The 72,089-nt window shown below is 38.0% G+C and overlaps 1 protein-coding gene and 3 long non-coding RNA genes across 5 annotated transcripts; 1 reads left to right on the top strand and 3 right to left on the bottom strand.

Moving 5' to 3' along the window:
- Window positions 1-554: 554 nt before the first annotated feature.
- LOC125256131 lies at window positions 555-3,695 on the bottom strand. 2 transcript variants are annotated; one of them, XR_007182051.1, is made up of 6 exons: window positions 2,398-3,695; window positions 2,166-2,306; window positions 1,911-2,039; window positions 1,764-1,832; window positions 1,316-1,647; window positions 555-1,195 (listed from the first exon to the last, which is right to left on the bottom strand). It is a non-coding gene; the product is annotated as an uncharacterized LOC125256131 (long non-coding RNA). The 2 variants fall into 2 exon arrangements; XR_007182052.1 differs by having other exon boundaries at window positions 1,558-1,647.
- A 6,121-nt stretch (window positions 3,696-9,816) lies between these two features.
- On the bottom strand, window positions 9,817-11,621 carry LOC125257250. The gene is made up of 3 exons (XR_007182273.1): window positions 11,561-11,621; window positions 11,414-11,482; window positions 9,817-11,297 (listed from the first exon to the last, which is right to left on the bottom strand). It is a non-coding gene; the product is annotated as an uncharacterized LOC125257250 (long non-coding RNA).
- Window positions 11,622-11,625: 4 nt separating this feature from the next.
- Window positions 11,626-12,675, bottom strand: LOC125257249. The gene is made up of 3 exons (XR_007182272.1): window positions 12,049-12,675; window positions 11,817-11,957; window positions 11,626-11,690 (listed from the first exon to the last, which is right to left on the bottom strand). It is a non-coding gene; the product is annotated as an uncharacterized LOC125257249 (long non-coding RNA).
- Window positions 12,676-27,685: 15,010 nt separating this feature from the next.
- On the top strand, window positions 27,686-47,176 carry LOC125257019. Its single transcript, XM_048173424.1, has 7 exons — window positions 27,686-28,008; window positions 29,184-29,525; window positions 29,819-30,124; window positions 43,710-44,054; window positions 44,344-44,445; window positions 44,578-44,606; window positions 45,277-47,176. Exons 1-7 carry the CDS (start codon window positions 27,966-27,968, stop codon window positions 45,364-45,366), a joined length of 1,257 nt encoding a protein of 418 aa, XP_048029381.1. The 5' UTR covers window positions 27,686-27,965; the 3' UTR covers window positions 45,367-47,176.
- Window positions 47,177-72,089: the final 24,913 nt, after the last annotated feature.

The following is a 72,089-nucleotide window of genomic DNA, read 5'->3' as shown; positions in this document are numbered from 1 at the left end:
TTTTACACTGATATGATGCTTTTTTCAAAAGATATTAATTTTAGAAGTGTGTCAATAAAAAATAGCTTTATTACACTTTAAGGGTACAAACTACTCTTTTACAGTCAATATTACTATATTAAACACTATGAGTATGTTTGAGTATGTTTGATTAACCAGTAATTTATGTTTTGTATCTGTGTATTATTTATGTTTTAAAGTACTACCATAATAATGATAAATCAATGACAACTGCATACATGACTATAAATGATTATGAATTTTTTTATAAAAACAAACAAAATAATGTTCAAAATAATGTTCAAAATAATAAGAAAGTAAAACACAAATATATAGTTGCCTTTGAAGAAGATTTTATAGTAAAATTGATAATAATACAGCATAATATAAGCATGTCTCACTCCACAAATATAATCATACATGAACAAAGAGCAGAAAGGGTGTGCGCTTGCTAGTAAAAAAGTATGCTGTATGAGAAAATTTAGGAATGTGTTTACATGTATGGAAATTTATATTTCAAGCTGAAGAATATGTGTCACATGGTAAATGTTACATTTCTCAGAATATCTATAAAATGTATGGCGAAGGGCTTTTGCCTGTATATATAGTGAGACAATAGCAGAAATCAGGAGCGGTCTCCTGAAGAGGCTATCTCCTTGGTTGTACAATAAAGTAAAAATACTTCTGTAATCAAAGATCTTTGACAAGTCATTTTTTTACATAGAGCATAAACCACAACACTTTCTTAAAGTAAAAGAGGTTGTTATTGAAAACCCTTACATTGTTCATATCACTTCACTTGCATCCTAATTATGAAAAAAAAGAAGAAAAAAAAAACATTTTAGGTGTTTTAAATGTTTTTGTAGATAATAAAAAGTCAACTACCCAATATCACAAATATTTCAACCTCCCAAATGCAAGTATTTCTTCCCCCAAAATTCATTCACATAAAAGACCAGCAGAGGACAACAAGCAACACAACAATATGAAGCCTATACCAAATACTAAAAAAGTGTAAAGCATTTACATAACATATCAAATAGGCAAAACATTTTTTCTTACAATGTAAGAACACTTTCAGCATAAGCTCCTCTAACTGAATAGCTTACAGACACAAATCACAAGTCCATGGTTCTTCCTGTGCTGGCACTTTAATGTTGAGACGATACCACCTCAGACAAATTTCACATTGAACCTGGAAGGAAAATAGGAAATGTTGTTAGATTTATTTGCACAGTGTTGTAATTATTAAATGTAGTTCTGAAAACACATGCTTTCACTTAAAACAAAAAGTCAACAGCCGGATAAACAATACCCAGTCGTAGAGCACATCTACTGGATCTCTTTGTCTGTATCCACAGTTTGAGCATTGATCATCTTTGTGACGTATTTCTTTGCGTTCACACTTAACGCATTGCTCCTCTTTTGGGGGTAATTCTTTTTGGGGGCAGTGTGTGATTATGGTAGTCTTACACAACATGAACTTTGCTTAGTTTCCATTATTACTGTTTTGGATCTACACATGCTAAATATCTTTTTTAAAACAGACTATCATACCCGAATTTTTGGCATGCCTTTTCATTTCATTTCATTTGTACCACTCAGAGAGTCAAGCATGAAAAGGGTGTCAGTCTGAGCATATACAAACTAAATTGGATAAAAAGAAACAAATAAATTAGCAAATAAATGTCACTGAAAGATCAAACATGTCTAAATGGGCATATGTAGTAGCTTATCATTGAAATTAGCACTCTTTTACTTACCACAAACCTCCAGTGATTTTTGGTGATATTGACAAAAGTGATGACCCCATCATATTGCTCTAAGTTGACCTGTTTATCAAAAATTTAAAAGATCATGTCTGTGCAGTGTACATGTGAAAATTAAATATCATAAGTAGTTGCACTCACTTTTCAAAATCCTTGCTGTTCCATCTGCTCTCTTGTGCCATTTAAAATGACACCTGTGGTGTCATGGCTTAGCTGGTAGAGATTTGCATCCTCCTTATTAAGTACAGTTCTGAAATAGCACTCAATAGTCTAAAATGATAAAGCATTTCAATTTGAATCACATTACTTGATTGACATACATTGAGGACAACATTTACTGTTACATACAAATATAATTGTAATTATGCATTTAGATTTTTGTTCTGTAATGTGTACCTCTCCAAATAACCATTCATGTGGCCTCAGTGCATTGAATTCCTTGTGATGTAAAAGGAACTCGAGATCCTGGCTAGGAGACTGAACAATTACAACAACTAGCAGCTCTGTATGTTCCTTCTTCTTCAATAGTATCTGGATCTGTAATGATATGAAGTTCATAGAGTAAATAATAGCGTACCTTCATATATGCAATTAATAGTTTAACGTTTTGTTCTAATGACTTCATTACCTGTTCATCTACATGGAGTCCATCTGCAGGAGGCTGACATGCATCAGAACTTGAAGTTTCCACTTCCACATCCTTCTTGATCCTCTTTTTGGGGAGCAGGTATTTTATGTGGAACAGAAAAGAATTTGGATTCGGTGGATGGGAAACGGTCTTCCTTCTTCTTCCAAGTTTCTTGAGATTGATCAAGGTTCAAAGGTGCCTCAGGTTGCCGCAAAAGCTTTTGAGGAAGTACATGCTTGATGATATGCTCTGTATACCTCGCTTGTAGAGACTTGTGCATCTTTCTTATGAAGGTCCCTGTTTTGACTTTTCTTTCTTTATGCATTATGGAATGTTTGACAATTCCAAACCACCTTTCAATGTGACAGTTGGCATCTCTTGTTTTTGGTTGTTTCTTTGTTGTCTCCATGTACTGTTCATGACATTCATCCATCAGGTCTCCCAACAGCAAGCCACTCCAAAGAGGAAAGATAGCAAGGTACATATCAAAGAGGACTGTGAGAATGCCTGGACAAAAGTATGGGTTGTCTTCTGTTGCCAACCCTGTGTCATCATCAACCATTTCTTCCTTCACCTCTTTCATAATCTGCTGAAAAAAGGCATAGAATGGTGATTTGCCACTGATGGTCGTTGCATGTGTTCTGTCTTCACTTTCACACATTTCCCAGTCTTCAGATTGGGGAGTTTCTTCCAGTGGCTCCACTTTGGATCTTGAAATGACACTCTCCAAAATACGCAGACTTTCTTTGACGAGGTCTGTGTTTTGTTGGGTTGTGAGCAAGGCACATAATGCACGGAACACCTTTCTTTATTAAGTCATGTTGCTGGCATTTTGAAGTCTTGCGAAAGCATATGTGGCAAAGTATCTCAGTCCTTTGTCATCTGTTTGCCTACAGATTGCCTGTCTGACAGCTTTCAGGATGTGAGCAGAGCAAATGTGTAGTACAGTATATGACTTCATTTCATCCACTGATTTTTTTGTTCATGCAGAAGTCATATGCTCTGTTGAGGTAAGTGCCGATGTGCTCTTTGTTGAAAGCGAGCATCACACTTTGTATTAAAGCCCAGCTATAATCAGTTTCGACCTGGTGAATTTTTATTTGGGTGTACTTTGATAAATGCAAAGTGAATTGCATGAGCCAAAATGTGATTGGTGGTACTGAGTGCTTCATTGGAGAGCGTTTCACAAATAGGCAGTGGTGGTGCATCTCGACCTGCATTTCCTGGAAGAGTGAGCGCATATTACAACACCGGTTTTGGCTGTTCTGGAATGTTTGACACTACACCACCAGTGGCATCAAGATAGAGGGTCACAGGAGACTTACTTCGCAAATGATGCACAAGAATGCTGATCCCCCAACTCAGAGTACAAATGAACAATGAACCGATTCACACTGAAATGCTGTATGTAGCCTGGTATTTTGAAGTATTTTTCGTCAATGTCCTTAAATATTGTCTGCCTTAAGGATGTCCATCTTGATGTTAGAGTGTTTAATGAAGTCATATTAACTGAAAAGTTCAGTATCAAAGGTCTAAGGCTGTTTTGATGAACACACACAGTTCCAGTTCAATAGCTTTTGAAAACACACTCACAGCCTTTCAAAAGAAGTTGTAAAATATTTATATTAATGTAAAGAACAAATGAAAAGTGTTTAATGAAGTCATTTTATCTGAAAAAGTTCAGTATCAAAGGTCTAAGTCTGTTTTGACACACATAGTTCCAGTTCAATAGCTTTTGAAAACACACTCACAACCTTTCAAAAGAAGTTGTAAAATATTTATATTAATGTAAAGAACAAATGAAAAGTGTTTAATGAAGTCATATTAACTGAAAAGGTTTAGTATCAAAGGCTTAAGGCTGTTTTGATGGACACACACAGTTCCAGTTCAATAGCTTTTGAAAACACACTCACAACCTTTCAAAAGAAGTTGTAAAATATTTATATTAATGTAAAGAACAAATGAAAAGTGATTAATGAAGTCATTTTATCTGAAAAAGTTCAGTATCAAAGGTCTAAGGCTGTTACTTCGGTAAAGTTGGTTTTATATTCGCACATTCGGACTTCCGCGTTTAAGATTTGTCTAATTATATGTGCTTTGAAGTGAATATTTGCAAATACAAAGCATGGCATGCTATTCACAGCTAATTATTATCAATCTGTACATTTTCCAGAATCGAACAAGACGGCCATATATTGTTTAATCGCTTACTTACTTGCTGAATGTCTGCTGAATGTCCAATGTTGTGCGGAAAACCACATAGGGAGCGTCTCAAAAGTTCGATATTGTTTTATTTTGTGCAAACAGACAACTACATTTTATCCAACTATGTACAATATAGAATATAGATATTTTTCTGTTTCTGTTTCTATACCTACAGAACATACAGCCCATGTATTGCTGTTTTATTCACCTCTGTTTCTCTGGTTTGAAGTGGTAATAAAAACAGTGTTCTCCACGTGTTAAAATAAATGGCTAAACTTCTTAACTATCTTTTATATTTTCCTGTTGTATGACACCTTCGTTTAACAATAAACTCTCACAATATCACAAATCATGTGCATTGAAGGATGTTTACAGTCCTGCAGAATTATCACTGTCCATGGTACTGAATCAATCAGATTATTGACAAGCATTCACAAAGTATAACAGCAAACAGGATGTTTAACTTGGGTGAACACTTCAAAGAGTAGTGTAAAAACTTTTTTTCAAGATGGTTTACTGGACATTTATGAGAAAGGTAGGGTACCACAATGTTTATTCACCCAATTTGTAGGCTACTGCATTTAAAAAAAGTAATAGGCTATGTGATCATAAAGATGTTACTACTTTTACAAATCATATTTGTATATCCTTTTTTTATGAACACATCTATATTGAAATATTACAAAATCTGAACATATTACAAAATTATTTTTTATGTGTCTACTTCACAAAAACGGAGATTTGCGTTTGTGGCTACGTGATGATGTCATCACGCAATGAAATCACAACGTAATTTAGCAACTTATAGCAACAAATCGACCAGCCTGAAATCAACTGAAGGCAAAAGACATTAAATCTCTTAATATCTCAGCAGAGGAGGATTAAAGAACTCCACAAACAGCATTACCAGCTTCACTTATTACTAACTTCACTGACATTTATTTCTGTCAGACGTCTGCAGCAGTTCTTATTGATAATTAACACAACTTTTATATTTCTTTCATTTAAGGTTACCGTGATGGTGATTGATGTTTCCATTTATTGGTCTCTAAAGTTTTGTTATAAGTAGTGGCGTTCTTTGATTACTGAGACAGTTTGTTTAACAAACATGTTTGCAGTATATCAATAATTGTAATGTTATGAAAAGATAAAAGATCGGAAATTATTATTATAAAAGAATCGTGGATTTTCCTTACTATCCAGTGTTAATTTGAATGTAATTGTTAACATGTACTATATTAATAAATTAAAATAAAAAGTCTTTTCTGCAGTGACACAAGAACACATCAACAATCAACCCATGATTCTCAGTAACGGTGACCAAAGTTTCATGCCGCAATGCATGCTGGGTACCATGGTAAACAAAAAAAAAAACTCCCAGAATGCATCACACTATTAATAAATAATGCAACTGAATTGTACAATATATTTTTTTCTAACTATTGTTGGAAAACGATAGTTGTTTGCTGTGATTTTTGTTGTGTTTTATTCGCTTTTTATGTCGAATTTATCTTTATGAATATTTTGTTTATTGTCACCATTGTTGAGATTCATATGCTGATTACTGATATCTATATTTCTCATTAGAGTCCTCTTTCCTTCAATCCTGCAGTACAGTTAGGCTATAATCCGTGTTGTTCTATCACCGGATTAGCGAATAAAATATATTAAGGACTTATAATAATTATTATATTACAAACTCATTGATAAAACCAGATATAATTAATGACATCTAAAAAAGAACTACCCATAATTCTACTCATATATTTCCACTTCAGCTTATTGCTTCAATTGTGTTTTAACACACATTGATTCAGCAGTCAAGCATAAACCAAACGTTTAAACATTAGTGGCCAACTACTGGAACCACCAATCACCATCATGGTAACCCATATTTATCAAGCATCTGACAATTACTCACAAGAACACTGCAGAAAAAAAATCTTGGCTCAAATCTGTGCTTAAAAGTTACTTATGAAGCATCTCAGTCATAATTTAAGTGAACTACATCTTAAGTGTCAGAGCGTCAGCGTCTTAGAGATGATTCACGACACTTTGCTGTGCCACAAATGGTATTTTGGATGACGACATAGGCATGGACCAATCACTGAATAGATTTCCTTATTTAAGAATATTCTCAGATAAATTCACACTGAATGGTGGAATTCCTCAGAGGACTTTACATTCAACACATTTGACAATAAATATTTTTCAAGATAATACATTACGATATACACATTGGAAATGAAAGATACACATGTTTTCCACCACCTTTTAATAGTAATTTTTTAAACGGTATTTTGTTACCTGACCTGCCTAGCCTAGATTTTATGATCATTCCAGATGTGACAGATACTTTTATATAGCCCACGTTCGTGATTTTTTTTTTTCCAGCGGTGAAGGGGGGTGGTGTGGAATCCTGCACAGAAATCACCAACATTGTATTACAGTGAGGTTCTTGACTGTTTGAAGTAAAGTATTTGGAGTTTCGTAGGACTTTGCAGACGGTTCCTTTCATTCTGTCTCTTAGCCGTGTGCGTATAGAGATCAGTGCGTGTTTTCCACTGCGGATGAAAGCTGGTTTTGAGGAAAATAAGGCTGTTGCTGCTTGTCTGTGTTACTACGATTAAAAAGAGGTGTTATTTGTGTAGTAACAGCGTTTAGCGCGCACACGTTATTGATCCGGGAAATTGGAATCTGTGAATATGCGGCCAAGTTTACTTTTACTCTGAACCCCTGTATTAAGTAGCTTGATTAACCAGTCGTTTATGTTTTGTTTGTGTGTGTCATTTATGTTTTAAACTTCTTCAGTTAAAATTATCATTAAACACTTTTCATTTGTTCTTTACATTAATATAAATATTTTACAACTTCTTTTGAAAGGCTGTGAGTGTGTTTTCAAAAGCTATTGAACTGGAACTGTGTGTGTCCATCAAAACAGCCTTAGACCTTTGATACTGAACTTCTTCAGTTAAAATGACTTCATTAAACACTTTTCAACTCTTCTTTACATTAAGATAACTATTTTTCAACTTCTTTTAGACTGATATGAGGCTTTTTTTTCAAAAGATATTAATTTTAGAAGTGTGTCAATACAAAATAGCTTTATTAGACATTAAGGGTACAAACTACACTTTTACAGTAAATATTACCCTTATTAAACACTATAAGTGTGTTCTTTACATTGAGATAAATATTTTGCAACTTCTTTTACACTGATATGATGCTTTTTTCCAAAGATATTAATTTTAGAAATGTGTCAATACAAAATAGCTTTATTACAGTTTAAGGGTAAAAAGTATCCTTTTCCAGGCAATATTTGTACATTAAACACCATGACTATATTCTTTACATGGAGATAAATATTTTGCAACTTCTTTTACATTGATATGATATTTTTTTCCAAAGATATTAATTTTAGAAGTGTGTCAATAAAAATAGCATTACTACACATTAAGGGTACAAACTACACTTTTACAGTAAATATTACTATATTAAACACTGTGACTATATTCTTCACATTGAGATAAATATTTTGCAACTTCTTTTACATTGATATGATCATTTTTTCCAAAGATATTAATTTTAGAATTGTGTCAATACAAAATAGCTTTATTACAGTTTAAGGGTAAAAAGTATCCTTTTCCAGGCAATATTTGTACATTAAACACCATGACTATGTTCTTTACATTGAGATAAATATTTGTAAACATCTTTTAGACTGATATGAGGCTTTTTTCCAAAGAAATTAATTTTAGAAGTGTGTCAATACAAAATAGTTTAATTAGACTTTAAGGGTACAAACTATACTTTTCCAGTCAATATTACTATATTAAACACTATAAGTGTGTTCTTTACATTGAGATAAATATTTTGCAACTTCTTTTACACTGATATGATGCTTTTTTCAAAAGATATTAATTTTAGAAGTGTGTCAATACAAAATAGCTTTATTACAGTTTAAGAGTAAAAAGTATCCTTTTCCAGGCAATATTTGTACATTAAACACTATGACTATATTCTTTACATTGAGATAAATATTTTGCAACTGCTTTTACACTGATATGATAATTTTTTCAAAAGATATTAATTTTATAAGTGTGTCAATACAAAATAGCTTTATTACACTTTAAGGGTACAAACTACACTTTTACAGTAAATATTATTATATTAAACACTATAAGTGTGTTCTTTACATTGAGATAAATATTTTGCAACTTCTTTTACACTGATATGATAATTTTTTCAAAAGATATTAATTTTATAAGTGTGTCAATACAAAATAGCTTTATTACAGTTTAAGGGTACAAAGTATCCTTTTCCAGGCAATATTTGTACATTAAACACAATGACTATATTCTTTACATTGAGATAAATATTTGTAAACGTCTTTTACACTGTTCTGATGCTTTTTTCCAAAGATATTAATTTTAATAGTGTGTAAATACAAAATAATTTTACTACACATTAAGGGTACAAACTACACTTTTACAGTAAATATTGCTATATTAAACACTGTGACTGTGTTCTTTAAATTGAGATAAATATTTTGCAACTTCTTTTAGACTGATATGATGCTTTTTTCCAAAGATATTAATTTTAGAAGTGTGTCAATACAAAATAGCTTTACTACACTTTAAGGGTACGAACTACACTTTTACAGTAAATATTATTATATTAAACACTATTAGTGTGTTCTTTACATTGAGATAAATATTTTGCAACCTCTTTTACACTGATATGATAATTTTTTCAAAAGATATTAATTTTAGAAGTGTGTCAATACAAAATAGCTTTATTACAGTTTAAGAGTAAAAAGTATCCTTTTCCAGGCAATATTTGTACATTAAACACTATGACTATATTCTTTACATTGAGATAAATATTTTGCAACTTCTTTTACACTGATATGATATTTTTTTCCAAAGATATTAATTTTAGAAGTGTGTCAATACAAAATAGCTTTATTAGACTTTAAGGGTACAAACTATACTTTTCCAGTCAATATTACTATATTAAACACTGTGACTATATTCTTTACATTGAGATAAATATTTTGCAACTTCTTTTATACTGATATGATAATTTTTTCCAAAGATATTAATTTTAGAAGTGTGTCAATAAAAAATAGCTTTATTACACTTTAAGGGTACAAACTACTCTTTTACAGTCAATATTACTATATTAAACACTATGAGTATGTTTGAGTATGTTTGATTAACCAGTAATTTATGTTTTGTATCTGTGTATTATTTATGTTTTAAAGTACTACCATAATAATGATAAATCAATGACAACTACATACATGACTATAAATGATTATGAATTTTTTTATAAAAACAAACAAAATAATGTTCAAAATAATAAGAAAGTAAAGCACTAATGTATAGTTGCCTTTGAAGAAGATTTTATTATAGTAAAATTGATAATAATACAGCATAATATAAGCATGTCTCCCTCCACAAATATAATCATACATGAACAAAGAGCAGAAAGCGCTTGCTAGTAAAAAAAGTATGCTGTATGAGAAAATTTAGGAATGTGTTTACATGTATGGAAATTTATATTTCAAGCTGAAGAATATGTGTCACATGGTAAATGTTACATTTCTCAGAATATCTATAAAATGTATGGCGAAGGGCTTTTGCCTGTATATATAGTGAGACGATAGCAGAAATCAGGAGCGGTCTCCTGAAGAGGCTATCTCCTTGGTTGTACAATAAAGTAAAAATACTTCTGTAATCAAAGATCTTTGACAAGTCATTTTTTTACATAGAGCATAAACCACAACACTTTCTTAAAGTAAAAGAGGTTGTTATTGAAAACCCTTACATTGTTCATATCACTTCACTTGCATCCTAATTATGAAAAAAAAGAAGGAAAAAAAAACATTTTAGGTGTTTTAAATGTTTTTGTAGATAATAAAAAGTAAACTACCCAATATCACAAATATTTCAACCTCCCAAATGCAAGTATTTCTTCCCCCAAAATTCATTCACATAAAAGACCAGCAGAGGACAACAAGCAACACAACAATATGAAGCCTATACCAAATACTAAAAAAGTGTAAAGCATTTACATAACATATCAAATAGGCAAAACCTTTTTTCTTACAATGTAAGAACACTTTCAGCATAAGCTCATCTAACTGAATAGCTTACAGACACAAATCACAAGTCCATGGTTCTTCCTGTGCTGGCACTTTAATGTTGAGACGATACCACCTCAGACAAATTTCACATTGAACCTGGAAGGAAAATAGGAAATGTTGTTAGATTTATTTGCACAGTGTTGTAATTATTAAATGTAGTTGTGAAAACACATGCTTTCACTTAAAACGAAAAGTCAACAGCCGGATAAACAATACCCAGTCGTAGAGCACATCTACTGGATCTCTTTGTCTGTATCCACAGTTTGAGCATTGATCATCTTTGTGACGTATTTCTTTGCGTTCACACTTAACGCATTGCTCCTCTTTTGGGGGTAATTCTTTTTGCAGTGTGTGATTATGGTAGTCTTACACAACATGAACTTTGCTTAGTTTCCATTATTACTGTTTTGGATCTACACATGCTAAATATCTTTTTTAAAACAGACTATCATACCCGAATTTTTGGCATGCCTTTTCATTTCATTTCATTTGTACCACTCAGAGAGTCAAGCATGAAAAGGGTGTCAGTCTGAGCATATACAAACTAAATTGGATAAAAAGAAACAAATAAATTAGCAAATAAATGTCACTGAAAGATCAAACATGTCTAAATGGGCATATGTAGTAGCTTATCATTGAAATTAGCACTCTTTTACTTACCACAAACCTCCAGTGATTTTTGGTGATATTGACAAAAGTGATGACCCCATCATATTGCTCTAAGTTGACCTGTTTATCAAAAATTTAAAAGATCATGTCTGTGCAGTGTACATGTGAAAATTAAATATCATAAGTAGTTGCACTCACTTTTCAAAATCCTTGCTGTTCCATCTGCTCTCTTGTGCCATTTAAAATGACACCTGTGGTGTCAATGGCTTAGCTGGTAGAGATTTGCATCCTCCTTATTAAGTACAGTTCTGAAATAGCACTCAATAGTCTAAAATGATAAAGCATTTCAATTTGAATCACATTACTTGATTGACATACATTGAGGACAACATTTACTGTTACATACAAATATAATTGTAATTATGCATTTAGATTTTTGTTCTGTAATGTGTACCTCTCCAAATAACCATTCATGTGGCCTCAGTGCATTGAATTCCTTGTGATGTAAAAGGAACTCGAGATCCTGGCTAGGAGACTGAACAATTACAACAACTAGCAGCTCTGTATGTTCCTTCTTCTTCAATAGTATCTGGATCTGTAATGATATGAAGTTCATAGAGTAAATAATAGCGTACCTTCATATATGCAATTAATAGTTTAAAGTTTTGTTCTAATGACTTCATTACCTGTTCATCTACATGGAGTCCATCTGCAGGAGGCTGACATGCATCAGAACTTGAAGTTTCCACTTCCACATCCTTCTTGATCCTCTTTTTGGGGAGCAGGTATTTTATGTGGAACAGAAAAGAATTTGGATTCGGTGGATGGGAAACGGTCTTCCTTCTTCTTCCAAGTTTCTTGAGATTGATCAAGGTTCAAAGGTGCCTCAGGTTGCCGCAAAAGCTTTTGAGGAAGTTCATGCTTGATGATATGCTCTGTATACCTCGCTTGTAGAGACTTGTGCATTTTTCTTATGAAGGTCCCTGGTTTGACTTTTTTTCTTTATGCATTATGGAATGTTTGACAATTCCAAACCACCTTTCAATGTGACAGTTGGCATCTCTTGTTTTTGGTTGTTTCTTTGTTGTCTCCATGTACTGTTCATGACATTCATCCATCAGGTCTCCCAACAGCAAGCCACTCCAAAGAGGAAAGATAGCAAGGTACATATCAAAGAGGACTGTGAGAATGCCTGGACAAAAGTATGGGTTGTCTTCTGTTGCCAACCCTGTGTCATCATCAACCATTTCTTCCTTCACCTCTTTCATAATCTGCTGAAAAAAGGCATAGAATGGTGATTTGCCACTGATGGTCGTTGCATGACACGAAACCGAAACCAAACTGTTCTGTCTTCACTTTCACACATTTCCCAGTCTTCAGATTGGGGAGTTTCTTCCAGTGGCTCCTCTTTGGATCTTGAAATGACACTCTCCAAAATACGCAGACTCTCTTTGACGAGGTCTGTGTTTTGTTGGGTTGTGAGCAAGGCACATAATGCACGGAACACCTTTCTTGATTAAGTCTTGTTGCTGGCATTTTGAAGTCTTGCGAAAGCATATGTGGCAAAGTATCTCAGTCCTTTGTCATCTGTTTGCCTACAGATTGCCTGTCTGACAGCTTTCAGGATGTGAGCAGAGCAAATGTGTAGTACAGTATATGACTTCATTTCATCCACTGATTTTTTGTTCATGCAGAAGTCATATGCTCTGTTGAGGTAAGTGCTGATGTGCTCTTTGTTGAAAGCGAGCATCACACTTTGTATTAAAGCCCAGCTATAATCAGTTTCGACCTGGTGAATTTTTATTTGGGTGTACTTTGATAAATGCAAAGTGAATTGCATGAGCCAAAATGTGATTGGTGGTACTGAGTGCTTCATTGGAGAGCGTTTCACAAATAGGCAGTGGTGGTGCATCTTGACCTGCATTTCCTGGAAGAGTGAGCGCATAGTACAACACCGGTTTGGGCTGTTCTGGAATTTTTGACACTACACCACCAGTGGCATCAAGATAGAGGGACACAGGAGACTTACTTCGCAAATGATGCACAAGAATGCTGATCCCCAACTCAGAGTACAAATGAACAATGAACCGATTCACACTGAAATGCTGTATGTAGCCTGGTATTTTGAAGTATTTTTCGTCAATGTCCTTAAATATTGTCTGCCTTAAGGATATTTCCATCTTGATGTTAGAGTGTTTAATGAAGTCATATTAACTGAAAAAGTTCAGTATCAAAGGTCTAAGGCTGTTTTGATGAACACACACAGTTCCAGTTCAATAGCTTTTGAAAACACACTCACAGCCTTTCAAAAGAAGTTGTAAAATATTTATATTAATGTAAAGAACAAATGAAAAGTGATTAATGAAGTCATTTTATCTGAAAAAGTTCAGTATCAAAGGTCTAAGGCTGTTTTGATGGATACACATAGTTCCAGTTCAATAGCTTTTGAAAACACACTCACAGCCTTTCAAAAGAAGTTGTAAAATATTTATATTAATGTAAAGAACAAATGAAAAGTGTTTAATGAAGTCATATTAACTGAAGAAGTTCAGTATCAAAGGTCTAAGGCTGTTTTGATGGACACACATAGTTGCAGTTCAATAGCTTTTGAAAACACACTCACAGCCTTTCAAAAGAAGTTGTAAAATATTTATATTAATGTAAAGAACAAATGAAAAGTGATTAATGAAGTCATTTTAACTGAAGAAGTTCAGTATCAAAGGTCTAAGGCTGTTTTGATGGATACACATAGTTCCAGTTCAATAGCTTTTGATAACACACTCACAGCCTTTCAAAAGAAGTTGTAAAATATTTATATTAATGTAAAGAACAAATGAAAAGTGATTAATGAAGTCATTTTAACTGAAAAAGTTCAGTATCAAAGGTCTAAGGCTGTTTTGATGGATACACATAGTTCCAGTTCAATAGCTTTTGAAAACACACTCACAGCCTTTCAAAAGAAGTTGTAAAATATTTATATTAATGTAAAGAACAAATGAAAAGTGTTTAATGAAGTCATATTAACTGAAGAAGTTCAGTATCAAAGGTCTAAGGCTGTTTTGATGGACACACATAGTTCCAGTTCAATAGCTTTTGAAAACACACTCACAGCCTTTCAAAAGAAGTTGTAAAATATTTATGTTAATGTAAAGAACAAATGAAAAGTGTTTAATGAAGTCATTTTAACTGAAAAAGTTCAGTATCAAAGGTCTAAGGCTGTTTTGATGGATACACACAGTTCCAGTTCAATAGCTTTTGAAAACACACTCACAGCCTTTCAAAAGAAGTTGTAAAATATTTATATTAATGTAAAGAACAAATGAAAAGTGTTTAATGAAGTCATTTTATCTGAAAAAGTTCAGTATCAAAGGCTTAAGGCTGTTTTGATGCACAGACAGTTCCAGTTCCACATAGTGCGCATTAGCGACATCTGGTGGTCAGACTTGTTTCTCCACCATATCTAAATCATCTAAATCACAGATCTACGGTTTGAAAAAGCACTTGACTAAAGCTTCGTAAGTCCGTGACATACGGAATAACTCTTGTCTTGAATCATTTATATCTAATATAAACTAATCTCATCTAAATTAATTAATATGTGCCTCGAAGCCTCGGTATCAACCGTCCCGTCACTAGACTTAAAGGCAGGGTAGGTAAGAAATTTTGTTCCAAATTTGTTTAAACTTTCTATATATATACATGCATAATTAAAATGTAAGAACTCTGGTAAAAAGAGTATAAAAATCGAGTGACTCTAGACCGTTTAATCTGTATTAAACACAGCTCATTATTTCCATCCGGGACGAAACATAGGATTGGCTTAGGCGGCTGTCACTCTCTCGCAACCATGGCAACCACCCTTTTGCCACACATGACCTGCCCACTTGCGCGCGCACGTTTGATTTGGGGAATCCAAGAGGCACGGATCCTAGGAATACCAAAACAATGGCAGAGAAACAGCAAGCTAAATTCACAGTATCGGCCTATGCAGTTAGTGAAGGCAAACCAGGCAAAAAAAGGAAGACAGTAACAGTACAAGAAAAGGCAATGAACAAAAAGTCTTTGGATAAACAAAGAAATAAAACGCGAGTTAATATCGGCGTGGCTTTCCAGCGATGGCGAGAACTGAGGGAACTCAAGGGGCTGAAAAGTGACTCCTTGATGGCTTTATTTCTGCTGGACAGGTAAATCTTTCTTTTTGTATTTTGATCATACATATTTTTTTGTTTATTTTTTCATGAAGCATGTGTCATTAGCACACGTAGCTGCGTAATATAGCTAACATAACATTACTTAGCGAGCCGTAGTAGAGACGATAAATAATGATAGCTATAGTGTTGAATTGTGCATAATTTTACCCTCTGTCTAAGTCTTTTACCATGTTCACCTGCAAGTTTACCTGCACGTTTTTTTCGCCTTTGTTTTGTTTTTATATTCTCTACCTATGTTTACTGATGTCTTTATCTTGTATCTGTGTGTGTCGTACACACTTTGTTGTATGTGTGTGTTATTATTTTGTGTCTGCAATGCAGTTGTGAGTTGATATTTGAGTGTATGTTACTCTGTTGATCTGTAGAACAACGTATATGTTATGAATCTTACACGAAATTCATCTTCATCACAGTGTAAATGATGGTAATGGAAAAACGTGTATCATGCAACCTGTTTTTAGCTTTGCCTTATAGATAACTAGCTCGTTAGCGAATCAAAAAATATATATTTTAAACTTTACCAATATCAATATGCTAGCTTGATAGTGAGTACTAAAATACATCTTGTTTGTTTATCTTCATAATTTTAAAGTTATTTTTATTACATGTGATTCTGACATGATGTCACTACATGCACTGTGCTCCTTCCTCTCCGCTCGTCTCAGGTAAATAATGCGTCTTCCAGCTCAGTGGTCGGAGTCACACGTTCATGCGTTTTGGGGGCGTGGCTTTGGAAGGAGCCCAGAAGGGAGGGGGTGGAGTGAATGGAAATAATGAGCTGTCTTTAAAACAGTCGTGAGAGGTCTACAGACACTCGATTTTTATACTTTCTTTTTCAGAGTACTTACATTTTAATTATGTATTGATATATAAATAAAGTTTAAACAAATTTTGAAAAAAAGTTTTTTATACATTTTTTTGCCTACCCTGCCTTTAAGTACCATGGACAGTGAGTCTTTATCACGCTGTCAATCGAAACTTGCACTTTGTAGATGGTGCCTCAGATTAACGATGACGTCACAGCACTCCATAGAGGTAAGTGTGTTTGTTTGCTGTCGAGTTCTACAGAAAATTACTTCGGTAAAGTTGGTTTTATATTCACACATTCGGACTTCTGATAAATTCAGACTTTCCAATAAATGTGCAATAAATTAATGTTTGCGAATTTTAAGCACCGACATGAGATTGACAACCAACGATTGTCAACTTACAACATTTTTCACAGTCGATCAAAATAGGCAAGTATTGTTTTAATGGCATATTTACTTGTGAATGTCCACTGAATGTCCAAAAGTTGGTTTTATATTCGCACATTCGGCCATCCGTATTCAATAGCCTTGTTAATCACACTACATTGGACATTCAGTGGACATTCACAAGTAAATATGCCATTAAAACAATACTTGCCTATTTTGATCGACTGTGAAAAATGTTGTAAGTTGACAATCGTTGGTTGTCAATCTCATGTCGGTGCTTAAAATTCGCAAACATTAATTTATTGCACATTTATTGGAAAGTCTGAATTTATCAGAAGTCCGAATGTGTGAATATAAAACCAACTTTACCGAAGTCTTCATGACGCGGTGTTTTATTTATCCTCTCATAGTGACTCTGTCATCCTGCGATTTGTTTTTGTTTTTTTCACAGCAAAGCACTTGTCCGTAAAACTCTTTAAATCCTTAACCGAGCTTTGTTCACTGACTGAACCATCATTTTTTATTTTTAAAATTGTTTTAAGAGGCTGAGAATTTAGAATGACAGCGTGCGCGATTGCGCGTGCCCGAGCCCATCAAATACACACAAAAATATGTCAAATAAACATAGGCTAGTTGACTCTGTAAACATAGTACATGGCTGACTCTTTGTGTGTTCGGTCTAGAAATTTTGTGACTTTATTTGAAAGAAATTTGCAGAAAATCAAAATTCACTGCTTGTTATGTGTCCTAGAAGTGATTTATGATTATGTTTTCCTTTCTTCTTCAGGTGTGTCTGGTGTCGATACAGAGAGAGTGTCAGTGATGGAGGGAGATTCAGTCACTCTGAACACAAATGTTAAAACAAACCAACAAGAGAAGATTAAATGGTATTTTAATAACATTCGCATCGCTAAAATCAATGGAGATTTCAGTAAGATCTGTACAGATGTTCAGTGTAATGAAGGTAATGAGAGATTCAGAGAAAGGCTGAAGCTGGATCACCAGACTGGATCTCTGACCATCATGAACATCACAAACACACACTCTGGACTCTATAAACTAAAGTTCATCAGCAGCAACAGCATCAGTGAAAAAATCTTTATTATCACTGTCCATGGTGAGTCATTTAATGCTTATTCACAATGTGATTACATCAGTTACTTTCAGAGCTGTTTCTCTTTACCTGTCTATAGCTGCGTCCCAGACATTTGTGGACCCCTCCAGTATATGACCTTCTTTTATTGTGTGTTAAAATTAATTTAATATACTTAAATTTATTTCATTTTAGTCATTTAGCAGACGCTTTTCTCCAAAGTGATTTCACCGGGAATCCAACGTGCAGAGGTAAAAATACAATTTAAAAATGTGTTTTTTAATCACAAAATGTGGATATTTTCAGGTCTAGAAAGAGAATGTGTTGTTTTTGGACACACAATTAGATAATAGATTTTAAGGGTAATACATACTGACATGCAAGAAAAAAAATGTAATCGTGCACACGATTTTTTTCCTGCATGTCTTGTCCGGGGCTCTGTAAATACACTATTAATTTGAAGTGAACGATAAAGTTAGACCATTGGGGTAAGATCAAGCAGCAACATCCCTCCGTTTCTCTTGATGCCAAGTGACTTAAACTGCAATTCATCGACTGACCGCTAGGGACAGGCTCCAAAAGAGAGCAGAATCTCCTTGACCCCATGTTAAAATGCCCAACTTTACAGCAGAAAGAAAAACATGTTTACAGGCTGATACAAATTGTGGTTTTGGTTTATACTGTTAATTTTGCCCTTCATGACAACTGTGGGGGTGATTTTGTTTTATAACTCATCCGTTTAAATAATATTAAGCCTTAAAAGTTCTGCATAATTAAGGGCGCAGCAACTTGAGTGACAGGTGGATTGCCACTGCTGTCACCACTAGCCGACTGTCTAATAGACATTAGAATAATTTAAATGATTAATGGTAGTTATTTATCTCTTATTGGCCTGTTTAGCTTGAGCCATGGAACAAACAAAACAAGCCTTGAAAATTGATAAAAGAACACATATTATACAGACACTCTGTATTTTATCTTATTAGACAATTAGTTAATTGCATTTGATAGATTTTACTTTCAATAAAACATTTGCAATGGATTGGTAAAAGTTGTTTTAATGCCTGTTTGGCCTGAGTTTTGTTGCATTTACACTGTTCTCACCGTGGAGACGGGTGTCTGATTGTTTCGAAGCCTCTGCACATTACTTCAACTGCTTCAGTGTTTCACAAAGTCTCGATCTGCCCATCACTACTTTCTGACCGTTAAAAAAGTACATTCTTTATAGTATGATAGTATGAATGAAATTCTGACATTTGTCATGTTGTCATTATCATGTGACCTACTAGTGTCAGATGCGTAGCTTCACTGCCATTCAGAAATCCTCTCCCGTGGCCTCATAGGATAGTAAGGTGTCCATCGAATGCGTATTTCAGGATCTTGCCGGAAGTAGTAGGTCATCCGAGGACTTTTCGCCTAAATAGCTACTACTCATTTGACGTACTATTTTGGGTATACTATATAGTAGGGAAGTTTTTGATTTCGAATGCTACGAGTCTACACTGAATGTGAGCGGTGGGATGACACATCCAGTACACTGTTTCTACCTATATATAGTTTCTAGTAGACAGTTTTTAGCTGTATATTGCTGCGCAACTGTAAAGTCGTGTTTCATTCACTCCAATTTTCACTTAAATTTTCAGATTCAAATTAAGCTTTGAATGCGTGAAAATATTTGATCTTCTGCGGCTAGAATATAGACCGCCCGACTCATGTATTCTATTATTGGTGAGGTTAGAATTACCAAACATTCATTATATTCATTCAAATCATTCATTATAAAACGAATAGTTCTGGCCCTTGATTCTGATTGCTGAGCCGAGTTCAAAGGCTTTGTAAAATTCCCGAAGACATACAGCCTACATAAGTATCGCTGCGCCACTGAGTGTGTATGTTGCTGCGTCTGCCACTCTTAGCAATATGTAAACATATGTTTGTTCTCTATTGATATTTGATATCATTGAATCTTATTGTATTATGTAGAAGAGTGTTGTGAGAGAGATATTGAGTGAATTACCTGCATTCAGATTTAGCATTTTCCTTCAGGTCATTCCATTGAATTTCCACTGCGATCTTGTCCTTTTAACATTTAGCATTTAACATTTAACATTTCATAAAGTCCCCCTGAAATCAAAATGTAAGTTTTTTTAGCTTTTAGTATGAATATAGCCTTAAGGTTATGAATAAGCTGGTGTTCCAAAACAATGACAAAACTTACATTTAGGAGATATAAGCATTCAAAACTTTAAGTCACTTACTTCTGCTAAAATGGATCATGGATTTTCATGACATCACATCACACTTCAGCTTCTCATCAGATCTTCTGTCCAATCAAATGCTCTCTAGAATCTGAAGTCCTGCCTCCTCCCACACTATAAACAGACGCTGAAGCTGCGGCTGAAATCAGTCATTTGCTCATATATTTACTAGATTGAATGTAGACCACAAATGCATCCAACCCATTTGAATTCTGCACAGAATGCTGTATTTGAAAGTGATATAGAGGACATTAGGAGGAGAAATGGTTAGAAATTAGAAGGAAACTGAGATTTTGCCGAGTTCAACGGCTCTGGCCAAGCTGTGGTATAAACAAAACGCTATTGTCCTGCTACATGTTCCATTGCAATTCAGTGGGCATTTAATGGGTATTTCCGTGCCCAACACTGACAGTGACTGCGACTGAGTGACTCGTTCATAAAGACAATCTTTGCCGCCATCTAATGGCATATTAAATGTAACTTCTGTTGCTGTTCACGGTCAGGGACTATTTTTTCCAGTAGAAGGAAGCCTTTTAATGATTTTATTTCATGTAAGTTGCATTGATACATATCATTTTGAAAAACATTTTTTTGCTTTAATATTTGTATTGTGTGGTAACCATTTTATTAAAGCAATAAGCCCCGTGAAGCTGTGGTTCACAGTGAATGTAAAACAGCTCCGCTCTATGTCGTGCCTAACAACGCCCCTTAGCTGTTATAAATTTACTGTAAACCACAGCTTCTTGGGGCTTATTGCTTTATTTTACCATGGTGAATTATAACGGAAGTTAAAGGAGCTGTATGTAAGAAATCTATTTCAATTAATCATAAAATGGCCCTGATGTGTCACTAGACATTAAGAAATCATGTTCATTTCAAATACTTATATCACTGACAAAAGTTGTCCGGCCAGGAAATTGTCATTTAAAAAGTGGACTTGCAGCCCTCAACTGATGTTGATGTTGTCATTTTGTGTTTTGGCCTGACGCGCCTCCCTCCACCTATCTACCAATCACGAAGTCAGTAGTGTTTCGGGATCCGTGTTGCCAGCTTTATATAGACAGCTTTTATAAATTTACTGTAAACCACAGCTTCTTGGGGCTTATTGCTTTATTTTACCATGGTCAATTATAACAGAAGTTAATGGTTGTTTCACAAACTAATTTGAAAGTTCCATGCGACTGCCACTAGGGGGTGAAATGCAACTATTTGTGCAATTTTTTTTTTTTTTGTGTGTGTGTTTTGCAAATTATTTGTGTTTCAGATGTTCCTGGTGCAGAGATGAATAGAACAAAGACAAAGTCAGTGAAAGAGGGAGAATCTCTCACTTTAGATCCCGGTGTAATGAAAACCCCCAAAGATTCGATGACATGGTACTTCAATGACACACGCATCGCTGAAATCACTGGAGATCAGAGTAAGATCTGTACAGATGATCAGTGTGATGAGAGATTCAGAGACAGACTGAAGCTGGACAATCAGACTGGATCTCTGACCATCATGAACACCAGAAACACAGACTCTGGACTCTATGAACTGAGGATCATCACCAACAGCAGCAGCATCTGTCGGCAGCACAGCATGAGCATTATCAGTGAAAAGAGTAGTGAGACTGTCAATAGTGAGTATAATTCACTCATTCAGTTCATTTTCCCTTAAGCAGGTCTATATTCAGTGTTTGTTTTCATTGTGGCCTGACTGAAAAAGAGAGCTCTCAATATTAAAATATAATTGAGATCATCTCTATTATTGTAACATGCATGCCAATTGACACATCAACAAACGTGTGTTGTTCACAATTCAAAAGTAATCAACATGAACAATGCAATGCATAAAATCAGTCTCTGGTAATAATGACTTTTTTTTCATTACAGATTGGATTGTGTATTTACTTGCTATAGGAGGAGTAACTGTCTGTATTCTGCTGGTGGCTGCAGGTGTAACTGGTGAGAATTTCTGGTTGTGTTTTCTGTGTGTGAATGTGTGATGTGGTTTCATTCAGTCAACATTACACAAACATCAGTTGTTTGTTGTTTAGGGAAGATGATTGGATTTTAAACTGAAAGTTAGAAGTTTTATTTCAAATCACATGCAAAAAAAAAAATCACATGACAGTTATATTTTGCGTGCCATTTTATAGAAACAACAAAATCCTTAGTGGAAGCTAACACATTAATCACAAAGCATCAGATACTGCATTCAAACATGCTGTACTGATAGTCCAGTAGATGACACTGTGATTCAGTTTATCAGATTGTAGATTCATTATTTTAGTGTTTTGTGTGTGACTGTGTGTGAAATGAACATCAATCAAGTTAATTTCCTTTACCTTCTGTGAATCTGTTTTCTTCTTACAGGTGAATGGCGTAGAAAATGCGCTTTTAAAAACAACATCCTGCATCCCTCATTAATACATTTCTCACCTGATGATTATATAGAGGATGAGTTTTATTTACAGTATGTGTAATTCTGTCACAACCATTTAGCTTTTAAGCAGTGTTAAGTGTAAAGTGATGTAAGCATTTCATTCAGGACATTGTAGTCTCACATAGCCAGACCTTCAGACTGACGGCAGAAGGTCTGGACTGTATCTCAGCTTTCATTGGCCAAGGACCACCCAAGAGGATGTTTGACTGACATGTAACGCAACCAATAACAGTTCGTTTTGTTCCGCATCATGTTTAGGGGCATGAAAAATAGGTTGATGTCCTTACAATAACAGACCGGCATGCATCTTATAAATGACTAATTCAAGAAAGTTGTGCAAGTTTACAGCAACAGTGGAGCATTTAGTTGATCCTGATAAGCGCTCATTGTCACAGTTGTTAACTTGACAACTCGACGGATTTCTTCTTCCACAAGGGGTTTTGGCGTCACAGTATTTGTTTCCAGGCGGACCATTAAAGAACATGACACATGCCTCCCAAACATCCTGCAGGATTCAACCAACCAAATGTGTTTCCAGTGTGTGCCATATGCAGGGTTGGGGAGTTACGGAATTCATGTAACAGCATTACGTAATCAAGATACAAAAATCCAGTAACTAATTGGTTACAGTTACATTTTGAATGTAAATTTGAAAAGAAATAATTGAAATTAAATTTAAAAATACAATTTATTTACAGTTAAGTTGACGCCTTTTCTTTCTTTCTTTGTACATGTGACCTTGAAGTAATCCAAAAGTAGTCAGATTACAATACTTTCATATTGTGGCACTTGGATTACATTACTGAATACTTTTTTTATGAAGTAATTTGTAACTGTAATGGAATACATTTTTTAAAGTAACCCTCCCAAGTCTGGCCATATGCATCAGACATTCAGCCAACGGTCCGTGGGCATGATGTCTGAGGCTGAGACTAATGCTTACTTGCAATATGTTTGTGCATCATGGATATTTTTGATCTTCAGTCTAAACTGTGAAGCTTAGTGAAATTTTCCTGGATTTAACCCTGGGAGTTATTCCAGCCCTATTACGCATTGTGGACACTACTGTGGACAACTATTCAATAGTCATTTTATTTTAAATGCACGGTTTTCACTTTCAGTGGTGTAACTGCATATGAGCCTCTACAGAGGACACTCCGTATGCTTCCACCCAGTGGACAGAAGTTGTAAATGCAACTATAATTCCTTTAAACAAAAAAATTATGGCTGGTCAAAAAAGATGATCATGGCAGGAAAATCATTTATCAAAATATGATAACTTGGTCCCACTTTATATTAAGTGGCCTTAACTACTATGTACTTACATCAAAAAATAAGTACAATGTACTTATTGGGTTCATATTGAATTGCAAAACACTTTTGCTGCTATTGAGGTGGGGTACGGGTAAGGTTAGGGAAAGCTTTGGTGGTATGGGTAGGTTTAAGGGTGGGGGTAAGGGTTAAGGGATGGGTCAACAGTGTAATTATAAATGTAATTACAGAAATGAATTACAGATGTAATTACATGCAGGTGTTTTTAAAATATAAGTACAATGTAAAAACATGTATGTACACAATAAGTGCATTGTATCAAATGATTAATTAAAATGTAAGTACATAGTAGTTAAGGCCACTTAATATAAAGTGGGTCCGATAACTTAAAGGAATTATAACTTTTTTTTTTTTTTTTTTTTTAAAGTAGGCTATTTCATATACAGAACCATATAAGTATATATTAATTATATATAGAGTCAATTTTGATTAACCATGTGTCCACTAAATTGCACATCATGCATCTGCAGCTATATTTCAGCTAGTCATGTTGTTTTGAAAATACTTAGTTCTTAGTAAATCAGTTTATGTTATCATTATGTAGCTTGCAGAGTATTTACTGTAAAAATTTTTTGCAAAGTGCAAGTTTTGTTGGCAAAGGTTATTTACACTATTGCTCCTCCCACCATTGACTGGTTGAGCAAGACAAAATTACTTGAACCTGTAATTAGTATGGTAACATGAACAGTGGTGTGGCTTATCAGCTGAGAGCTACTTAAAATATAAATTAATAAAATGTGTTCATGATGGTCAGAGATCCAGTCTGATGATCCAGTCTAAATAAAGTGACTAACGGGTATTTAACAGGCCTATAATTAAAATTCGAGGTGGTGTCCTCGCAGTGATTGGCCCAATAATAAGCCCAAAGTGAATAGCATATGCATATATACCAGACACATAGCCTTTCAAATCAAAGTGTAGTCCATATATAATCATGGCTCACTTCCTGGACCTTCAAGGACAGCTTTACTGATCAGCAGGTTCAATATAATTAGGGTTAGGTGTAGGTCCTACACTTACATGCTTTTCCATTCACATTAATGCTATTTGCTCCAGTGTATTGTAGTGCATTTTAAAGGTGCCCTAGATTCAAGAATTGAATTTATCTTGGCATAGTTAAATAACAAGAGTTCAGTACAAGGAAATGACATACAGTGAGTCTCAAACTCCATTGTTTCCTCCTTCTTATATAAATCACATTTGTTTAAAAGACCTCCGAGGAGCAGGCGAATCAACTGTTACGTAACCGTCGGGATCATTAATATGTACGCCCCCAATATTTGCATATGCCAGCCCATGTTCAAGGCATTAGACAAGGGCAGCCAGTATTAATGTCTGGATGTGCACAGCTGAATCATCAGACTAGGTAAGCAAGCAAGAACAATAGCGAAAAATGGCAGATTAATAATAAGCAATAATAACTGACATGATCCATGATATCATAATATTTTTAGTGATATTTGTAAACTGTCTTTCTAAATGTTTCGTTAGCATGTTGCTAATGTACTGTTAAATGTGGTTAAAGTTACCATCGTTTCTTACTGTATTCACGGAGACAAGAGCCGTCATTATTTTCATTTTTTAAACACTTGCAGTCTGTATAATTCATAAACACAACTTTATTCTTTATAAATCTCTCCAACAGTGTGTAATGTTAGCTTTAGCCACGGAGCACCATCAAACTCATTCAGAATCAAATGTAAACATCCAAATAAATACTATACTTATGCGATTAGACATGCTGCATGACAAACACTTTGTAAAGATCCATCTTGAGGGTTATATTAGCTGTGTGAACTTTGTTTATGCTGTTTACGGCAAGCTTGAGCTCTTGGGGCGGAGCACTAGATTTAAAGGGGCCGTGTACCCTGAATCAGCGCATTTATAATGATAGGCAGTTAAAAAAACTAATAATAATAAAAAAAACAACTATGTGGTATTTTGAGCTGAAACTTCACAGACACATTCAGGGGACACCTAAGACTTATATTACATCTTTTGAAAACATGTTCTTCGGCACCTTTAAAACTGTATGCAATAAAAACATTCAGTGTATCCTGTATGATTATATTTATTAAAATAATATGCTGTCTTATTGGGACTTTACTTAATTTATTTGATTTCTTTACACAACAAACTGTGATGCACTGTGTATTCTGACACCTTTCTATCAGAACCAGCATTAACTTCTTGAGCAGTTTGAGCTACAATAGCTCATCTGTTGAATCGGACCACACGGGCCAGCCTTCACTCCCACGTGCATCAATGTCCGCCCATGACCCTGTCACCGGTTCACCGCTGTTCCTTCCTTGGACCACTTTTGATAAATACTGACCACTGCAGACCGGGAACACCCCACAAGAGCTGCAGTTTTGGAGATGCTCTGACCCAGTCGTCTAGCCATCACAATTTGGCTCTTGTCAAACTCACTCAAATCCTTACGCTTGCCCATTTTTCCTGCTTCTAACACATCAACTTTGAGGACAAAATGTTCACTTGCTGTCTAATATATCCCACCCACTAACAGGTGCCGTGATGAAGAGATAATCAGTGTTATTCACTTCACCTGTCAGCTCATAATGTTATGTCTGATCGGTGTATATTGCTCAATTATAAGATCAGCAATTGATCATGGCTGTATGGTAGATGAAACAGCAAGTGATACACAACTAAAGAAACTAGATATGATGCAGATGCAGATATTTTACATATTTTTACACATGGATCAAAAGACCCAGAATCTGGAAAAGTAGGAACAGCAGTACATGTTCCAAAACAACATGTGGATATTAAAATGAGAAATTTAGATAATCTAATGGTTTACTGCTGAGCTTGTGGCAATTTATCTGTCTCTACAGTGGGTGGTAGAAACAAGGCTAGACAAGGTAGTTATGCTCTGACTTTTAGGAGCTCTAAAAAGCCTGATATAAATGGGATATAATATATGATACATTAACTTTAATACATTAACTTTCTTTGGATTCCTGCACATGTAAGAATAGAAGGAAATGAGATGGTGGATAAACTAGCAAAAATAAATAAATAAATAAATAAATAAATAAAAACTCATTAAAATGCAATAATGTTGAAATTAATCCTCATGAGCAAATCTGAAACCAAGGCAATTATTAGAATATTAGAGCTACAAATAATATATTGCAGGAAATGTGGGATAGAGGAAAAAAGAGAAGACATTTATATAGTATTCAAGAAAATGTGGGTATAGGAAGAGGACTCACAACAATATTAATGGTACTGGTAACCTATATAAAATAAAAAAGCATCATAATGGGTTGTGCAGTCATTGAAATGTGGAATGGACAGTTGAACATTTCATATTATATTGTATGAAAATTAAAGACGAGCGTTGCTCACAAAATTGCAGGAAGAAAATCCAAGGCAAATCTGTTATAAATACAGGATGAAGTGTTGCAATATATAAAGCAACAAGATTATATTTGAGAATATAATTAAGTAATTAACTTATTATTATTATTAGTTTATTATTATTATTGTTATTATTATAGGCTATTATTATTTTCTTTAGTAAGAGCAGCCCGTTGTTACACTCCAGTTCAGTTGGTGGCGGTAATGCAGTCACGGCTCCGTTTTCCAGAAGTGATGCAAAATTTCACGATAAAATAACAGTAAATTAATTTGCTACTTAATAGATTGTGTTTTTATTAACGACTACACCTCCCCCAACTCTAAACCAATAATGCAAATACAGTAATTAAATAACCCAATATTAATGTGCGCATGTCCAGTAGCTGTATCCCCTCTAGTCTTTACCCGTTTCCGGCTCCTCTTCCTTTACTCCTCACGCCACTGGCAAATGTCAGAACTTGTGTCTTTTAGACAAGGCAAAGCAAGAATAACGCAGTTTGTTTTTTTCTGTTTGTTTTTCACACGTTTTGCAGCTTCAGCGTCGATCATCACATTAGCAAGAACGACGTAAGCGTTGTTAATGTTTTTGACTGATTCTTCAAATCAGTACTACTAGGTTACTTTCGATTTCATTAAACAAAAATGGTACCGATATAAACATTGGACAGTATCTGGACTTAAGGAAAAGTGGTGAAAATAATGCTCTGCATTTATCTCGCACTGTGTGTTTTGCTCCTGCATGGTAAGCCATTTATTTATAAGACATGTTGTTATTATAGTATATTTAGAGACTGCTGAGAAGGAAACACCCGTTTCCTGTGACATCGCGTCGCCATTAACAGATAGGCCATTATATAATCAAGTTTTAAACAGTGCATATATTTTTGTACAGCTTCAAGTAGTCCTTTATTGTACCTGGGTAAAGTTGGTTTTATATTCGCACATTTGGACATCCGTATTCAATAGCCTTGTTAATCACACTACATTGGACATTCAGTGACTTGGGTAAAGTTGGTTTTATATTCGCACATTCGGACTTCTGATAAATTCAGACTTTCCAATAAATGTGCAATAATTTTAATGTTTGCGAATTTTAAGCAGCAACATGATACTTGGGTAAAGTTGGATTTATATTCGCACATTCGGACATCCGTATTCAATAGCCTTGTTAATCACACTACATTGGACATTCAGTGGACATTCACAAGTAAATATGCCATTAAAACAATACTTGCCTATTTTGATCGACTGTGAAAAATGTTGTAAGTTGACAATCGTTGGTTGTCAATATCATGTAGCTGCTTAAAATTCGCAAACATTAATTTATTGCACATTTATTGGAAAGTCTGAATTTATCAGAAGTCCGAATGTGCGAATGTGCGAAGTCACAAACGTGTGTACTACTACAACTGAATAAAAGTTAAAATTTAATTTCGAATAGCTATAAAATGGGCCTAACTATTGACATGAATGGGTCAGCTAAATTCATGGAAAAACAAAGACATTAATATCTTTAATACTTGGGCAGATAAACTGTAGATTTTAAGACGAAAGCAATATTTAGAATTAAAGTATGTAATAGTATTATTTGAAAATAACATTAGGTTATATGATGGCATTTTTAAAGATGCAATATCCATCAAGGTCTATGAAAATATTTAATGATCCTTACTTGTATGAATGCACAAATATAATCATTTTGTTCAAAATCATCCATTAGACTCATGTTTGTCTGAGTGAATGTGTGAATCAATGATCTTCTTCTGTTTGTTTGCATGTGTTGCATTGTGAATCCAGACATATTTCTCACAGTCTGTATTATCTGTAGAATAACATTTTCACAGCACTTTCCTGTTGTATAATTTTGTCCCACTATCCCAGACATGATTTATGATTATCTGTTAATTTCTCCTCCAGGTGTTTTTGCTGCTGAAACAGACAGAGTGTCAGTGTCTGTGAATGAGGGAGATTCAGTCACTCTAAACACTGATGTTAAAATAAACCAAAGAGACAGAATCAAATGGTTTTTTAATAACACTCGTATAGCTCAAATCATTGGAGATATTAGTATCTGTACAGATGTTCAGTGTAATAATGAAGGTACCGAGAGATTCAGAGACAGACTGAAGCTGGATCATCAGACTGGATCTCTGACCATCATGAACACCAGAAACACTGACTCTGGAGATTATGAACTACAGATAACCAGCAGCATCAGCAATACCGACAGCCTTAAGATCTTCAGTGTTACTGTTAGTGGTGAGTATAATTTAGTCATTCAATGCATTTTTCTTTGAGGAGTGTTAAAATACAGCTGAATATTTTAAATCCGTAAAGTAAAATGAAAAAGTGAGCTTTAACTTAATATTAAAAAATAAATTAGATCATCTCTATTACTTTAACATTTTCAAATGAATAGTGAATAAAATTATATGGCTATAGTATCAGTGTTATTTCACAGATAAAAAAAATAAAAAAAATTGCTATAATTTAATAATTTTAATAATTTTACCCAAAAGTGATTTATAATTATCTGTTGATTTCTTCTTCAGGAGCTTCAGTATCAGTGATGGAGGGAGATTCAGTCACTCTACACACTGGTGTTACAACAAACCAACAAGACAGAATTATGTGGTATTTCAATCACACTCGTATCGCTCAAATCATTGGAGATCTCAGTAAGATCTGTACAGATGTTCAGTGTAATGAAGGTACTGAGAGATTCAGAGACAGACTGGAGCTGGATCATCAGACTGGATCTCTGACCATCATGAACATCACAAACACCGATGCTGCGGTTTATCATCTAGAGATCACCAGCCGCAACAGTGAAAAGACCTTCAATGTAGCTGTTCATGGTGAGTCATTTAACATTTAAAAGCAGGTCATATATGTTTATATCATGGATTTGTTGTGTTTATAATATAAATGACTCTTAAGGCCGATACAGTTGTGGCCAGAATTATTAGACCCCTTCATAAATATGATCAAAGATGACTCTAAAAATAAATCTGCATTGTTTATCCTTTTGATCTTTAATTTATAAAATTAGCAAAAATCTAACCTTTCATTGAAGGGAAAGAATTGAAAGTGGGGGGGAAATAACATTATGAAATAAATGTTTTTCTCCAAAACACGTTGCCCACAATTATTAGCACCCTTTTATTCAATTCTTTTTGCAACCTCCTTTTGCCAAGAAAACAGCTCTGACTCTTATTCTATAATGCCTGATGAGTTTGGAGAACACCTGAGAAGAGATCAGAGACAATTCCTCCATACAGAATCTCTCCAGATCCTTCAGATTCCCAGCTCCATGTTGGTGCTTCTTCTCTTCAGTTCACTCCACTCATTTCTTTAGGGTTCAGGTCAGGGAACTGGGAAGACCATGGCAGAAGCTTCATTTTGTGCTCAGTGACACATTTTTGTGCTGGTTTTGATGTTTGTTTTGGATCATTGTCTCGACGATCCAACCATGATCCAACCACAGCCCATTATAAGATTTCTAGCAGAAGTGGTCAGGTTTTGATTTTTTATCTGTTGGTATTTGATAGAATCCATGATACGATATATCTGAACAAGTTGTCCAGGACCTCCAGAAGAAAAATAGGCCCACAACATTACAGATCCAGCAGTATATTTAACCGTGGGCATGGGGCACTTTTTATCCATGTGTGCACCAAAACCATCTGGTGGGTTTGCTGCCAAGAAGCTCTTGTTTTAGTTTCAAATGACCATAGAAGCTTGTCCCGTTTGAAGTTCCAATCTTGTCTGACAACTGAATATGCTGGAGATTGTTTCTGGATGAGAGCAGAGGATTTTTCTTGAAACCCTCCCGAACAACTTGTGGGGATGTAGGTGCTTTTGATAAATTTTTTTTTAGGCTTTCTGAGATTCAAGACTCAACTAATCTCTGCAATTCTCCAGCTGTGATCCTTGGAGAGTCTTTGGCCACTTAAACATTCCTCCTCACCACGCATTAGGATGATTTAGACACATGTCCTCTTTCAGTCAGATTTGTAACATCTTTAGTTGATTGGAACTTCTCAATTATTGCCCTGATAGTGGAAATGGGGATTTTCAATGCTTTAGCTATTTTCTTACAACCACTTTCTATTTTGTGAAGCTCGACAATCATTTGCTACACATCAGAACTATATTCTTTGTTTTTTCTCATTGTGATGAATGATTAAGGGAATTTGGCCTTTGTGTTTCCTCATGTTTATACTCCTGTGGAACAGGAAGTCATGGCTGGCCAATTTCATGTTCATGATCACCCCGGTGAGCTAAAAAAATTTAAATATGAATGGGAATATACTTCAGAGATATTTTACTCATAAAAAATTCTAGGGGTGCTAATAATTGTGGGCAATGTGTTTTGGAGAAAAACATTTATTTCTTAATGTTATTTCCCCCCCACTTTCAATTCTTTTCCTTCAATGAAAGGTTAGATTTTTGCTAATTTTATGAATTAAAGATCAAAAGGATAAACAATGCAGATTTATTTTTAGAGTCATCTTTGATCATATTTATGAAGGGGTCTAATAATTCTGGCCACAACTGTATACTTCTCCGTCGAGTGTACGCCGTAACTACGGTGTAGGCTGTGTGTAGCACGCGTAGCATACGACGTAGCCTAACGTGCACCTCTTAAAAAGTGTAACAACGCATCAATTCTATGCGGACCACAAGCGCTGTGATTGGTCTGCTAGAACCGCTCGCTCAGGTAAAAAAACTGGTGCGGAGCACTCGGAGAAGAGCGAGCGCTTTCAACTTCACTATGAATGAAAAAACACTCTGTTTCAGAGGACACATACAGTCATACTGCAACAAAAGTCATTACCTGTTTGCTGCTTCTCTGCCGTTTCTGTTTGTAAGCTTCTGTGACAACGTACATGACGAGCTGCTTCTTCTTCGGCTTTTGACTTGATACTCAACATGACCGCAGACACTGCCTACTAGTGGTCTGCATGCACGTCGATGTGGACAACGACGCAGAAGTATAAATGAAAACAGACGCAGAGGCTTCGGCGTAGGTCCGACGCAGAAGTATAAATCAGCCTTTAGAAGCATGAAAAACAAAATGTTTCTTCAAATTGTAAATGGATTATGTAAGAGATAATCAGTACCTCCAGGATTTCGCAGGACTTTTTTCTGATTTCTGCGACCTAAAATTACTGATTTTGCTGTGGCAATTCTCAAAATTTGCGGCAATATTTGCGGCATTTCTTGTGTAATATTTTTTGTGAAAATACACCAGAGTCAATATTCTTCTAACATTTTTATTACTTTTCTGAGCTCAAGAACCACTGGGCTCTGTAATTTTAAAAAGGAGAACACTGATAATAACTTAAAATATAATTTCAACATTTTATTTCATATGTAACACCAAATAAAATAAACAAACAAAAAATATATATATAAAATGTTACATTGCAGTGTTTCCCACAGGATTTTGTGAAACTATGGGAGCATGGTTGTCATTTAGAAGATTTTGTATATTTTATCAATCAATTTTGTATATTTTATGTATCAAATATGATACAACAGCTTTGAGGAACATTTATTTGTTCATCTATCAATCATCATTGTATGCATTTGCATTGCATTGTGTTTTGCCCCCTACAATAAAAATGATAGAGCTTTCATCATAAAACTAAGCATATCTTCTTACCAAGACATATTATAAGAAATATAGAGTGACAAATTATATTTATATGCATTTTATGTAAGTAGTCTGCTGTATTGTTACACAGATCTCATTGATTTACATAAATAACAACTGCAGCAAACTGCAATTTTTGCTCAGTTTTGGCCTCTGAATAAAATTAAGCTGTTTTCCCCCTCCATACTCTCACCATATCATACTTTATGAGCCATAAAATCCTGGTGTATCAAAATATGACAAAACATAAAACACATGCAAACTTCTTTTATTTTTTGTCTAAAGGTTAAAAAAAAACTTGTTAAAAAAAATATTTTCTGACTATTATATTATTTCAAGCTTTACAGTGTTGAATAATACAACAATAATACAACAAAAAAGAACCTTAAATATGGCCTACTTTTGAAGAATACACAATGTATAAAGCAAACAAATGTCTCAAACAGATGAAAGTGCAAAAGAACATAACTATATAGTTCAAATGTTAACAATCAGTAGACAAGCGGTGTCAGAAAGGTAAAGTAGTTGCCTGCTATTTTTAGCAGGGGTAACCCTGGAAATATTAGCGAATATACATTTTCATTCAGCGTCTCCTTCCTTGTTTCGTCTCGCTCCTCGTCCATTTTGGGCCTTTTTACAGAGTGCGCGAGTTTCTATTATACAACATGCAGACACTGCTGATAACCTGAACCGATTGATGGAAACGATGTCATTCAGAGCATGCACGCACGTGTGTGTGCTTATGTGTGTGAGAGATGTGCGCTTACAACTGGAGCTGCGTTGTTGCGGTACTGACTGACAGATGCATAGCCGAAGCAATGCCACAAACAGTTGTTTATCGATCGATTTCAAGATCAACGCATGTAGTCTACTTCGAAGTGGGCAAAAAATCATGGTTGGTGTTGGTAAACCATGACAACCACAAATTAACCATGGTTTTATTACATAAACCCTCGTTTAACCATGGTATTTGTACCATAGCAACTATGGTTATACAAATGGTAATCAATCCGCCAAAAAAAAAAAAAAATTGAAAGATTGCAAGCCCCTCCGAATTTTGCAGAGTTTGCGGTAAATTCTGTGATCGCGGAATCCTGGAGGGACTGGATATCAATGGCTAGGTGTGCGTTACACAGAAATTACGGTTATTTTTATCAGTTATGGCTGATTAGATCTAGCATTCTGCCAGCTTTCAATCAGACACAGAGAAAGTAATGCAGTAAAATTAAATTGATTTGAAATAATTGTAGCATTTATTTTAAGTAATTAGTGAGAGAGAGAGAGAGAGAGAGAGAGATTGAGAGTTTACTTTAAAAACAGCAATGTTTCCTCCTCACTGCTGAGTAATATATAATGTAGCAACTCAGCAACAAAGATGTTTTATTGATAAAGTCACGGGGCAGCATTGACAAGTTTCTGTGTCTGTGTGCATGTGTTGTCACGATACTGAATTTCTAACTTTGATACGAAATTTTGTTTCAATAGCTTCAATAACACAGCACAAGGAAGCTTGATTTCACAAGGAAGCAAATGGTAAATTGAATTTAAAAAATTACAAGTAAACAGTAATAAAATAAGACCAAATAAACAAATTACTAAAAATAGCACAAATAAATACAATAGAATAAAGATAAAAATGAAATGAACTGCTTTATTTTTTTTCAGGTAGGTCTAACGGTAGTATTCAGATAAGATCAATAATAAAGAGCAAAGTAATCAAATTTAAAATAACTTTGGATAATCTTAATTGTAAAAATTAAATAGAGATGAATCCATTAGTTACACAACTTAATCAGTCAAAAGCAATACGTGATTTTCTCTTTGTCATTTGTTGTTTGATTAACATTAATAACATGGAGAGTGTTTATTAGCGTTTGTTTATTAGGCTGCTGTCCCTTTAAGACCTGAAGCATGCACTGATCCAAAATACTGTTACACATTCTTCCTGAACAGTTTACGACTGTTTTACATTAATACTCACCACGATGGGCATTATGACATTGTTTTTGAGTGTATTTGAACATTAATAAGCTGTGAAAAAGAGCTAATTTTGGCACTTGTATGTCAGAGGCGGCTTTATTATGTGTGTCCAGTTTTTTACTAAGCTACCTGCTATAGCTCAATAAACTCCCCACTGGAAGGGTTTCAGGACAAGCACGGCGGATACAACTCGAGCCACTTTTAGCTTTTATTGCGTGTAACGTTACATACACAATAATCATCCACAAACTAGTTATGACGTTTTAGCTCGTCATTTAACAGTTAGATTGCTAGGTTGTAAACCTGCAATGAAAACACAAACACAAACATCAGAATTAACTAATGAAATTACATAATTATGAGATATTAATTCTTAATCTGAATTACTAGCAATGCCAGTTTACAGACACTCACCGGCAAGCGTACCAGTCCTGATCAACGACAGAATGAAAAATGAATCTAGGCGGCGCTTGCGCACTGACTAACTACGCATATACAGATACACAATCTGGTGACTAGGAACAATAATAAACATATCTGTAACCTAGTAAGATTATAATATATAAGAAATATAACATAAATGTGCTTACATTTAGAATGAGATGGTAAATATACATACTTATTTCTTCAAATACCCCAGAACATAATAATAACATCTATCACTAATGATATGCATATGTAAAATAATAGCGACACCTGCTGGAAAGTTCTACACCTCCCACTTGGTCTACTGATTCTAGAATCCAAGTAGGCCACCATAACCAAACAATTCACTTCTAGATATGAAATTCTCTCCATGACCATGCAAGTAACTTTGCATACTTGGATATGAACGTATTATGTTACAACATGAATAACTATATCTTCAAGGTAGTTTTAATGTCCAAAACAACACACATTGTCCTTGATGACATTGCGACCTCCTTTACCGAAACACACTATCAGCCTCGGGGAGGATGGTAGCGGGGAAAGTCTTGATCCTTCACCGAAACACACCATGGTGGGGATCCTTTACTGCTCCTCCACTGGAAGCAGAACCACCAACCTCCTAACATCCCTGTGGAGGATGGTGGAGGGATAGTTCTCCTCACCTCGGTTTCTCTTGGACTGTCTGTCGGAAACTGGACAACTTCGACATGTTGTCACTCTCACATCTCGTACTACACCCCTCGCATCAGGACACGCCTCCACGACTCGACCCAGCCTGAACTGGCCCCTCAGTGCGTTCTGATCAGCTAACCATACCAGATCACCCACTGCAACATTTCTAGCAGGCGCGTGCCACTTCTGGCGGATGTAGAGGTTTGGACCTGCCAGCTGGCTCCACCGCTTCCAGAACTTATCAACCTCAATCTGGATTGTTCTCAGACACACGACAGGGTAACTTGGATACTCAAACCCTTGGGAGTCCCCATCGGGTCCCGCACGACCAAGCAGAAGTGAGTTGGGAGTGATTACTTCCACGGTCTCATCTTGTACCTGAGCTCTGGCACCGATAGGTCTCTCATTTGACAGATTAGCAGCCAGGTATAGAAGGGTCTGGAACTCCAGCGCTGTCAGATTACATTCCTTGCCAACACTACTTAATGCTCTCTTGAGTACACAAACTGCTGCTTCAGCTGCTCCATTTCGATGGGGAGAGTCCGCTGGGTGAAACACCCATGTCCAGTCGGTTCCCCTAACTACCACGGTCTCCTGGACCTGATCCTTGTCGATGTTACTTAGGAACTCATAAAGCTCCTGTAATACTGGCCTGGCACCCACAAAGTTGGTCCCTTGGTCCGGCCAGAGCTTTCTTGGGTGACCCCTGAGAGCTGTGAAACGCTGGTATGCTTTCAGGAATCCTTCCGTCAACAGATCTTCCACAATGTCAGCATGTACTGCTCTTGAAGCCATACAGCTGAACACCACACCCCAGATTTTCATCTTCATTCTTCGTTTTACAGTATCTTTAACAACATAGGGACCGAAAAGGTCTAACGTCGTAAATTCGAATGGTGCGGCGGGTTTAGTTCGTTCAAGGGGAAGTTCACCCATCACCTGTTTGCACATTCTTGCTTTGATCTTCCGACAATGCATACAAGAATCAACGACATTTCTGGCAATCCTTGAACCCCTCACCACCCATGCTTTAGATCTCACACGGAGGTGTGTGCCAGCAACCCCTTCGTGGTTTGCTTCATGGGCCTCTCTCGTGAGAAGTGTGCTGATCCACGCTTTGTAGGGAACCAAGGGTACACCAATCTCTCCCTGGGTCAAAGCCTGGACTCTACCACGACATCTCAGGAGCCCTAAGCCTCATCCCTGCTGACAACGAGTCTGTTTAGTGTCGTCACAGGAAATAAGCACAGGTCTAGGAATGCAGCTTTTCGCTCCTTTACTGTCAATACTGCCTCCCACTTTGCTGGCTTGGAGGCCCTGCCTACACGGGCCAACCACTTCTTTACAGCTCTGCGGACATAACCAACTACTCCACAAAGTCTAGTAAGAGAGCTGCACCTTGTTGGATCCACTTGGTCTATGAGCGCAGCTCCCCACAGAGTCTCCTCCTCCTCAGTCTCAGCTAAAGTCAATTTCATCTCATTTTCTGAGGACCCTGAAGCCCCGCTAACTTCTGTTGAACTTGATGCTACTCAGACGAACATACTCCTTGAACAGCTCAATTGCCTTTCTTCTGAGCTCGTCAGATAGAGGTTCATCCCAGGTATCTTTAGTGAGCTTGCCAGCTTCCTGGAAGGCTCTTCTCACAAGGATTACTCCTTTCTGTTTCACAGGAGTTACCAAACCGATCGGATCATACAGTCCAGCGATTTGGCTCAGTAGAACACAACGAGTAAGTGGGTTTGGTGTTTTTACTTCCACTTCTTCTTCAGTGAGGTCAATCTCAGTTCTCATCTTCTTCTTCCTACTAGAGAAGTTGATAGAGACCATCACAAAGAGTTTGTTCTCTTGCACGAGGTAACCAATGCCTAGGGCTTTGTTATCTTCCTCCCTTAATTGGTTGGGCAACATCAGAGTCACTGGCTTGGACTCTGTCCCTTCTCTCCTCCCACTTTGACCAGACCGGATCCAAGGCTTGAGGTAGAAGCCTCCTGCTCTCAGTATCTTCTCCACTCCCTCTTGAATCTTGCTTAGACGGTTTGGGTCATTGTGGGACGTGAGGAGATCATCAACGTAGGAGTCTTCCTCGATGACCCTTCTTTCCTCCTTCATATCAGAGAACTGGGGTAACTTTGCGGTCTCTCGCATGGCAACCTGCGCAATACACCCCGCAGGTTTGTCCCCCATGTTCACCCTCACGACAGCGTAATCCTCAATCTCATCCTCCGGTGAGTCTCTCCATAGGAATCGATGCACATGGACTTCTTGTTCCTCCAGCCAGATTGAATTATACATCTTAGCGATGTCTCCGATGGCTGCATGTTCACCTTCCCGGAATCTGAGGAGCACCACTCTGATGGGATTTAAGACGTCTGGGCCTTTGAGCAGAATGCTATTCATGCTAACCCCTCCGAACTCCTGGCTGCTATTCCAGACGAGTCGTACTGGCGTAGTCACTGAATGAGGGTTTGGGGCTGTTAGGTGACTCACCCACCACACAGCACCTTTCCAGCTGTCCATAACATCCTTAGTGAGCTTAACAGCAGCTCCCCTCTTTACCATCTCATGGACTTGCCTCCTGTAAGCCTCTTTCCACAGAGGATCTCTCGTGAGCCGCTTCTCAGTCCTCAGAAATGTTGCTTCCACAGCTTTTCGGTTGTTAGGAAGAGAGACTGGGTTTTCCTTCCAGGGGTACTTAGCGTCCCAGTGGGGCTGGTCGCTGTGAGTGTCTCTCTCTCTGAAGGTTAGACCTGCCTTTATTATCCCCAGCTCTTTCTCATCAGCCAGGAACATCTCCTTTCCTCCGGGCGAGCACTTTCCACAGCGACATCCTCCACAGATAGGGTCACAGGCAGCACCAATGCTGTCCCACTTTAGCCACTCAAGGACCTCTTTATTGCATGCTACTCTCGTTCGAACTTCTACTCTGTTTTCTTGCTCCAAATGGCCTCCTGGCCTTCCCACGAAGTGTTCTTCAACTTTGACGGCCACCGTTCTCATTGAATGAGCAAAGTGCGTCTTCGACCGCCATGCAGCCACCTCCACTTCTTCAAAGAGGTCTGGATGCACACCACTCACGATCTTGTCCAGAGGACCATCCCACAACACTAGATCGCCGACCTTTTGCAGTCTTTGCGGAGCTAATCAGCCTTCACGAGTGCTGATTAATAGATCAATCTTCTTTGGGCGGGCCAGTTCTCCTGGCTCCACTTCAGAGAAAAACTGCTCTAGCCGCTCCGAATTCACCACTCGATCCACTTTGGTGATGTCTTCCATCCCATAGCAAATCATCTCGTGGAGTTTTAGGGTTCCTCGGGAGGTCCACACTTTTATTTTCACGAGATACCTTTTTGTATCAACTTTCACCTTCATCGTACCAACACCATACACGACAAGGGAGATCGGTTCACCGGTCAGTCCAAGCCTTTCCGCAGCTTGGTGTGTAATGTAATTTGTGTCAGAAGCGAGATCGACCAAAGCTCCAAGGCTGTCTCCTCTCTTTGTCGTGACAGGTACGAGCATCATGAGGACTGGATGTTCTTTCAAGCCACTCTGTTCTATCAGACTCTTGCCAGAACACACTGTCGATGTTGCCTTGTTAGTACAGGCTCTGCGGACAGCCTCCAACTGGTGGGAAGTCAGTCCCAACTCAGCGAACACAGCTTCTTGCTCCTCTGTCGGACCTCGAGTTCCCCTCTTCTCCTCTGCTTTGTTTTCCCTCTTAGCAGCATCCTTCTTTGTTGATGCTTTAGGGCAAAGGAAATAGTGGTGGTCCGCTGGAGTGTCGCCTCTCTTACACTCTTCTTTACGACAGAGAAACTTTGGAGTGCAGTCACTCTCGACTCTGTGAACATCCAAACACTTTGTGCATGCTTTTACCTTTTTCACTTGAGCTTTCTTCTCTGACAGATTGGCTTTTCTAAAAGTTTTACAACGAAACAGTTTACCACCGTGATCTCCATCACCACACACGGCACATGGTAACTGCTTGGAGTCCCTTTTGACTTCACTTGCTGAAGTCTTAGTGAACGACTTCTTTTCTCTCCATCTGTCACCTGGTTTCTCCCGGTGGCTTGATCTCTCAGGAGCATTAGCAGGCCATGGCTTGCTGGGTAGCAACTGCTCCAACCTCACAAGCAATGACTTTTGGTCTTCCAGGAACATCAAGAACCTGTCGAAACGGTTTCCAGGATGGACGTCGTTCACAGGGTTTCTCACAAACATGAGCCACTCTCTTTTCATAACATCAGGGAGTTTACTCTCCAAAGACCGAATCACCAGCTGATTCCGTACAGCGTCTTCACACCCCAGGTCTGTGAGGTCCAATACCGCCCTCTCCACGGCTAGAATCAACTCTAATGTCTCTCGTGGCTGATGGTTCTTTACAGCAGGTCGTGATTGAAGCTCCAACACGATCTCTTCGGCCGTTTGTGCTTTGTCACCATAACGGTTCTCCAATTCCCTGAAGATATCGTTTGCATCTCTGCAGCGCAACAGCCTGAGTTCACTTTTCACAGACTCACTTATACTGTCTAGTAAGTGAAGTTTCTTGCATTCCCTTGACCCCGTAGGCTCCGCTTGCGCCTTGATACTCTCCCATTCAGCCTTCCAATGCCAATAATCCCTCCTGTCCCCGGAGAATTTAGGTAAGCTTATGGGTGTGAGCCTTATTTTTGGTCGGGCCCACTGATAGCTGTTATCCCCACCGGCGTACGAACCAGGGCTACTATATGGCATGCTACTACTTTGTCCCGTGCTGAAATTGACAGGTGGAGTAGCATGATCGCTCAACAGTTATGGCGTACTGGCAAGAGTTGGAGGTAGGGCGAAACTGATACCAAGTCCACTATCAGACCTTCTTGACTGTAGAATGGGCTGTAACGTTTGTTGGGGGGTTTGGTGTGCGGTAACTGCGACATACCTGCTCTGAGGTTGACTAGTGACTGTAGAACCTCGAGCAGCACAGGTAGAGATGCTTGCTCCGTCTGTAGACATGAATGAAGGATACATATACAGTTCCTTGCCCCTCAATGGGCGGATTGACAACAGCTGGCTGACTGTTAACAGGTGGAGTAGCAATAGCAAGAGTTACTGGTTGGGTAAAGGTGATGCTATTTGCAGCTGTAAGGCTGTCGATATCTGTTATGACATGCCCACCGACCGCATCATCGCCTCTCTCATCTTCATCCTCTGCCTCCTCACCTCTTCCATCGCCTTTTAGTTCTGTACTGTTCCTCTTCATAACCTCATTCTCATGTCTGTATGTCCACTCATCCATCAGTTGCTCTTTATCCTCTCTCAATGATAAAAAGAGCATCCATTTGTCTCTTCCATGTGGCCGATAATCTCTCCAATTGTAAACAGCCTCCCTGAGTTCATGGAGTTTCCTCTCCAGTTTACCACTTTCGACCTTTTGCTGCATCCATGGCACTTTATTTGTGCCGAGCGCTTCAGCTCGATCAAAAGCAGACTTGAACTGTGTTACAAGAGCGTCTTTGTCTGGCTCTGCATACTTAGACCACAGCATTTCCATGATCTTGCTCTCAGTTTCAAGGAATTTTTGCTCACTGGCATCTCTCCTCGCCAGAGCGTCCCGCGACTCGTTGAGCATTTGAGCGTTTACGCTTTAAACTCTCTAAATCTGGTTTGTCATCTGCCATTTCTGTCTCTTTTCCCTCTTTTCAGTGATCAGAAACACTAAAATCACTTTTTAGCAAAAAGAATCGTTCAGAAGACTCGTTCAGAAGAATCGACTCAAAAGACTCGTTCAGAAAGATTCGGTTATAAGATTCGACTCAGCCGTTACGTCTGGTAGCTGCATTATTAGCCCCGCAGCTATTATTATTCACACAGTCTTACTCACGGTTGTAGAAGTTATTCAGCACTTTAATGGCCCGTTAGCTATTGGTTTTGGCTCCTCCGTGGCAGTGGTGTTGTTAACGGCCGCTTCCTTCTCAGAATACGGGTCTCCGATCCCGACGTCGGTCATCAACGATGGCTTCTCCCCCGCTCGGTGTCCGTGAATTCTCTAGCACGGCTCCGACGGCGGTTTACAACTGTCCAGTTTTTTACTAAGCTACCTGCTATAGCTCAATAAACTCCCCACTGGAAGGGTTTCAGGACAAGCACGGCGGATACAACTCGAGCCACTTTTAGCTTTTATTGCGTGTAACATTACATACACAATAATCATCCACAAACTAGTTATGACGTTTTAGCTCGTCATTTAACAGTTAGATTGCTAGGTTGTAAACCTGCAATGAAAACACAAACACAAACATCAGAATTAACTAATGAAATTACATAATTATGAGATATTAATTCTTAATCTGAATTACTAGCAATGCCAGTTTACAGACACTCACCGGCAAGCGTACCAGTCCTGATCAACGACAGAATGAAAAATGAATCTAGGCGGCGCTTGCGCACTGACTAACTACGCATATACAGATACACAATCTGGTGACTAGGAACAATAATAAACATATCTGTAACCTAGTAAGATTATAATATATAAGAAATATAACATAAATGTGCTTACATTTAGAATGAGATGGTAAATATACATACTTATTTCTTCAAATACACCAGAACATAATAATAACATCTATCACTAATGATATGCATATGTAAAATAATAGCGACACCTGCTGGAAAGTTCTACAATGTGTGAGCACTTCGGATGCGAGAAGAAATGAAGTAGAATTATGGACAATCCGGCACCGAAATTCAGACCCGCTCAGACAAACACTATTTAATCGGAGTGCATGAGACAACTGAATGAAAGGAGGTGGGTACACGTCAACTCGCTGTCAGAGAAGAGGGCAAGAAAGTGCAACTAGTATTGGAGTATCAATACTGCAGAAAGGAGTATTGGAATCATTTCAGATATTTCAGTATCAATACATATCGAAATATCAATATTTTTAGTGTGCACAGCGCAATCTCTGATCCTGTGTGTGCTTTTGTGGTTTAAGTGTGCCACAAAAGTCCTGAAAAGTGAAGCCAAAGCAATTTCATCGACCCGTGGTGGCTGGCTGCAGTGTAGGTCATAAACCCCGCCCTCTCCATGCAATCAAATGGGACACACGCGCCAAACTAAAAAATCCAATTACACTTCAAATACATTTTTTCCAAAGATGGTTTGTCATTTTAGTTGGGTCTAATCACGCAGACACATGTTCAAGTGTTCTTTTTCCTAATTTGTTTGGTTTTAGTTAGATAGTTGAGGCTATAAAAACATGGTGTATTGTCATGATTGACAGCTGTGCTTGTGATTGAGTCTGCGGGAGTTTGGGCAAGACCTTGATGCTGCGGCTCCACCTCAGAATCACTACTGCACAGACTCAGCCTCCGAATGATGTAATCAACTACGACTGTCACTAGGACGTTTTGGCTTCATTTTTCTACGGTGAAAGGAAGTGGAGAGATGCGCTGTCCTTTTTTTTTTTTTTTTTTTTTTTTTTTTTTTTTCCTCCAGTCCATGGGTTGTTTCAATAAAGGCAGTGCATTAATGTATAACGGTGATTAAACTGACTGGAACTACCTGTGCATTCATGTATTCAGACAGACCATGGTATGAATTCAGAAAATGAGCAAAGAACACTTGTTGTTATAAAATTTTATTTTCATATTTTATAATGTGTAGTTTGTTGTTTTCAGCAAAAAGATCCTCCAGCAGCTGTTGGTTTGTGTTTCAGGTGCTTCTTCTGCTGAACGAGATGAAGTGAAGACGGTGAAGGAGGGAGAATCTGTCACTTTAGATCGTGGTGTAATGAAAATCCCAAATTATGTGATCACATGGTATTTTAAAGACACTCTCATCGCTGAAACCACTGAAGATCAGAGTAAGATCTGTACAGATGTTCAGTGTAATGATGATACCGAGAAATTCAGAGACAGACTGAAGCTGGATCATCAGACTGGATCTCTGACCATCACAAACATCAGAATCACAGATGAAGGACTCTATAAACTACAGATCAGCAGCAGCAGCAGCAGCTTCAGTATTAGAAGGTTTAAGAGCTTCAGTGTTTCTGTTACAGGTGAGTGTCATTTAGTTTGTCAGGGCATTTTAAATACAGTGCCTTTAATTGTGGACAGTTTTGACTATTTTGATGAATGTTATTAACCTGCACAGTGCACAAAATCAGTTTTCCTGTAAACATTGATGTTTCCTGTTGAGCTCAAAGTGGTCTGATGTTGTTTTGGCTCCTGTTCCTCAAAACCCCACCATTTATCAGTTATGAACAAAATGAACAAAACAGAAAGTTGTAAATATCAGTCAGAACCATCAGTAAAATTTATATGACGATCTGTCTTTATTTGTTTCAGATTCAGGTCTGTCTTCAGCTGCTGTAGTAGGAATAGTTGTTGTTCTTCTGGTGGCTGCTGCTGTAACTGCTGGTGTGATTTACTGCCGCGAGCGTAAAAGAAGTGAGTATACAGCTGATTTTACAAAAGAGATGATATGAATATGAAGATATGATTATATATGAAAATTAGTTTTTGTTGTAATTGGCCAAAGTCATCTGTGTTTATTTGAGTTTGTCTTTATTGTTCAAACAGGCAACAGGGGGCCGGAAAATCACATCCAGGTAAAATGAAACGATTCTGATTTGTGAGATCTGAAAGTAGTGTGCGTCTGTTTGAATGTGTTTTCAGTGTGTGTGTGTGTGTTTGTGTTTTGAAAGTAGTGGCATGAATATATTTTTGTGATTGTAAGTAATTCTGTTAATTTATATTATTTTACGTGAATTATTTTACTGCTTTAGAGTCAGGGTTTAAAATAAAGGTTTCATTTTTGTCCTTAGTTTATCACCACCAAAACAGTTTGGTGAGTGCAAAAAGAAAAACCCTAATTGAATAAACTAAATTATAATAAAATAATAATACAAATTAAAACATTATAAAAACAAAAATTGCAACTTTATTTAGAGCAAGTGTCTTGTCTTGTCAGTCTAGTTAAAGTATTTTAGATGAGGAAGAAAGATGAACGTTTTTGCCTTGCAAAATCAAAAGTTCACTGTTTGAAATCACATTCAACGTTTTGCTTTAGTCATTTTATAAAACACTCAAATTCTTTATGAGTACTTTCATTATTTTAATCAAAAAGTATCAGAAATTCTGACATTGAAACATTGTACTACAGTATTAAGTCAAATATTCAGGAAAAGGAAAGCACAGATTCCTTTTTTTTCTGTTTGTGTGACTGAATCATCAATCCTGTTCATTTCTTTTACCTTCTGTGAATCTGTTCTCTTACAGGAGAATGGTGAATACTCACCTGTTAGTCAGAATGGGGATCCTGCTAACAGAACATCCCATAATTTGACTGAGATTGCTTTTAAGACATGAATGTAACATTTATTATTATTTTGTTACATTTATTTAATGGGTCACTGAAGAGAAGATGGGTTCTGAGAGGAGGATCAAACTGCCTGAAACACTCATGTTAGCCTTATTATTTTCAAAAAAGACAGTTAAGCATTAAACCAGCAATAAAGTTTTAAGAAAAGCAGCACTTTACCAGCAATAGAACAGCAAGGCCTAGTTTCATTGACGGGGCTTGGATAAAGCCAGGATTAGACCTTAATTCAACTTTTATAAATGTGCCTTTAGTAAAAAAAACAAAACAAAACAAAAAAAAAAAAACAGGTGTGCATCTCGAGATGAAAACATATTTGCACTGACATATTTTAAGATATTTCAGTGCAAGATGCTTTCAGTTAAAACAGAAACATGAATTTTAGTCCGAGACTAGCTTAAGCCTTGTCTGTGAAACCGGGGGATAGTGTTTGATGCGTTCCAGTTTGTAGAGATTTATTTAAGCTGCTGAAGTGATCCAGACAGGAACAGTGAGAAATGTTTTTTTTTTCCCCATTTGCACTGATCTGTTTTGACACATTGGTTATTTTGTCCCGTCTGTGTACACACTCTTGTAACTGACTGTTCTACCTTTCCAAGATGGCCATCATAATCAAGCAGTGAATTAGACTACTAGTATAGCCACAGATGATCTTGTACTGTAAGACACAAGTGCTCTTCACAAATACTGTTGAGTCTGAAACAAACGACATGCACATTTGATTTTTTTTTTTTTTTATCATAATCTTCAGATGTTTATCACTGTTGAAATGTGCACAAATGAAACCTTGTTTATTTGTACTTTTAAGTGAATCACAATAGAGTTACAATGTCTTGCTTAACATTGTATTTGTGATATTAGCTGTGTAAATAATTTTTGCATTTCATGTGAGGAGGAAGAATATTATAATAGAATGTAGGGGTGTACCGATTTATCGCAGTACGATATTTCGCAATGCAAAAATATTACGATATGCATCGTAGAGTGATGGCGATGCTTTTACGATATGACGGCAGTCTAATCTTATTGGTTGAGATGCCAACGTGACCTACTCTGCAAGGTGGGAGTGAGAGAAACCGGTTGTCACCGCATATAAATGGTGTGTCTCAATCAGCTCTCTAGTTCAGTAAGTGTTTCGGGCACACATTGAATCTTGCAAGCAGGTTTAAACGTTTCTCGCGTCAGTCTCTTGCTTGGTCGCGTGAGAAAAGTTGTGGCTTTCCTTTACCGCAGTGCCACAGCAACAGCTGTGCTCACAGAAAAGCAAAAGATGCTTGCGATGCTTTGCTTTAAGAAGTTCCGCGGGGCCGTTCACATATTGCGTCTTTTCCGCATGCAAGTCAGTTATTTCAAATGTAGCCGGGCGGCAGGCGCGCTCATAATGGGATCAACGCGGTCGCGACGCGCATCCGGTGCGTTTTCCAGGCGCATCGAGATGAACAATTCTCAACTTTTCAGAATGCCACAAGCGCACCGCAGGTCGTGTGACAAGAATCAACCGATCAGCTATGGCCTTTCCTAACAAAACATCAAAAGCTCAGCCGAACAGCTGATCATAGCTGTACAGGGTGGTTTTTATATATTATCTCCATAAATATATCTAGTAGTAAAGCTAATGCAAGGGCTAGAAATCATTTATCCTTTGCAGAAACTTCCTGATCCTCTTCGAGAGTGCAGTTCATGGTTGCATAGCAACGACCGATACCAATGGAGTGCTTTGGAAAGAAGGAGAAGCGGTGCGGTCGCGCCTTCCACGCGTTTTTAGACGCGATATGTGAACGGCCCCTATTCATAATTCTAAGTTCATGTTAAATTTAACATTCTTTTTCAGTGACAGACAGCCCTATTCAACTGTTAATTTGAATACAGAAGGTTTTTATTAAACCTAGAAATGTGATCTTGTATGTACAACAAGGAAAATGAATAAATAAATGAATAAATCTTGTTTGAATTTCAGTTTCATTTTGTTCAAAATATCGTGATACGTATCGTATCGTGAACTCCGTATCAAGATACGTACCGTATCGTGAGCTGAGCGTATCGTTACACCCCTAATAGAATGTTATCACTGTGTGATAGAGATGATTCTCCTCAGTTTTAATGTTTTATTTGGTGTAAGACTAATGCCAGACTGTCTGGACTGAGAAAGGGCTACTCGTTGAGAAAACAAAGGAAATTAACATTCGAACTCTCTCTTGCAAATTAGCATCCCCATTTGAGACGCAATCAGATTGAGTCAATCACACTTCAGTATTGCCTTAATCTACATTTCCTTTCCTTCACCCCCTCCCCCATTTCTTCTCTCTACATGCAAAGATGACCTGAAATTCACCCCAAATCTATATGGTTTAATGTGAACAGTTATCATACAACATTATACATGTTTGGTATCATTTGAAATGTCTCAGTGTGACTGGTACAAAGGTCTCATTCCCACAGAAGTAAACCAGAAGGTAATAGAGGTTTGAAGATTTTAGAGATATTTTGCTCTCTGTAATGGGTGTGTCCACCTTCACAGGGTCTTTCATGCAAATGGCCTTCTGTCCCCAAAAGGTGTAAACTACTCAGTCTGGGACCCTGATTAATGCAAATTCCCATTGAGAACTCATGTTTCCATTTGAAAGAAGTTTCAGTCTAGGTCTGGGTATTTAAAGAGATGTTGCAGGAGACTCAGGGGTCGATCCTGTGCAGATGAGCCCACATTGCTGAGTGTCTGAAGGACATTTTTCCAATGTCAGGTATTCATCTTTTACTCTGTTTCTGAGCATTTGATGTTTGTATTGATCATCTTTGAGATTATTATGTAATTGGCATACATTTACCTGACTAATAAATTGTTACATTTGACTTTATTCTGACTTACTCTGAAATTATTGGCTCTAGTAGATTACGTTGAGTCCATAACCCCACAAATCTACGCTCAGGTTAGTAACGGACTAAAGTACAGTTTAGGTGGAGCAGTGGGGCACACCAGCTGATATTTTAGAGCTCCGACTAACACATTGGCATTAGTTATGTATACTTAGACTGTGTAGGCTAATAATGGGTTTTTTCCTTTTAGAGCAACAGAGTGTTGCTAGATCAGTCTAAACAGGGTGGGCCTCAACCTCTGGTTATGGTGAGATTATTCTTACTAAGTGTCTGTGGGTAAACCACTGTGTGATTATGTAAAGTTACCAATAGAGGAAGCTAAATTGGTCAGCCTGATCTTATGGTAATGGTCATCCTGGCCCCTGGTTAAAGTAATCTTACCTTAATTCGGTGTGTTCAGATCTATGGGGACTAAATAAACGTATTCTAGAATGAGCAAAGTGGGTACGGCCTCTAGAATATTAGTCATCGCCTCTGTCTAATGACCAAGACTGACGAGATTGTGCGTATGAGATCGTATGCCCGGCCGGTGCGAGACTCAAAGCGTTATAGGAATCCGAATGAAGGAGTACAATAAGACTAAAGAATTAAATTGAGTAATCAAATGTATAGCTAAATTGTTATAAATGACCAATAATCAGTAGACATTCTAAACTAAATTCGAGGTCATAATAAAATTGAGTCAGATAAAAGTTTACTTGGAATTAAACTACTTTGCCACACTGAAAAGACCGAATGCGCAAGAAACCTTTCCCGTCCTGTGGGAAACCGCCGTTGGGCCGATTGGGCGGGCCTTACATTGGTCAGTCTGGTTTCTCCCTTGGAGAGCTGCAAACAGGAGTTTATCAAGTGCTTTTGACAACAATCTTAGTCCAATTCCAATGCAAATATTGTCATGTCAAAGCTAAAATACTGTCTTTTGCCAGTCTCCGCACAAAATCCTGTACAATAAATCTTACCATTATGTAAATTAAGAACTGGACATTGATGTTTTCATTTCATAAACATGAAATGTTTATAATGGTTTACATTTATATGAGATATAATTAAAAATCGCATGCCTGCAATGAGCAGAGTATTTTTTAGAGTCTTTCTTTAACTGCATCAGCCAGCATTGAATTTGAGCCTATGTAAACACTATTTTCTCAATGAAACAAGGTAATTAACTGGAAATATATTTGTATGTTTATATGATAAATGCCATTTAAAAACATTTTCACTTTTAATAATAACTGGATTCTTTGAATGGTGAATTCCTAGTCAGGTCACTAGATGACGCTCTAATACAGTATTGCCTTAATTCTTTGTGGCATAGATTTAACAAGGTGCTGGAAACATTCCTCAGAGATGTTGCTCCATGTTGACATAATAATATCACACAGTTGCTGCAGATTTGTCAGCTGCACATCCTCCATGATGTGAATCTGTTCCCTCACATCCCAAAGCTGCTCTACTGGACTGAGTGATCCTGTGTGAATTGTATCCTCAGATTGTTGTTCTTAGTGGACAGGAGTGGCACCAGTGTGTCTTCTGCTTCTGTAGATCATCTGCTTCAAGGTTGGTTGTGTTGTGTTCAGAGATCAAGAGTTTCTGAAAAAAACTCAAACCAGCCCATCTAACACCAACCATGCCACGTTCAAAGTCACTTAAATCACCTTTCTTCCCCATTCTGATGCTCCATTTGAACTTCAGCAGATCGTCTTGACCACATCTACATGTCTGAATGCATTGAGTTGCTGCCATGTGATTGACTGATTAGATATTTGTGTTAACGAGAGTTGAACAGGTGTACTGTACCTGATAAAGTGGCCAGTGAGTGTATAAAATATCAGACAATTTATAACAAGGACACATTGTGTGGGATATGTTCTTGCAAACAAACAAATAAATGGGAAACAACCAGCAAACATTAACAATTAGAATTATTAGTACAATTATGGTAATGTGATATCAGACACCACTGTAAAAATAAATGACAACAAAATTTTACACTATAGTTCAGCAGCAGTTCTAGGACTGCATTTCTAGTTTTTTGTGACAGCACCACCAATTCTACTCCAACAGAGGAGACCTGATTCAAACTTCAAACAACAGATGCAAAGACTTGGCTCGTGATTCATTTTTATGCTTAATGCAAAAAGAAATCTGATGAAACCTGAGCAGATCTAAATGTAATGCTGCAATCATCACTTTTCATTTCATTTCCACAGTTCATTTTAATTGCAACAGCCACAGATTTAGTAAAATTGAGCAGGGGCATGTTTTTTTGCCCCCTTATTTTTGGGTGGCATATATGCCCCAAGCGCATTCGAAAGGAAACACATTAACAATGCAAATACTGGAAATCAGAAAAATCAGAAAAAAGTTTTTTTTTTTATCAAACTGATTTGAATTTATTTAAACTAAATTTTGACAATTTATGTTTTTCTTTTGGACAGCAGCACTGTTGTGCCATAATTTCTTACTTTTAGATAATTTCCCTACAAAACCAATGAAAATGAAAAAAATTACAACATCCATCAAACACTGGCATGCTATCATAAATATTACAACAGTACATCATACATTAGATTTATTCTTAGAATAATTTCCTTAAAATAATTCTGCCATAAATTAATATGTTGCTTAAATGAGGGATTTCTATATGTACATTTCTGAAATTACATAATTTGGAAACAGTCACATCTGATAACAGATTACTCTAAATTGTAGCCCAGGTGAAAAAATACTATAGTAAATACTATAGTGTTTTGAACCATACTATAGTAAATATAGTATACTGTATATATTATAGTATTTAATTATAGTATTATAGTATACAGCATACTGTAGTATTAACTATCGTTAACTGATACACTAATAAATACTGTAGTACTTTAGTTTTTACTTTACTGTAGTGTATATTGTAGTATAATATTGTAGAAAACTTAGTACCGTATTGGGTAAAGTAATTTGTTTATATTACTATAGTTGTTACCACAGCAAGTATAGAATTACCGCAACAAATTAATTCAAGTATGTGACTATGGTTCAAAAACACTATAGTATTTACTTTAAATTTAGTATTTTTTTCACCTGGGAGCTGACATGCATTCTCTGTAAAGCTGCTTTGAAATGATATGTATTGTGAAAATCGCTATATAAATAAATGTGACTTGACATTGACAAAAAAACAAAAAACAGGATATGATCTTTATTTAAAAAGGTGTGAGATCCAAGAATAGTTCTTCTTAGAACTAACTTCTGCCTCTCAAGCTGGAAATAATGATTGAAAGTAGCAGATCTTATCTGCTTGATCAATGCACGAGTGTATAAGGTCATGTTGCATAAGCACACAAAGTATATGATATCTTCATATTTCACAGTAATATCACTGTTTGATTTAAGACATTATCTTTGTGAAACACAAGCTCAGTATTTTGTAGTAAAGTGTTTTTGTTCTGTAGAGCAGAAGTCAAACGGTTTCATGTGAACAGCAATGGAAAAAACCTTTCAACCACACTCTTCACACAGACACACTATTGACACCTCAAACACACACCTCAAACAAACTGACATCAAACACAAACCTACAGCAGTAGATACATTCTCATGAACAATGTCCAACAGAACAAATAATGTCTGTTTAGATGTAAATAAATGAATAAAGCAGGGTCTCCACTCCTTTAGATGAATGTTTTACATCTATGTTTTGTACTTTGAGATTTATACATGGTCTCTTTAATACAGACAAGGTGATACAGAGCCCATAAAGAGACAAGTTGATAGAAAAAAAATATGAGATGCAAGGAAAAACGTCTCAGGTTACAGATGTAACCCTGGTTCCCTGAGTAGGGAACGAGACGCTGCGTGGCAACGCATTGGGAACCTTCTGCGTGATGTCGTCACTGAAGCACTCATGTATCTAACCAATCGCGTAGCGAGACGTCAGAGACGGGTGACGTCACGGACCAGGAAACTATAAAGCATACCCGGATGCAGAGAACGCTAGCTTCTGGGATAAGTCTGAAGCAAGCACTCGCAAGTATGCAGGGGGTACGGCAAGAGACGCAGCGTCTTGTTCCCTACTCAGGGAACCAGGGTTACATCTGTAACCTGAGACGTTCCCTTTCGTGGGAACTGTCGACGCTGCGTGGCAACGCATTGGGAACGCAATCCCAACTGTGCCGTAGCTTCAAATACTTGCCAATGTTAGTGACAAAATAGAAGACCCCGGAGTGGGGCCAACATCAAGGGTATAAACCCTGATAAATGTGTGCTGGCATGACCATCCAGCTGCATCACAGATACCATTAATGGATATTCCAGACATCAGAGCCTTTGATGCCGCCATACCCCTAGTGAAATGGGCGCGAACAGCCAATGGAGAGGGCTGTCCAGCCGATTCATATGCAAGTGAGATGGCCTCAACCACCCACTTGCTCATCTTCTGCTTAGATGCTGGGCCCCCTTTCTTAGGGGACTCATAACAGACAAACAATTGGTCTGATTTTCGCCACAGGGCAGCTCTGTGGGCATAAGCATCCAAAGCCCTCAACGGGCAGAGCAGATTCAGTTTTTCCTGATCCGAAGACTCAAAGGGAGGAGGATAGAAGGCCTGGAGTACAATGGGACCTGGGACATTGGTGGGGACCCTGGCACATAGCCAGGTCTAGCGTGAAGGAATGCTTTCACCATCCCGCCGTCATGTTGTCCGTACGGACCAACACGTAGTGGCCCCTCAGGTCTGGGAGTAAGTGTTTCAGTGCTAGAAACACCGCCATCATCTCCAGCCGATTTATGTGCCAGGAAAACTGATGGTCCTCCCATAGACCCTGAGCCGAGCGACCACTCATGATCGCCCCCCCAGCCCGTGAGGGAAACATCTGTCGTAAGCATTACGCGACGACCAGGAGTTCCCAGCACGGGTCCCTGGGACAGGAACCAAGGCTTTTTCCACATGACCCGAGCACGAAGGCATCGCCGTGTGACTTCGATCATGCGAAAAGGATTTCCCCTCAGGGAAAACCCCTTGGTCCTGAGTCACCACTGTAAGGGTCTCATGTGCAGAAGGCCAATAGTAATCACGTTGGACGCAGCTGCCATCAGACCCAACAGTCTCTGAAACTGTTTTACAGTGAGAGTGGTTCGAAGGGAGCCTCAGCTAACCCTTGTAATACCACAGCCAGGTCCCAGGCCAGCCTCAACCTCAGTGTGCCACGGAGGAAGCGAGTAACGAGGGGGTCTCGACCCACCGAGAAGCCACCCTCAAGAGGAGCATGAAAGGCTGAGATAGCCGCGACATAAACCTTCAAGGTTGAAGGCGATAGGCCCTCCGAGAATTTTTCTTGGAGAAATCTTAGCACAAAGCTGATAGGAGAGTGGACAGGGTCCATATTATTCTGTCTGCACCAAGCAGAAAATAAATTCCATTTATAGGAATAAAGCTTCCTCGTGGCGGGAGCTCTGGAGTTAAGGATGGTCTCCACAACCTCAGTTGGAAGACCAGCATCTATGAACCTGGCCCCCTCAGAGGCCAGGCCCATAGCTTCCACAGTTCTGGGCGGGGATGTATTATCGAGCCGCCCGCTTGCGACAGGAGATCCTGTCTGAGGGGAAGCTCCATTGGGGAGCCGTCTAGTAAGGACACTAGGTCCGAGAACCATATTCTGGTTGGCCAGAACGGGGCTACCAGTATTAGGCTGACCCCTTCCCGGCGTACTTTCTCCAGAACTCCCGGGAGCAAGGCGATCGGGGGAAATGCGTACAGACGTAGCCTCGGCCACGTCTGTACCATGGCATCCAGACCCAGAGGTGCTGGATGTGTTAGGGAGTACCAGAGTGGTCACTGGGTTGACTCTCCCGAAGCAAATAGGTCGACTTCCGCTCGACTAAAATTTTCCATAGGAGATCCACCACTTCTGGGTGGAGTCTCCACTCCCCGGGCCTCGGCCCCTGCCTCGACAGGGCGTCTGCTCCCTTTATACCCCGGGATGTAAGCTGCCTTCAGAGAGAGCAGCTTCCCTAGGGACCATAGGGGGATCCGACGGGCCAAGTAGTAAAGTTGGCGAGACCGCAGACCCCCTGATGGTTTATATATGAGACCACCACGTGTTGTCCGTGCGGACCAACACGTGATGGCCTCTCAGGTCTGGGAGAAAGTGTTTTAATGCTAGAAACACCGCCATCATCTCCAGCCGATTTATGTGCCAGGAGAGTTGATGGACCTCCCATAGAGCCTGAGCTGAGCGACCACTCATGATCGCCCCCCAGCCCGTGAGGGAAGCATCTGTCGTAAGCATTACACGACGACCAGAAGTCCCCAGCACGGGTCCCTGGGACAGGAACCAGGGATCTTTCCACATGGCCAGAGCACGAAGGCATCGCCGCGTGACTTTGATCATGCGAAAAGGATTTCCCCTCGGGGAAAATCCCCTGGTCCTGAGCCACCACTGTAAGGGTCTCATGTGCAGAAGGCCAAAAGGTATGACGTTGGACGCAGCTGCCATCAGACCCAACAGTTTCTGGAACTGTTTTACAGTGAGTGACTGGCCTAACTTCACCCCTTTCATAGCCATAAGAATGGCACTCACCCGAGCGGGAGACAAATGTGCCCGCATCGTGGTGGAGTCCCACACTACACCCAGATAGTTGGTGGATTGAGCTGGAACTAGCACACTCTTCTTGGCATTGAGCCTCAGCCCAAGCCTCTTCATATGGGACAGAACAGCATCTCGATGCTGAACTGCTAGTTGCTCTGATTGAGCTAGAATCACTTTCTATGTAATTCAGTACACGGATGCCCTGGAGTCTCAGTGGAGCCAGCACTGCATCCACGCACTTCGTGAATGTGCGGGGTGATAATAACAGGCCGAAAGGAAGAACCCTGTATTGGTAAGCTTTGCCCCCGAAAGCAAACCTGAGGAACTTCCTGTGAGAAGGATGGATGGACACCTGAAAGTACGCCTCTCTCAGGTCTATCGCCACAAACCAGTCCTCGGACCTGATCTGTGGGATAATCTGTTTAAGGGTAAGCATCTTGAATTTGAGCTTTCATATTGAGCGATTTAACACATGTAAATCTATGATAGGACACATCCTTCTTTGGAACAATGAAGTAGCGGCTGTAGAAGCCTGACAGCTTGCTGGGAGGAGAAACCCTTTCTATAGCTCCTTTTCGCAAGAGTGTCATAACCTCTTGTTCCATAACCAGAGACTGCTCGGGGGTCACCACTATGGGAAAGACCCCATTGAATCTGGGTGGGCGAGACCCTGTAACCCTTTTCTATGAAGAGCAGCACCCATTTTGATATATTCGGTAGAAGTTTCCATTCTGCCATAAAATTTACTAAGGGAACCAGTCTCTCCAGACTGGCCTCTGGTGTTTTTGAGCACTTGATTCGACGTTCTGGAGCGGCGCACCGGCAGAAAATAGACGAATCAAGTCATGACCGGCTCTCCTCGGAGGGTCGGTGGAGACCGCTGCGCCCTGACGCACACTGGGTGGCAGGGTTAGCATAACGGGCCCCTGAGGGCACCAAAGGGGGATGGGTGTCAGATATTCTAACACCGGACCCCCTCCGGAGGGGGCTGCCCTCATGGATCCTGGCCCACAGATGTCAGGACCTCTTTGAAGCCTTCTTGGTGATAATAACAGTCCGCAGATCTGTCTTACTTCACAAAGACTTCAGCTGTGTCACCTGTCCCGGTCCCCAAGCTTTCTGCGGGGGAGCAAGGGTGGTGACACACTTTTCCTTTAAATTCCTCAGAATTTAATGTATTCAATATTTAATTTAATCCTTAAATTAAATGCAGCCCAAAACAGTCAAAAATGACAGGCTGAATATATTAGAATACAAAGAGAATTATAGCTCGTAATAGTTTGCAAGGTATTATAGGGAAAGAGAGAAAGGGAAACTCCCGTCTGCTCAGTTCCCTCCAGATATATATAAACACATTATATACAATATATACTACGTGCACGCAATCTATGCGCAGCCTCGGCAAACGCAAGATCCGAGCGAGCCGTATATTTTTTTTGTTGCACACTTAATCTACGCGCTGCCTCGGCAAACGCGAGATTCGAGCTATATATTCCTTATTGCAGGCTTAATCCACGCGCTGCCTCGGCAAACGCGAGATCTAAGCCTCGTGTTAGACTTTTATTCCCTCGAGAATAAAGCCAACAGGAGTGGAGATAAAAACTCCCACTAGTGCATTTCTTTCTTTACACTCCGGGACATTTTTATGAATGAACCGTCAGCTGCTTTGTTTTTGAACTGACGTGCATGCTCCACTCCCTAACACGATGTGTGTGAGGTGGCGAGTCCTCAGATCGATATCACAATATCCACCTCCTCAGAGCTGGGCATGTGAAATACCGGTGCCTCAACCCGGGGAAGAAACCGCAGAGCGTGCTTCCACCTGGGAGACGGCACTGAACCTGGCAGGTAAGGGCAGAGAAAGGGCAGCGCCCGTCTCTAACCCCTCTGTCAGATCCATTTGTGAACCCCACGAATGGCTTCTTTTTCGCGATCCGCGGGGAACACTGGAACAGTATTCTGAGAGCGAATTTCTTTTTTATAGTGCACACAGACGGCTCCCTCGAGAGCTGCCCGGGCTTACTCAACTCCCATCCAACTGCTGTTTCTCGCCATAATACGTGTCTTTTTTATAAATATATATGGATTGGTGTGAGATACTCTTGTCCTCAGACAAAGATATCGTGACTTGTTTATATGAAATAAGACAAACAACACCAAATAAGACACACGATAACATAGAGTGCTTGCTGAAGACACAGAAGCTAGCGTTCTCTGCATCCGGGTATGCTTTATAGTTTCCTGGTCCGTGACGTCACCCGTCTCTGACGTCTCGCTACGCGATTGGTTAGATACATGAGTGCTTCAGTGACGACATCACGCAGAAGGTTCCCAATGCGTTGCCACGCAGCGTCGACAGTTCCCACGAAAGGGAAATATAGTTTTAAAAACAAATTATAGTTTTCTAAGCAAACACAATGTTTCTCTGGGAAACGCAATAATTTTGAGAGAGAATGCAGAAGCAAATTTTTCCCCCTCCCCGCTCAATTTTTTTTAACCATCACCATGTCCCTTTAGGGGCTCCTTACTTTCAGTTGAAACATAAAAGGAGGTTCCTGAAAGTGATCAAACAGTTTTTTCTTGTACTTATAAAAATATTGAAGTTTGATCATCATCTCATGGTGAGAGGCGCATAATTCATGTGATCCTCCTCTTTTACTTTCTGTAAAAAAAACAAACAAAAAAAATAGCTTAAAAGATATATTAATAAAAAATGTGACAGGTTCAATCTGAAGATTGATTGAGGCCTATAGCTTTTTTCTAATAACATTAATCAGCATGAAATAAATCTCCCTCCTACGGCCGAGCTAACATAAAACAGCTTCAGGACACAACATCAAACATCTATCAGTGGTTCTCGACTGGTTTTGCCAGTGGTCATTTGTGCATGTTCCTTTGATTAAAACAGCGGTCAGTCGCTTGCCTGACTACAGTAGTGTATTCACAGAGATTATGCTCCTATCTAGGAGCGCTGCATGCTTTGACAGATGACAGGTCAAGTGAACCTGAATTTAGGATCCAAGAGCTTTATCAGAAGTTTAAGGTTTGATGAACAACATGCATTTTAATCTAAATCTACCTGCATTTTTTCAGTTTATGTTTTTCATTTTAGTTAAAATAAATAAAAGGTTGTGGGCAGCTATAGCATAATAATAATAATAATAATAATAATAATAATAATAATAATAATGTTAGGTTTTTGCTCCTAATTCGTGCCTCATCCCAGACCTCTTATTTGGCAATTGAATGAGCAATCACTCAGCGCTGAGGGAGAATATAGTCTCATTTTATTGATAAGAAAAGAGAGAATATATAGAAAGAGTACAAGGGGTGTAGTATAGTTTCAGCCAATGAGAAAGAGAATACATCATATAGATCATGTTATAGGAATGTGATACATATAGAAAAACAAGTCTAAATATGGTCATCTATTGGTCAGGTACCCATGAGGTCCCTTAGCATCCCAAGGACCTTCTCCTAAGCAGGGACCATTCCCTGTTTCACATTTACTCCTAGTAGAGCCTTATATGGAAATGGTTCTGGTACATAGAAAACCATATGTTTAAAACATAGTATACAACTTTGACAGAGGAAAAAAAAAGGAGCCTCAGTCCACATACTTCCAATGCTGAGACCAACATAACATCTATCAATTGCCCCTTTTGGCAATAAAATTGCCACACCCAAGTCTCAGCATTACTTTTCTCATATCCAAATATAATCACTTTCTTTACTTTCAAAATCATAACATTCTTCAGCAAACATTTCCTTCATTTTCCTTCAAAATTATTAACATTTAACAGGTCTATTCATCAAAGCATATTGAGAGGATACAAAGTTGTTCATGGCACGATTAATCAAAGCTCTAATAAATGGAATGATACAACAGATAATAAATCCCATAATTAATAGGATCACACCTATAGGAATCAAAGCAGATACAAGCATTTGTTGCCATCCTGTGAGCCATGCTAAGAACCCACTTTGATTATCAGTAACTTCTCGTTCTTGTAATTCTTGAGCAATTCTAGTCATATTTTTTAAACCCTCTGAAATTAAATGACCATCTGCATCATTCTCAGGGATATAAGTACAACAAGAGGTACCAACAATAACACAAACTCCTCCTCCTGCCGCGGTTAATTGATCTAAAACTAGCCTGTTTTGCAGGGCAGTTAAACGGAGCCCTCGGAGTTCCTGTTGAACACCAGCCAATGTGTCTCTTGTAGTATTGATAAATGAAATTAGCTCATATCTTGTAACCTCAACTTCAATTTGAAGACTAGAGACACCTATTCCTGGAAACACTGCTTCAAAGAATCTTTCAGTACCAGTCCAGAGTCGATGTTGCTTTGGTACTGGATTATCTCTACTCAAACTACTAGTTGAACCGCGACTAGAGAGGGAGCGTTTCTTTTTCTGTTTTTGTTTTGTCATAACGTGAGGTTTGTGTGGTCTAATAACCATGGAATATTCTTCCAAAGTTACTAGAGCACATCTTCCACTCCAATCTTCTGGAAGAGTAGTGTAGACTTTATGTCCACACAGCCAAAACCAATCTTTTACAGCTCTAGTTCCCCGTGAAGCAGGAGCATATCTGTAGCAATTTTGACCTGGCACAAGTGCACAATATTTAGAACACACATCTTGAATAAAAGGATTAGCCCATCCATAAGCAATCATAGTAGATATAGGATGTGGTGTTCCTTTAGAACACTCAGTCATATTAGCTTTTGGATAATGCAAAATACACCTCATACAACAAGACATATTTTCTATCTCACAATGATGGTATGTTCGATTACATTTACTTTTAGGAATTACCCCCAGTCTCACTGTTCCAGTTTCTCTTTCCATACATAACAGTGAGTCTGGAATAGAGCCAATGGTTGTCACTTTAGCATGTACTTGCGTTGCAAGCATCATTATTCTACTTTTTCCACAACTCCATATTGCACTTCTATTTGGAGCCATCATTCCAGTAATGCTAACAAAAATAGGGCATTCTAATTCTTCTTCTGTCCTTGGTGATTTAACCTCTACATGTGGTCCAGAAGCACTATGTGGCATTTTGGTGCAAACATAACAGTCACCTGTTTTTCCTTCAGATTTGGCAGTGTAGTTGGCTAATCTCCACCACATGTTAGCTGCGAAGGCATGTGGTTCTTCTTCATAATGTACCCAAGTTTCATTACCAGTGCTAACAGCAGCTTGTATGTGAATAAACACATTTGTCAGCACAACCAGGTAAAATGTCAATTTAGCAATCATGGCTAGAGAGCTTCAATGATAATTATTGCTGGTTTTAGATCTCTAGCAATCTCTTTCTTCTTCTCCTCGTTGAACGTCTTGGTTCACCTTCCTTCGGATCTTTCCTTGGCTCACTGGCTTCCTTCTCCTCATTGACCAGAACGTTCCCCTGGGATGGAGCTGCTTTCAGTCGACTGGCATGGATCCACTGCGGCTGGAAGTCAGTCAGCACTCCTGTTCTCGTCACAGCAATCACCGTGGCGGGCCCCAGATATTTCGGCTCACCCAGTTTTGTGGGCTTCAGACACTTTATCAGCACCTGTTGTCCTGGAATGAAAGGATGAGTGGGTTTTTCTGCAGGAAGAGGGAGAGAGAGAGACACATCACCATTGATGCTATTCAAAGTTTTAATTAGGGAATCCACATAATCCGTGATGATCACCTCCGTGTCACCTGTGGAAAAATTGCCAGCGCGACCTCTGACCCATGGGGTCGGGAAAGGTCTACCCATAAGGATTTCAAACGGAGACATCTTTGTTGTTGCTGATGGTGACATTCTAATTTCTGTCAATACGGCAGGCAGCAGATCAACCCAATTTCTGCCTGTATCAAGACACGCTTTATTAAGACGATCTTTGATAACCCTATTCATGTTCTCAACTTGTCCACTAGATGGAGCATGAAATGGGATATGTAATCTCCAGGTAATATTAAGCTCTTTGGCTAACAACTGCGTGACTTTGGAAGTGAACGGTGTTCCATTATCACTATCGATAACCATTGGTATACCAAAACGCGGTATAATGTCCTTAGCCAGAACTTTAACTACCGTCTGTGCATTTTCTTTTCCACACGGAAAAGCTTCAGGCCATTTAGAAAATCTGTCAACAATCACAAGCAAATATTTATTATTTCCGCAAGGAGGCATATGCGTAAAATCAATTTGCAAGTGTTGGAATGGTAGCTCAGGATGTGGTAAAGCGTCATGTTTAGTTGCCTTGTGCTTGTTAGTTTGAGCACACACCAGACAAGCATCCAATATCAACAGAGTATTTCTTTGAATATTTGCTATGCAATAAGATCGATTCAACATTTGTATCACTTTCTTTTTTGACACATGTGATACACCATGATAATGTCTACATAGCATAACAATCGCAGATGCAGGTAATGCAAGTCTACCCTGTTTGTCTCTCAAGATTCCAACTTGATCTGGTTTTACTTCATTGTCTGACCAGTAAGTCAAATCAGCCTGCGTAGGGTTAGCTTGTAATATTTTAATGTCCAAATCATTAGTCAATAATGAATTCATCATAGGCACATCTGTGCCCCTTTCGCTTACATGTGGACTTAACATTACTTCTTTAGCAGCCCATTTCGCTACTTCATCTACAAATCTATTTCCTTTGGCTTCATCTGTTTCTCCTGACGTATGTCCTGCTACTTTAATAACAGCGAGTTTTGATGGTTGTTGTGCTGCATTAATGAGCTCCGCTACAATACTATGGTGAGCAATTGGCTTTCCATCTGAGGTTTTAAAATTTCTTTCTTCCCACAATTTAGCAAAATCATGTACTATGCTATACGCATATTTAGAGTCAGTGTATATATTAACACACTGATCTTTTGCCAATTGACAAGCTCTCGTTAAAGCAATTAATTCTGCAACTTGCGCTGACTTGTATAGCAAAGAGTATGCCTCAATTACACGATCAGGTAATTCAACAATAGCATACCCACACAAGTATACATTATCATTTGGCTTGAAACAGGATCCATCAATATACCAATTCTTCCCCTCCTCCAGGACAGATGCAGAAACATCTGGCCTGCAGGCAGTCGAAATCTGGATTCTGTCCAGGCACTCGTGGTCATCACTTTCAAATTCACCTTGCGTCAGCAACCTGTGCAAATGTACAGTAGGGCCATGAATAACAGAAGTTGGCTTCAAAATCAAATTAGCAGTAGCTAATAATATAGCCTCATAGCCAGAGCGGCGTTGAGCAGTCATATGTTGAGTAGAAATATTACTCATAATGACTCCTACCTGATGAGAGGTATGCACTATCAATTTATGTGATAACACAATTTTTTCAGCATCTTGCACCATGATCGCCGTGGCAGCCACTGCACGCAAACAAGCAGGAAGTCCCCTGGCTACTGAATCAAGAGTTTTAGACAAATAAGCTATGGGACGAAAAGTACCCCCATGTTCCTGGGCCAGGATTGCGGCGGCTGTACCCCCACTTTCATGCACGTATAAGTGAAAGTCTTGAGAGTAATTTGGGAGGCCGAGTGCAGGAGGTTTCATGAGGGAGGATTTCAAATGTCTGAATGCTTGATCCATCTCAGCTGTCCATGTAATGTCCTCTGTGTCCCCCAGAGTAGCAGTTCGTAGGACTTTATCATACATGGAACAGTTGGGCACCCATATTCGGCAATAATTAACTAGTCCCAGGAAGCTTTGCATCTGCTTCCGTGTCGATGGGTGCTTGAAAGTAGCAATAGCTTTCACTCTGTCAGCAGATAATTGCACTTTGCCCTGTGACAGTTCATGTCCAAGGTACTCGACCCTCCTCTGTACCCACTGTAGTTTCTCTCTTGATGCTTTGAAACCAGCCTCTGCCAAAATATTGCAGACAATTTTAGAGGCAGCAGCACACATGTCCTCAGTTGCACCAGTGATGAGGATGTCATCTGCATATTGAAGCAGACAGGTGTTTGGAGGAAGTTTGGCATTTTTCAGCGTTGCGTGCACTACAGCAGAGAAAACAGCCGGAGAATCCCTGAACCCTTGTGGGAGTTTTGTCCACGTTAATTGTGAATTTTCCAAGGTAAAAGCAAACAATGGCTGTGTTTGGCGATCAACAGGAATGCTGAAGAAAGCACTGGAAATATCCAGAACTGTAAAAAATGAATGTTCAGAAGGAATAGAATTAATTATAGGTTGCACATCAGGTACAATAGGAGACAATGGTGTTACTAACTCATTAACTTTTCTCAAATCTTGAGTTAAACGCCAAGAACCATTTGCTTTCTTAATTGGATTAATTGGTGTATTATAAGGTGAATGAGTGTGCACCAGGATGCCTTGAGCCAGTAATTTATCAATAACAGGAAGAATACCCTCCACCTTTTCTTTTGAGAGGGGGTACTGTTTCTGATACACAGGCTTGTCTGTTATTAGTTTAGCAACATAGGGCTGGACATCAATGAATCCTGCGTCATCCTTATGGGCTGCCCACAACTTGGGGTTGACGCCCTCAATTTCCTGTTTGAGCTCAGTTGCAGAATCATCCTCAAGGAGAGCATTTCCTGTATCAATAGTGAGAGAAAAGGCTGCAGGAAAAATAAGTTGTAGAGAGTCAGCATTAAAATTAAGTTGAATACCTAATTTATGTAAGAGATCGCGTCCCAGAAGAGAAAATGGTGAACTCGGTATTATCGCAAAAGCATGCATTTTAAACAGTGATGGGATATCATTAGAAGTAACCGGAAATGTTGGTGTCATTTCACATCTCACAGGTACACCATTGATTCCCACAGAGTTTACATGTTTTCCTGTAATCGAGCCCTCATAGACAAGAGAGGATAACGATGACATCGACGCCCCCGTATCTATGAGAAAAACATAGGGTTTATGGTCAACATTTAATTCAATAAATGGCAAAACAGTTGACACATTCGGATAACTCAAAGAAATCAATGAAAAATTATCAGAAGAGGGCTCAGTCGAACTCAGTCATTGTTGCCAGGAAATGGGATACACTGGATTTTGTCTGTCAGTCTTTGCAGAAGGGAGCGCAAGTGGGGGCTTTTGCTTCAAGCCACCACCAGAGCCCTTCCTCTTCTGCTTTTCTGACCTCTGCCTCAAATCCCAAGCCTTTTTCCTACAGTCACGTTCCAGATGTCCTGGCTTGCCACAATAAAAACAGCGTCTCACATTTCCAAATTGTTGTGGACGAGGATTCACAGCAGCATTCACTTGAAGCATTGCAGGAGCTTTGCCCCTGGAGACATCAAAAGCTCCAGCAGAGGAAAGCTCACGCAAGCGTCGTCCTAATTCATCAACAGAAATGGTAGTAATATTCGGAGTTGTTATACGAATTAACTGCGCAGTGTCTTTGTTCATATTATTTAGGAACGTATTTAAGAACAATGGACAATTTTGTTCAATAGGAATCGCAGATTCCTCAACCCATGCATGTTTAAATCTGTTAAAGAATGCAACAGGGCTTTCACCAGTTCTCTGTTTGGTATTGGCTGCATGCGAGATGTCTTGTTTAGCAGAAGACACTTTTAACAAAAAAGCAGTCAATTGTTTGAAAAAATCTTTAAGTTTACCTGAGCTGGCCCAAATCCAATCACATTCATATGGGGGAAGAGACGTATCAGGTTTCAACTGAGACTGAGAGAGAGAGCTGTCTTGTTTTTTCAACTCTGGACCCTTATCCCAATAAGTTTTCATCTTCATCCAAACTTTATACGCATCTTTCATATAATCAATTGGCCATCCTGGGTCACCCCAAGAACCAAAGATCATATCTTTTGCACCACGCATATCTTCATCTTTAAAAGAACCATCGCGGGGAAACGGATCTAATTGTATTTTCCCTTCTGACCATCCCACGAGATTAGAGAGATAGGGTTCTGTAAAAAACGCTTTATTATTGCGATTCATGAAATCCCTCGGAGTTTCCCCCATCAACGGTCGACTAATCGTTTCACCCATTTAAAACAGCCAACAAAGATCTCTCCTTTGCTTAAAGAAAAGCCTTACAATTTCAGAGAATGGCCAAACAAAATACAAATTAAAGTCTGCAGCTTTATATTAACTTTTTAGTATTTTTGGCAAAAAGAAAAATTTTAAATTCAGTATTATTCATTCAACTGCCAACAAGGACCTGAGGATATCATCATGAAATGGACTAAGAGAGAGAGAAAAATTTTCAACTCAAACTCATCTATTCCCTTCCCACGTATATAATCCGTGAGGATAACACCAAAAAATGAAAGGGTGATCAATCCTCTTTCACTCTTCCCGCATTTATCTAAATACGAGGATATCCACTTTTAACAAATATGAAAAAAGTGCGGCACAAAAAATACAAGGATCAATTTCTCAACAGACAGTAAGATGCACTTAAGCATTTTATTTCTTACCTGTCTGGAGAAATCCCTGACGAGTCCCCAAATTGTTAGGTTTTTGCTCCTAATTCGTGCCTCATCCCAGACCTCTTATTTGGCAATTGAATGAGCAATCACTCAGCGCTGAGGGAGAATATAGTCTCATTTTATTGATAAGAAAAGAGAGAATATATAGAAAGAGTACAAGGGGTGTAGTATAGTTTCAGCCAATGAGAAAGAGAATACATCATATAGATCATGTTATAGGAATGTGATACATATAGAAAAACAAGTCTAAATATGGTCATCTATTGGTCAGGTACCCATGAGGTCCCTTAGCATCCCAAGGACCTTCTCCTAAGCAGGGACCATTCCCTGTTTCACATTTACTCCTAGTAGAGCCTTATATGGAAATGGTTCTGGTACATAGAAAACCATATGTTTAAAACATAGTATACAACTTTGACAGAGGAAAAAAAAAGGAGCCTCAGTCCACATACTTCCAATGCTGAGACCAACATAACATCTATCAAATAATTAATAATAAATGTAATTATATTTAGCCCTATTGCTGGCTAATAGTTATCTGACACACAAACTTTAATTAAACTTTAACAAAATATTATTTGTTCAAATCCACTTGTTATAGTCTTGTTGTACAAACTACTGTACTAAACTATTGTAACTGTTGAAATGTTTTTTTCCTCAGTGTAATTACATTAATTGAACAAATTAGTTTAAAGTTTAGAGATCCTGCAGTCTTTCAGTATTTCTCAGTTGCTAAAATATAGTCCAGTTCAAATGACTAATTGCTTGCTTAAATGTAATCTGTGATGTGACTCTTAAATAATTGTCTTACCAATTTCTGTGTGTTTCTTTTGTAGAACACCGGTTCAGCGTAAGTGATCTCTTCTGCACAAGTCTGAACTGTTTCAACAATCAAAGCAATCGGTGCATTAAACAACAAAACTCAACTTGATCTGTTTTTTTACAACATAAAATTATCAGTAATGTTAAAGTTAAAACGTTAATGCACACATTTAGTTAAATGTTTAAAGGAGCAGTTTTCAAAAAATGGCATCAAAAAAAATGAATTTAACATTAGGCCTTTTCACACACAAAACATCTTAATCAGAGTTTGTGTTTACCGCTAAATTTAAAGAGACATTCTTTAATTTATACATCAAACCCAGGCAGGATGTTTAACAAAAGTAGAGTCATTTGCATTCATTGCATGGTGAAATTTATCAGGTCATCATATAGAGATTTTAATTTGAGCACCAACTGCATCTTTACACATGTATGATTATGTTCATATAATGGAGAAAACATTTTTATTGTTGATTACTGTATTAATAATATTGTTGATTTTTTATTGTTTTTGCATTTCCAGTGTTTTGAATAAATGAACCATGAGAATTCATAAAAATGAATTAAGAGAATAATTCTATGACAATAATTGATAAAATGATAATTATGGCTGTCAATAGATCAAAAATATTTAGAGCATATTTTAAAAGAATTGATTGTTATAATACTTCTTTGTAACACTTGCCTCCTCTTTCAATTTTTCTATATTTCTTGCAGACGCAGAACATCCCAACGGCAGCTACAATCAACAGAGATCCAGCGGCGGCAGCAGAGATTAGCACTGTGTGAAACAATGGTTGAGTCTGATCTGTAATGGACAAAATGAGCCATAACTGTGAGTGAATTTCAGCACTACTGTATGTAACTTGATAGATCAACTTAGTTTATCAATGTTAATATCAACACCAACATACCTGCACATGTGTGACAGAGGTGAGTGATGTCCAGATGTTGAGTCTGGTTGCTGATGGGATTGTTCAGCACACAGCTGTAGGTGTTTTTATCCTGATATTCCACCTCCAGAGGTAGAGAGAGACTGATGCTGAGATCAGACACACTGATGCTGGACAATAAACTGTTTCCTTTGTACCAGGAGAGAGTCACATGACCCACATTCACAGCTGAACACACCAATGAACAATTTGATGAAGATGATGATGATTTAGATGATGATGAACAGTCTCTTCTGATGACAGGAACAGGCAGACGAGCTGAAAATCAAGAAAGAAGAGAAATATGGTTAAATCTAAATAATCTTATTTTCAGTTCAATGTGTTTAGTGTGATAACTAGCAGTGAATGTGTCTGTCATCTCAAACTATGACATGATTAAACATTTCAATATATAAATAGATAACAAATTATGAATGACATCTCTACTCACCATAGACAGAAACACTGAATGTTTTTGATAATCGTTTCACTCCACTTATCAGTAGTTGATAAACTCCAGCATGTTCAGTTGTGATGTTTGTGATGGTCAGAGATCCAGTTTGATCATCCAGCTTCAGTCTGTCTCTGAATCTCCCATCAGTACCGTTATATGTGGAGAAGATTCCAGCAGCTCTACTGATTTCAGCTATCAGAGATGTTTCAGCTCCATATTTCCACAGTATGTCGTCATCTTCATGTATTTCAGTAAGATCAGTGTATAAAGTGACAGAATCTCCCTCCATCACTGACACTGAATCACCAAACACACCTGGAGAACATGAAGATATTTTGTCACATTAATGTCTTGAAATCCGTTTTTAATCTTTAAAGGTGAACTAATGAACAACAGCACAGATGTTAAACAAAATTAAAGGTAAAAACAAAAAATAAATCAATCTTAAGTGTGTTTTAAAATGATCTTCTGTAGAGCAAAATAAATGTGTAATGTTACATGATACAGCTTGAGAGTACAGGTTTAATTATGCTGATGGTCAATACCTTTTTATTATTGAATTTCCATGACATTTATAGTTGTTAATAATTGGAATTGAGAATCTAAAACAACAATAGATTTACAGCAGATGAAAATAATCTAATTTGACTAATTTAGTAAAAATGACACCACACAAATATATAATAACTTACCAATTAGACGGCAGCAGTCCAAACAGAACAAAACAAGCATGAGAAACATTTTCAGTTGTTCAGTGAAATAAGACTATCCGTGGATAATAATCAAACTGATTCAAACATACGTAACAGAACTGTTAATCTAGCATGTGAATCCTCCCCCAACAGAGTTTGACCCTCCTACTGCACAAGCACAACTGCTCTGTATGCATCTTATATGCTTTACATAGTCTTATTAAGACTATATGTAAAAAAAAAAAAAAAACTAGGTTTTTAGTAGTGGAACATTTTGATTGTCTTTGAAATTTAGTTGCTTGATTATGTTTAATATTTAAAAGTTAGAGAGAATGATGATCATCATTAGAAGAATGATGTGTGAATATTGGATGAAAATATAATGAACATGGTACAGTGAAATGGAGTGTAACTCTAGAGAGTTTCAAATGGATGTGTATATTTATTCAGCTCTCATTTTTAGTGTATGGAAAAAGTACAAATTTAAAACCGTGTTTGAGCTCACAGTTACAGTTTTACTGAGGTTCATCTTCTGAGTCAAACTGAAAGATGCTGCGGTTGGTGTTCTTCAGAAATGTGGTTTGAGCTGTTGGGTGGACAAACGTGTTTGTGAGAGAGAATGGCTATGTGCATGTTTATAGGTGAAGGTGAGGAGCTTCTTCCTGTCCTGCTGCTATAAACGACTTGATACGAGTTTCTAATCTATGGAAACAATAAACCATGATGACAAACTGTGTCTGACAAACAGAGAGAAAAGCAAAGGCATCACAACATTCACATCAGAATCAGAATGAGCTTTTTTCACCAAGTGTATGCAAACACACAAGGTATTTGTTGTGGTCTTTTTCAGGAGCACTTGGTATATACATATACACATACATATATGACATGAGAACAGAACAGTTAAATAAGTAAAACTAAAATATTATTAATAATAAATAAGTTAAAATCAAATCAAATAATAATAATAATGGTAATAATGTGTAATAATGTGGTACATCTTAAACAAAAGACCATACTTGAGTAAAAAAGTACAGATACCTTGCAATTCACTGCGTAGCTGCTGATGTAGTGATAGTTATATCAGCTCATGCATGTGTTGTTGCTATCAAGAGATTTACATTTTACAGAGAATGATTTAGGATATTTTACATTAATTTTACAGTTTTTGTTTGGCAGACACTTCTGCCAGTCATTGACCATTTCTTTCTAACGATCTTTAATGATTATTTTCATTAATGGTAAACATTTGGCACCCTGTGCTGCCATACATTTCACTGTTTTTTTTTTATTTTATTTTATTTACATTTTTACATTTTTTTTTTCACAGTGTATAATAGCTGAAAAGTATTTATAGTGAAACAGATCAACAGATCCTTGATTAGTGTTAGTCTTTACTTGATTTTTTTTTAAAATCCTTATTGGTGCACCCCACCCTAGTATTTTTCACGTTAGTATTTTATCCCGCTGTTTTAGTGATTGAAATCACTGCAGGTGCTGTACTATGGATCACAAGTGCCCAAAATTTGCATCTTGTTCACATATTTTTCATTTTAAGATGGAAAATTTACAGGCTTGTGCTGCAGTTACATGGCTGTTTTGCCCTCCAGGCCTCCGCAACAGTCACGTGACTGAAAACTATAAATAGTGCGGCACTGTGTGGGCCTAGTGAGGGCTTCCTGGAGGATAAGTGAGGGTTGCCCGTGCAGGGCCAAGGCTAAGGGGCCAACGTTTTGCCAGTGAGCAAATTCTCAGGGGCTCTGCGCTGGCAGCCATAAGTGGGCCCGTAAAGAGCCAGGCTTGTTATCTTCTGTTTCCTGAAGACTCTGCATACATCTTTCTGATCTGAAGTGCAGGCTGAGAAGCAGGAGGGGGGAGGGAGGGGGTTAGGTGTTGATGGCTGTGTGGTGAGACGGTCAGAATGGGTGTGGGGTGTGAGACTGTAAGGCTTGATTTTCCTGCTAAACGAAAACTGAGATCAAGCATCCTGCAATAAAGCAATAAAACTCACCTAGAGAAGAAGATCTCAGAGAAATAGCAAGGGGCAATGCCTTGCCCTAACTCCAAAAGGACAACGCCTCCCCCGCCACACACACACACACACACACACACACACACACAAACTCTCCTTTCCCCCTGACTGAAAGTTATTCAACACGTATAATGTAACTTGTGTATTTATTGTTTTTCCCTTTTCATGTTTGGTATCATTTTAAATGTCTCAGGTGCGGTTGGTAAAATGGTCTCAATTTCACAGCAGTCACTAGAATTATGAAGAAGATGGAAAATTAAGGAAAATTCTGTCCTCTTTTTGGGTGGTGTCTCTTCTCCTCTCCCCCAAAACAGGTGTTGGTGTAATAAACATGTACGATCCTTTTGTTCTGGTCCTGGTATAAAAGGTAAAGAGCAAAGCAGTCATGGAGGATCTGTAGCCAGAGGGCCCCACAGAGATGGGTGAATGTTTGAAGACATTCACGTATCACTGTGTGTATATGCATTTCTTTGAGTAATCGATGTTATGCATTTATCATTTCTGAATTGGCTTCTAATTGTCTAATTGTAATGTAATTGGCATGATATATTTTTACTTGACAAATAAAATGTTATATTTGATTTACTCTGGATTCTTCTGAAATCATTATGATCGGTAGATTATTGGAGTCCATATTTCCGCAAATCTGCGTCAGGATAGATTAAAACTAAAGGCTCAATGAAAGGAGCATGTTGCACATCATGGGACCTTTTGATTTTTGTTTATCAACTGGCTTAGCAAGTTGCAGTATCGTGACTAAGAAAACTGTTGAAGGGGTGGATTCTGGAATCCACTGCCGCTTCAATATATATCTTTTAAGTTATTAATCAACATTTATATTTCTGTTAAAATATTTGAATGACTTCTTCAATGTATGTTAAAGCATCTATTTTCCTCTGTAGCTCTCACTGAGAGAAAAGAACATGTTATCTGTATGTTTTGGGGAAAGTTTCCTGCTCAGAGCAGATCTCAGATCAACTTCAACCTTGAAGAAGCTGTGAATCGTGTATGTGTGCTAAGTGTTTTGTGCAGGTCCCTTTGTACTGGACAACTGGCATTCTGCTTGAGACCACCAGACGCCACATCATGACCCCAAAAGGACATCCGGTACCTAAATCCAGGGTCCCCCTCGTCATCACTGTGATGAAGGGAGATATGCTTCTTACTATCTGTCCACGTGTGGAAAATTTCTAATCTTGTCTATTTTTCTTAGCCAATTACAATCATTCAACCTAAAGTAATGACGTAGTTAGTTGACTCTGTTAGAGTATAATTGTTGTGGAAATGTGAATGTACGCAGAGCGGCCTACGAACTCCTTGTGAGACTTGAAGCTGGCTTCTGCTGATGAAACTGCAAACTATTCTTCATTCAATTTTTCTTCAATTTATTAATTATTTTAAACTTCGACTCCGGGTCTTTTATGCAACATATCTGGTTTCAAGGGTCCTAAACTGTTTTCCCCCAACACTGTGTTTTTGTATGAACAAGCATGTGGCAGTTCAACTCAAATGCATTAGTAAACTCTGCACCCTCTGACTAAGATCAGAACTGGCGAGTTTGTGATCGTGAAAAGCACTAAAACGGCCGAAGTGACTTTTCTAAGTGATATGGGTCCATAATGAAAGAATAATTGAAAATAAGAGATACCCAGAATAATCAAATATCTAAATTAATACATAACAAATGATTAATTTCTAATTGGAAGCACAACCTAAGAATAAGAATCATTTGAAATTGGAGTCAGATTAAACGAGTGAAATTAAGTGAACTTCACAGAGACGCTGAAAAGGCATACACACGTTAATCTTCGCCCAACGCCGTCGGACTCTGTTTTTGGGCCGATGGGGGGTTCCTTACAAGACCAGGCCTTTCAAACTTGCAGTAAAATGTTTTCAGATCTTTG

The sequence above is a fragment of the Megalobrama amblycephala genome, linkage group LG21 (genome assembly GCF_018812025.1).
Source record: "Megalobrama amblycephala isolate DHTTF-2021 linkage group LG21, ASM1881202v1, whole genome shotgun sequence".
Classification (NCBI taxonomy): Eukaryota; Metazoa; Chordata; class Actinopteri; order Cypriniformes; family Xenocyprididae; genus Megalobrama; species Megalobrama amblycephala.
This window is presented reverse-complemented; position numbering and strand designations above follow the sequence as displayed.

Excerpts from the sequence above, each read along its gene's own strand:
- LOC125257019 (XM_048173424.1), top strand. The coding sequence starts at position 27,966 with ATGCTCTGCATTTATCTCGCACTGTGTGTTTTGCTCCTGCATG. Across the intron at positions 30,125-43,709 it reads CTTCAATGTAGCTGTTCATG|GTGCTTCTTCTGCTGAACGA; the intron begins GTGAGTCATTTA and ends TTTGTGTTTCAG. Across the intron at positions 44,446-44,577 it reads CTGCCGCGAGCGTAAAAGAA|GCAACAGGGGGCCGGAAAAT; the intron begins GTGAGTATACAG and ends TTGTTCAAACAG.